Source organism: Pinus tabuliformis, chromosome 6, assembly GCF_031772625.1.
Source record: "Pinus tabuliformis cultivar Carrire ecotype Pingquan chromosome 6, CPIR1, whole genome shotgun sequence".
Lineage (NCBI taxonomy): Eukaryota > Viridiplantae > Streptophyta > Pinopsida > Pinales > Pinaceae > Pinus > Pinus tabuliformis.
In genome coordinates, this window is record NC_142292.1 from 1,337,187,398 (window position 1) to 1,337,259,486 (window position 72,089).

At 34.3% G+C, this 72,089-nt stretch overlaps 1 protein-coding gene and 1 long non-coding RNA gene across 2 annotated transcripts; both read right to left on the bottom strand.

The window, feature by feature from the left end:
• Positions 1–11,466: 11,466 nt before the first annotated feature.
• LOC149263536 (uncharacterized) lies at positions 11,467–52,937 on the bottom strand. Its single transcript, XR_016249689.1, has 5 exons — positions 52,443–52,937; positions 12,856–12,936; positions 12,120–12,569; positions 11,935–11,997; positions 11,467–11,813 (listed from the first exon to the last, which is right to left on the bottom strand). It is a non-coding gene; the product is annotated as an uncharacterized LOC149263536 (long non-coding RNA).
• LOC149263537 (sugar transporter ERD6-like 6) lies at positions 39,208–40,789 on the bottom strand. The gene is made up of 7 exons (XM_089458336.1): positions 40,713–40,789; positions 40,342–40,426; positions 39,977–40,023; positions 39,793–39,855; positions 39,611–39,670; positions 39,372–39,437; positions 39,208–39,261 (listed from the first exon to the last, which is right to left on the bottom strand). The coding sequence occupies exons 1-7, from the start codon at positions 40,722–40,724 to the stop codon at positions 39,208–39,210; spliced, it is 387 nt and encodes a 128-aa protein (XP_089314462.1). The 5' UTR covers positions 40,725–40,789.
• Positions 52,938–72,089: the final 19,152 nt, after the last annotated feature.

Below are 72,089 nucleotides of genomic sequence, written 5' to 3' on the forward strand. Positions count from 1 at the left end.
TTGAAGCAAAATAAACTACATCCATCAGATAGGAACTCATAAAAAAAGCAGGGTAAACCCTCAAAGAGATACTCCTTTTCCTCCTATAATATATTGTCACCTTTGCTAAATTATCACACGAAATTTGGGCCCAATTCATTATGGTTGCGTTTATGGCTGCATTTATTAATGGTAGCCATTCCGGGGATAATTTAGTGCTATCGGGCTTGCTGAACATACTACATAGCATGGTTGCCGCAAAACTATGAGGGGGAGAAATAGATGCAATAGAGTACATACTAGTTTTGTCCTTTTTTACCTTACCCTTGTTTTTCGACCAAGTCCCCATGACATCTGTTGGGTCCTACTTATCGATGGAAAAATTCTTGAGGAACTGTTTGTTGTAGAGCGTTTGTGGCTTTGGTATATTGTACATAAGTCATAGGTTGTCTGGCAAAAAATATCCCATAACCTCTTGGCTGCTATTCTTAAATTCTCTATCTAAGATATCGACCTGATCAATTATCCACTTGACCATATCAGTATAAGTGATTATCTTTGGTCACATAGCTATGCGATGCAGAAATTAGCATTCCCTCTCAAAAAATGGAGGCATCTAAGGAAACATTACTGTCTTCTCTGACCCTTGTTTCCATAGGTCTTAGTTCCTCTTCTTCTAATAAATCGTACATGGTTTCCCATGCATAGGTTCCTCCTTCTCTGCCGCACATAGTATCTATGAATAAAGGAGTCATTTCTCATTTCTCAAACACAACTGCCTTGCTCTTCTTTGACATTGCTCTCAAATACTCCTTCTCTGAATTTTTCCTAAAAATGGAGAAAAACAACAGCTATCGGATATATAGATATAAGAATGAACATAAGATGGAATAATACAGATAACTTAAAAAGGTGATAATAAAGGAGTTTTACTTGAATCCAACTGAGAAGATATTGTATCACATTGAATGACTTTTCACACATAAAGGTTGTTAACCTTTATTAAATGCCCATTAATGGTTCGTTATCTCTTATCTCTATTGCTCATTAATGTATGCATCGTAAGTTGGCACGAAAGCTTCTAGGGTGGTGAGCCTTTAAATTATGAAAATGTCAATTTTTCAATTGCGATGCAATATTGTAGATCGCATTATCACATTATGTTTGTATGCTTTCCTTATTGTTTATTTTGTTTGTGCAAGATACGAAATGCGGGCCTTTTTCTATCGTTTCCAAAACATAGCTTACTTGTCAGGATTTTTTTATTTATTTTTTATGTAAATCCTTTTTTATTAAGAAGCGGACCTAAACACTCAGTTGTAACATATCTCCGGATTGGGTCCAAGCCTCACTCGCATTTCATAATCTCGCCGGATGGTAAGTTTTAGGTGTTATTTTTATTGTCAAAAATGTCATGTGATAAGGGAGATGTTATCATCACAATTTCAAATCTTACAAGTTTTAACGTAACTCATTAAGGTGCACCTCATATAATAGAGATATGCGATGTAGGCCTTAGTTTTAATAAGAAATGCCTTAGGACTTAGTTTATATAAGAAACATAATAGTTTCGAAGTGTTTAGCCTGAAGTCATCTTTTGATCACTTTTTGCTAGTTTTTGTGGATTAGAAAGGCTTGCAATCATGCTTGGTCATGCAATATGCGAGAATGGCAAACATTTACTAGTCTTTTGAAAAGGTGTTTGATTGATATCTTGTTTTATTCCAAAATTCTTAAGGAAAATGCCTAAATTCTAAACTTCTTTTGGAAGGATTTATTTAAATGGTCCCCATTTATTAATTAATATTGACTACTACTATTAACAAATGGGGGGTTGTTGAATAACGCACTAGGTTTTTCATTTTCTTCTTGTAAAAACCTCATGAGAGGAAAATCTAGATGTGTAGGAAATATGGCTTCCTTACCACAAACAAGCTGAAAGGGAGATTTATTTCTTTACCTTTTTGGAGAGATCCTGTTTTCCAAACTCCATATATGAGGTGGCTATTCCAACTCATTCTTTGGTCCTCCAATATTTTCTTAATCACTTTAACCAGACTCTTCTTTGAGGACTTCGCCAATCCATTTCCTTGTGGATAGTAAGGAGTAGAATGATGCAACAAAACTTGGTATTTATGAAAAAATTAAATCATCTTGACACTGTTGAATGTTGTTGGATTGTCTATAACTGTCTGTTGGGGCATGCAAACCTTGAGAATAAATTTTCTTCAATAAATTTAATAGCTACAATGTCAGTTGCATTTCTAACTAGAATTGCCTCTGCCCATTTGGTAAAGCAATATGTAGTAGTAAATATCCATCTATGCTAGCTACTTGATGGTGGATGAATTTCCCCAATGAAATCCAATACCCGCTATAGGATAGGTGCTTGAACTAGTAATGGAACTAGACGAAGTGATGCTAATCTCTTCTTTCCAGTAAACATTTAACATTGGGTACAACTTCTAACCTTTGTTCCTACTTGTGCAAAAAATGTGGGCCAATAAAACCCTACTCTTAAAATATTATATGTTGTAGCCCTCAAAGAATAGTGTCCTCCACAAATACCTACATGAAATTGATCAATGATTCCTTCTGTCTCACTTTATTTAAAGTAATGCAAAAGGATCTTGAGTGGGTCATTCCAATACAAATTTGCATTGATAATACAATATTTTATGGCCTTCAACTTTAGTGTTTTACATCAATTCTTTGTAAATTCAGATGCATACTCAAAATCACTAAGAAAATGCACAATATCAGTGTACTATTCAAATAACAAAAATTTCTCATCAATATGAATCGAAGTTCATTGGATTGAAGGTGAAGGTTCTTGTAGATTCTTGTTTGCTGAAATATGAGAAGGTTCTTGTGGATTCTTCTTTGGTGAAATCTGAGAAGGTTCTTATGGATTCTTCTCTGCTTGAATTTCAAAAACATAATTAATTCCCAAGAATTTAAAATTTGACTCAGTTAAGAGTTTAGCCAAGCCTTGACCTTTTACTAACTTTGTGGTTTTGATAGTAAGATCAAATTCCAATATATTGGTAATCCATCTCCCTCTTCTTCCATCAGTATCAGGTTATGTTAACACAATTTTAATAGCACTATTAGAGGCATAGGAAATGATGGAAGAGTGGAAGACATAGACTCTAAAAGATTTCAGTGCTTGAACAAAGGGATATGCCTATTTTTCAAGGATATCATATTTAAGTTCAATATCTCTCATGAATTTACTGAAAAGGAAATAGGTTGGTCATCTCCATCGCCATTACTTTACAAAACACCAGCAACTAAGGTAGTTTCAGAGGCAAATGAAAAGATGTTAAATGGTTCATAATAGTTTCGATTAGCCAATATGGGGGCTTTTGAAATAGCCTTTTTAATTTGGTCAAAAGTATATCTTATTCGAATTTTCCATTTAACTTCACGATCTTTCCTCAACATATCAGTGATATCCTTAACTATTTCAGCATAATTAGGTATAAATGTTTCTAAAAAATTGATTTTACTAAGAAAAGCCTGAATTTCCTTCTTATTCCTTGAAAATGAAAGTGTTTCGAAAGTGCTCTTCCCAACTCTAGTTGAGGATCAAGATGTAATCTAAATACATCACCACGAATGCATTGGTGAAGGGTTGCAATATGTCATCCATCATTCTCATGAAGCTTGTAGGGGCGGTCGCCAATCCAAATGGCATGACCAACCATTCGAAAAGGCCCTCCTGGGATTTTAAGGAATTCTTCCACATATCAGAGGGTTCGATAGGCACCTGGTGATATCCTAAACTCAAGTCATTATTGTTGAAATATTTGGTCCCTTTAAGCTAGTCTAGAAGGTCATCAATCCACGGGATTGGGTACTTATTCCAAACAATGATCTTGTTTAGCGCTCGATAACCAATAAAAAACCTTCAAGTCCCATCCTTCTTGTGTATCAATAAAATTGGGCTCCCACAAGGTGATGAACTTGGCCTGATGTGCCCTTTCTGCAATAGTTCCTAAGTCTTCCTTATGATCTCATCATTCTCTAGAACAAAGCATCGATAGATTGGTACATTGGGTAGTGGTGTGCCCAGGGTCAGATCGATGGAGTTCCTAACTTGACAATGCAGAGGTACCCCAATGGGTGAGACAAAAATATCCCTGTACTCCTACATGACCTTGTCCATCTATTGTTGCTATGTAGAGGAGCTCTATGTGGAAGCTGTGGCCACAACGTTCTTCTTACCCTCACGGTGGATCATAAGGAGAACAAATTTCCTGGTTTGGGAAATGATCTTACTCCATTTCTTTGTAGTGATCAAAGAGATGTCGGCAGGTTTGGCTACCTCCAATATCGTGTACAAATTATTAGCCAAAGTAATAATCACAAAGCGATGTCTAGACTCGTATACAACATGTCGCTTCCGTAAGTATGATTGTCCTAAAACTACATCACAAAATTCAAGATGAGTAATGCCAGACAGTACCTCAGCTACAAAGGGCTTGATGCTGCAGGGAAGGTGACAGTGTTGGCTGACAGGAAGATGTTGTACTTGGTGAAGTCACCTAATGGTGTATGGTTGTGGATGTGATGTAGTCTTTAGGCCCATCCACTTCACGACCTCTACTGAACTAACTTATTTTTGGATCCTGCTATCGACAATGAACCACAGCAGAGAACCTTTCACCCACATATGTGAGTGGAAGAGGCATTCCCCTCCACTCGATCTTCAAGCTCAACCTTCTAGATCTTGGTGGTGGCCATGGTGGCACTAGACTCTGCATCAATGATTTGTTTCCCTATGTCAGTTGCCTTATCGGGTTCTAATTTAGAGTCAGAACTTGTGTCTGATTTGGAAGCATTTAGCTCCGCCACTAGTGACTACTTGGCCTGACACCATTTTCTTGTGTCCTTCTTTGTCTTTGTGGTGTTGTTCTTTGCTTACAGCTTCAGCAGGCTATCCTGGGTAGACATGCCTTGGCTTGGTCCTTTGTTTTGTGGTTTGGGGACACCTTTTCCTTTCTTTGGATCTGTAGATCCAAAGTCCCACTTCTTTTTTTAAAACTTCTTCTCAATCTTGATAGTGTACCGATACGCAAGGTCGAGCGAGAAAATGTCCAGGAAATCCATATCCTCCTAGATATACTTGTGTAGATAGTCGTGGTAGTTGACCACCAAATGTCACTCAATATCCTTGATACCCACCTTCAGACGAAGTATATGGAAAATATTTGTGAACTGTGGAACATCTTGGACCCTTCCCTGCTGTAGCACGGTGCAATTTATGTATTTGTCTATATAGCTCCTGACAAGGTAGTACTGTTCCTTGATGGTGTCTCGAAAACAATTCCAAGTGAGTGTGGCTGAAAATAATGGGGGGTCACTCCTTTCCTTTTATTCGCAATAGGTTTCCCACTAGCCCTTGATGTGTGGGATGACTTTGAGAAGTGAAAAAAGTAATATTTTCTCGATTAGAAAACTCATGAACTGAAAATTATCCTTCCACCAGATTTAACCATTTATCTATGGCATTTGCATCTATCAAGTATTAAAATATTGTAATATTGAAGTTAACTTAGACCTTACAAGCAGTGGATGTTGGATGAAGATGCATGACCTCTGGGTAGCCATCAAATAATTTGGACAAATTTATCCATCATCGCGTCCCTCTGTCACTCGAGGGATTCATCGAGAAACATTTTGAAAGGATCTCCTGATCGCTAACCTTTATTTTCTTCTGCCATCGGATTTAATCAGGTTTTGTGAGGTTGATCTTGCAATGGTTCAACCATCTCAAGCCCTAACTTGTTATACCCTCACCCCTTTGCGGACATGCAAAGAAAAACAGAGAAAGAACAGACTTCTCTGATACCAGTGATCCAAACTTAAACAAGAACACCACAAATTACACATATAACCATAAATATAGAAATGAAACATAAATAACACTTCATTTCATTAATATATGAAATACTCTTACAGACATAATGGAAATAGACTAGCTCGAGCAATGGTATCTTATCTCTCAGAAGAGATGTGGCAACTAAATGCACTTGAACTATGTTACAATGAGGCTCAAGGGCCTATTTATTATTGGAAAACATGAGAAAACCATAAACAACCAAAAGCCTAACCCCACGAGATGTAACACCATGAGTTTGTGGGTCGTGCTAGCATTAGTTGGGCAGCTAACTTCCCAACCGTAACTTGGTCATATTATCTCCATTTGGCATGTACGATACCTTGTTGGAAAAGTCTCCCTGAGTAATACAGGCTTTTCCATAGGCCCCTGTCTATGGCTTTGGGCTTGTTGCGAACAAAAAAAATGCCATTTAGGGGGTCAAAACTGCTCTGGAAATTCAGGACCCAAAAAACTGCTAAAAATAGTAAATGTTGAAATGAACAATGAAACAGATAAAACTAACTATGGAGTCTAGTTGGAATAAGAATGTGGCCACCAATATCCACCTGTATCAACTGTGTTCGTCGCCTTGCACATTATTTCAAAGAATTTTTGAAATTTGAGGTTGCATGTCATGTTTGATGTTTTTCTCAGCTTCAGATTCTTGATGCTATCTATTGGTATTACGCCCTTTCATGTTCGGAATCTCATCCTCATGGCTTATAGAATCACCTTCAAAGACCCATTTTTTCAAAACAATTCTTGTTATAATTCGACCACTCCCTTTGCCAACATCCCCATGTTGTGCATGAGAGCTATCTAACTAGATTTGGACTTAAAGATGCCTCTATACCTTGACAGTCTCCCGTTCATTAAAAATTAAAATTACTAGACATTGTTCCCTTTGGTGGCACCACTTAATTGGGCAAGGACTCTTAGACCTATTGAATTTTTTTTGATCCTCCTCATCATTTTTCTCTTGATTCGAAGCTTCTCCATCATTATTTTGAAGGGCCCCAAACTATTTTTTCGAGGTCGAGTGTTGGGGTTTGGGTTAAGAGAATTAGACTTAGAATTGTTCCTTCCCCTAATGGATCCTCCCTTGTGATTTTTTGTTTTCCAATATTTTCCATACTGAGCAGCCATAATTTCTTCTTTGCCATTAGTTATTTTTTTGCAGTCCCCAACAACAAGCCCATATTCATGGCATACCTACCACTTGTAAGAGATATTCTCATAGTCAATTATTTGGCAGTGTTTCCATAGTTCGTGTGTCAAGATGATCTCTATAGGAATAAATTTCTCCAAATATATCTCAACACAAATCCTAGCATAGGCGAATTTCTGGCCTTTGGGTTCAGCTCGATCTATGTACTTGTAGATTCCTTTATGATTTCTCTTAGGAATTCATAACTGTAGAAAGCCAGAAGTAATATGGGTAACTCAACCCACGCAAGGAATGAATTACGTACATCTTCATCAAGATCGAATTCCAGTGACCATGGATTAAGATACATCCATAAAGATCCCAAAAAATATGATCCATTTTTGAATATGATGTCTCTATCTTCCTTAAGACTAAAGATAAAAGAAAAGTAACCATTCCCGCAAGTGAAGAAGGATTTTTTTCCCTTTCATTTATGTCCTCCACATCTTCTCTACCGAGATATTGTTTGACTTTGGAGATGACCACATGCCCATAAACTTGCCTACTAGGGCTCACTCTGCATAAGTCAATGACATTCTTCGAAATATAGATGGAAGCAACACTGAAGAAATTTATTCAGCTTTTTCCAGGAAGAGAAAGTTATAATCCTTGGGTTTCCCTTAGAGCAATGCCACCATGGATATGAAGGCCTCAATACTATCATGAGGAGGGGGTGACGCCCCTCCTATAGGAGCATCAATGTGCTTGCAATCAAGATCTTCACGATGCAAAGATTAGGGTCTCAGAGCCAAGCAACAAGAAAACAATTATGAAACCTTAGGTTTATAATATTAATTTCTTGGATTTTTAATATTAATGCCTCGGGTTTATAATATTTATCCATTGGGTTTATTAATCATATGGGCTTATGATATTAATAATCCCTTGGGTTTATTAATTCCTTGGGTTTATAACATCAGTAATACATTGGGTTTAATATTAATTAGGGTTTATAATGTTAAGGTTTAGCATTTATTCTCATTTATAATACCAGGTTTAGGTTTACAAGGGTTTAATATTGTGTTTAGTATCACGATTTGAAATGTTTGGTTTTAAATATTGGGGTTTATAATATTGGGTTTAATATTGAGTATTATAATCATAGGATTTATAATATTAATGCAAGGGTTTATGATATGAATTTTAGCATTTATAACATTAATCCTACGGTTTATAATATTTATCATAGTGTTTATAATATTAATATGAGATATTATTATATTAATATTAGGTTTTATAACATTGAGTTTTATAATGTTAGGGCTTATTATATTTTGTTTAATATTGGGGTTTGATATCGTGATTTTGAAATGGTACAAAAATCTATCCATTGTCGTAGTATCACGAGCATCATTGCAATGGCACAAGCAGCATGACAATCATTGTCTGAATGATACATTGCATTGCAATTTTTTCATTGCCACATTGTGACATTGAATAAATTAGAGTTTAATATTCTTGTTTATAATATTAAGTTCATGGTTTGTTTTATTTTATAATAATGATTTTAGGGTTTATAATATTAATACTAGCAATTTTAATGCCTTGGTTTTATAATACTAATCGAAGGGTTTGTAATCCTTTGGTTTACAATCTAAATCTTAGGGTTTAATATTCCCTTTGGTTTACTATCCCTCTGTTTTATAATATTATTTTACTTTGTTTATTAATATCTTATGTTTATAAGATTATTATTCTCTCAGGTTTATAATATTAATCTTCGGGTTTTGAAATGTTGGTTTTTTAATATTTAGGTTTATAATAATGGGATTAATAATAAGGTTTAATACTAAATTTTATAATCACATGGTTTATAGTTTGAATGCAAAAGTTTTATAATAATAATAATAATGTTAATGTTTATAATATTAATCCTATGGTTTATAATATTTATCGTAGGATTTATAATATTAATCATAGGGGTTATAATATTAGTATTAGGGTTTATAATGTTGGGTTTTATAAAGTTATGGTTTATAATATTTGGTTTAATATTGGGGTTTGATATTGTGATATTGGAATGGTACGAAAATCTATCCAACAACACCGTGTGACAAGCATCATCATAACACCACAAGTTGTATGGCAATCATTGTCATAATGATCCATTATATTGCAAGTTATTCAATGTCACATTGCAAGATTGAATAAATTAGGGTTTAAATTCTCATTTATAATTATCCGGTTTAAGATTTATTCTATTTCATAATATTGGGTTTGGGGTTTATAATATTAATACTAGGGTTTTCTATCCCTTGGGTTTATAATACTAATCCTAAGGTTTGTAATCCCTTTGGTTTATAATCTAAATCTTAGTGTTTAATATTATTCCCCTGGGTTTATTATCCCTTCATTTTATAAAATTAATCCATTAGGTTTATTAGTCCCTTGAGTTTATAATATTATTAGTACCTCAAGTTTATAATATTGTCTTCTCCTTTAAAATATTGGATTTTATGGTGTTAGGTTTTATAATGTTCAATTTAATATTATGGTGTAATATCATGATATTGGAATGATACAAAAATGTGTCCAAGATCATATTGTCACAAACGTTGTCTTAATGCAATAATTAATCTGGTAATGATTGTCGCAATATTTCATTGAGTTTTAATTTATATAACATCTCAATGCGACATTACAAAATTGGGGCTTAATATTAAGATTATAATATTAGGGTTTCTAATATTGGGCATATAATATTTTGTTTAATATTAGGTTTATAATATAAGGGTTTAATATTGGGTTTATAATATAAATTATGGTGTTTAATAGTGTTCCCTTAGGTTTATTAATTCCTGGGGTTTATGATATCAATCAGCCCTTGGATTGATAATATTAATATCTAATATGTATAATAATATTTTAAGTTTTACAATATTAAGGTTTATAATATTAATATTAGGTTTGATATATTAATCCTTGGGTTTAATATCATTCCTAGGATTTACATTCCCTTGGTCTTATATTATTAATCCTAGGGTTTAATATTACTCCCTTGGGTTTATAATCCATGGGTTTATAATACTAATAAATGTTTGGGTCTATTAATTCCTTGGCTTTATATTATTAATAAACCATTGAGTTTATTAGTCGCTTGGGTTAATAATATTAATCCCCTCGGTTTATAATATTAATCCATTGGGATGATTAATCACTTGGATTTATAAAACCTAATGTAAAACTTAATATTAACATTAAAACCATAATGCAACAAGTACTATGATAATCAATGTGACAATCATTGTCACAATGATACACTATGTTTCAATTTATTCAATGTTCCAATTATGACATTGAATATATTATTGTTTAATATTATCATTTATAATATTGGATTTATGGTTTATTTCGCTTTATAATATTGTGTTTAAGGTTTATACTAGTAGGGTGTATAATATAAATAATATAATTTAATATTATTCAATTAGGATTATTGTCCCTTGTGTTTATGATATTAATCCATTGTGTTTATAATATTGATATTACAGTGTAACAAGTATCATCGTAATGCCACAAGTAGTGTGACAATCATTGTCACAATGATCCATTACATTGAAATTTATGTAATGTCACATTCACTACTACATAAAGGGGTGTTTTAAGACAATATTTGAGACAATTTTTGAGTAAATTGTCTTAACTTGAGACAAAAAAAACTTGTGTATTGTCTTAAATATTTTCTTTAAGCAGGTGTCTCAAAACTTATCGTCTTAAAAAATTGTCTCTATAAAGACAATATATAACACAAGCATTATTGTCTCTCTTGAGACAATTTCATTTTGTCTCTCTAGAGACAGCATTCATATTAGAGAAAATATGTCTTTAATAGTAGCCATTGTCTCTCTAGAGGCAATAATTTTTTTATTTAAAGATCATTTCTGTCTCTCTGGAGACAATATAAAACAATGAATCCATAAATATCTCACCATTGAAATAAATCGATGTAAAAAACATTTAATTAAAAATAAACTACAAAACTGTTGATTAATTCATGTTAGCGCAAAGTGGAATCGAACCATGAACCTCTTGCTTGTAAGGCAAGTGCTCCTCCATTAAGCTACCACACTTTAAAGAATTACTTGAAGAGTTATGGCAATCCTGAAAACTACATTTATAGCCATTGATTTTTAAAAAAATCTCACACATGATCTATAATCTTTATAAAAACTATAATCATGCAGACCATATTTTTAATTTACTAAAACTTGCAATTGCCCCAAAAGGTGAAAAAAGAGGCAGATTATATCTCTAGCAAAAGATTTCAAAATCTTATATTAGTATACTGAGGGGACAACCCAAATCTCGAGGGAGAAAGAGACAATGTAAACCTATACAAAGAAAACACAAATGCAATTATACGAAACTTCAACATAACAAAGACATCAATGTAATAATGTAAATTTCAATAAGTTATTTACCAACTAAACGTGAAGGTTACCAACAAACCTGTGACTACCAAAATACTAGTGAAGGTTACAAGATGTGACCCTCCCGCTAGGTGGCTCTGGATGATGCCAGGATACACCAAGAACTCATCTTTAACACTTCAATATTCAAAATATTTTTATAGAATCTAACGTATGTCAAAGCCCATTTTCTAATAAGTTGACGAGCATCCATTATGATTCTATTCATCATACTAGTAATAGAGAGATAACATTGTGAGAGTTATATTACTTTTAAATAAAGGGCAAGGCCAGCTAGGAAAAGATGAACAACCATCCCTGCAGAGGAGATCTATTGAAATAATTAAAAATTTACGTGAGATCATTGAACTGAACAACACTCGTCATGTCATATTTAAAAAATTAAATTGAATGAGTTAAAAAATCCTGTTCTAAATAGGTTATTTACTCACCATAAGAAGGAGATGTCTACCATATTTGTTAATCGACACGGCACTGACAGTAGCCATAACAACCTATACATAAAAAAATCCAACAACTTTCACATGATTAAGATGAGGAACAATAAACCTTTTATTATAGTGAAACATTCCTAGCATACATTGCAATTGGTAGGGCCCCAGGATTAGAAAGTAACTTGAACAACACCAAGTCCAAGGGTTACAACATTACCAGATGAAATGCCTGTTTTAAATGATAAAACATTGAAATCAATACCGATTTTCTTAGGCAAGCATGTTGTAGGCAATAAGAATTACAATCAATAGAAGGGCCATAAATATCACATGAATTATCTAAGTGCTTAGTTAAAAATTAAAACCCTCTAATTATGAAAGGCTATAAAGCTAAAAAAATGATTCCCTGTGTTCAAATCCCATCCAAATTAGAAGTCCATTATGCCAATATATATTTTTCAATTACTTCGTGTTTTTACCAATAGTAGAATATGAATCTAGATCACAAGTACCATACTTTCTAACAGGAAGTTGACGGTAAACTCACTAGCAGACTTAAAAATGGAACTGATGTAAAACATAATACCATTGATTCCACTCAAATGTTGTAAAATAAGTAGCCCAATGCCAATCTGCATATAATAAATACAACACAATGATACTTTACTTTTGTAATCATATTCTTGCCAAGTAAGCAATAAAATAGCAACCAGTTTATGCAAATTCACCAGCACACACAAAATCATCTTAGTCCTGATGATGAACCACATTGTATGATTCAAAATGCATTGACCATAAAATTATCTATGTGATTTATCAAAATAAAATAAAATATAGACATTATGAATCACAGAAGCTTGCAGTCAGAAAAATCATATAAGTCTATCATATTCCTAACTATGCAAACATATGACTTACAGTCAGAGGCATTGCATATTTTCGTTCAAAGATCTTGGAAAACTTTATTCTGGGTTGTTGATTTCCTATCTCCACTACACTCTGAAAGGAAAAAATATTTAGATTAGTGAAAAATATGACCTTGATGGGAAATCCATATACATTGTTGGAACTTTGTATGAAAAACATTTAGACTGCACACTAAAAAAGACTCAAAACCAAACAAGATAAAACTCCATTGGAATAGTATCATATATCCATGACTCAGCAACTACACGTGACTGATAAGCAATCAGTCAAGAAGGGTACAATAGAAACAGATATGAATTTGACATGGAAAATGATAAAAATGTAGTTGTTCTGAAATGTTACCCTAATTTCAACAGCTTCTAGGGTAACATCAACCTGATTGCCTCTAAGAGCTTGCAATGAGGCTTAAAAATCTTCATTACCAATTTTAGCCTACACTCATAAGAACATTAAATTTGATATTAATATTTCACATAGCATGACATATGGTGACAAGTTTAACATGGTTAACACCAACTCAGTCAATTGACAAACATAAAGTTCATTATCAAAAACTTACCAGCCATCTTGGAGATTCTGGGATAAAAAATAACCCCAAAACCAAAAGAGCACAAGGAACTACACCTGCACAAACACAAAACAATGGGAAAATAAACATTTCTCCAAAGCCTCAAATCTAATCAACACGAAAAGAGTAGACTCTGGGATAAAAGCAAGGTTCCCACTTGGAAAGAAGATCAGATAGAGAGAAAAAAACATAGAGGAAATATGATTTTAAATAGTTATCAATTAGAATGCAAAGATTGTTGAGAAACTTGGGCAAATGAGAGGCATAATAACATCTAGGAAGCACAATTGAGTGAGGACAACCAATCACTGCTTAAAGCAGTTTATAACGTTCATCTAAACTGGCCCTTCAACTGCAAATTCATATCTATTAACAAGAAACCTTCCCTTCATTCAAGTAAAAGTAATCTCCAACATCCAACACAACCGAAAATGGAACTTACCTGCAACGGCTAGAGCCCTCCAACCAAGGAACAACCCAAATAGATATGCCAGCATGATACCAATTGTCACAGAAAGTTGTTGCAAAATAGCCACTTAGTCATTTTTGCTTAAGATCTTTAATTCTCTAGAAACTTGTGTGATTTTAGTGAAGTTATGACAACTGTGTTTTTGTCACCTGGATTATGAAGATATCAAATCTATTTCATCTTATGGCATCATTTGACCCCGATGAAAGAAAAGCAACACAGGTAATACATATTGTCATAATTATTGGATCTCTGGGCATAAATATCTACAAGAGCAATAATTTCACAGTGGAATAGGCTCATTGTACCAAGGTTTTTGTTTGAGCATGTTCATTGCTCATTAATCATATTCCTTCCTCCCCATCAAGCAAACCAAAGGAGACATTAATGACATTGTGTTTTCTTCTGTTATGTTGTACCTTCAAGAAGTGAGTGTGTGAAATATTTTGATTAGAGTATTTTATTAGCAGAACTAAGATTCTGCTGAAATCACCTCAATAGACTCAAATCTTGGATCTCTCAAGAAAAAAAAATTGTTATCCTAAAAGACCTGAAGCTATCTTGTGCAGTCTCTCAAGCCTAATCCTCCTCATTTGAGGGATTTACTTAGCCAATTCCAAGGTAGAAGTGCCCATTTTTTTATCTTACTCGACCCTTGACATAGGAACTTTTTAAACATATCTGCCACTTTTTGGCAGATTGTTTTAGGTGTGGCTTGGTTGGTCAGTTGATAGATCAATATGGATTGGAGCCTAATTTGAGCAAGATTATGTGGTTCGGGATGTTCAGTGCCCTGAATGCCTAGTTTTGCATTCTCTTTTGAATCATACCCATCAATATTCCCCAATTAGCAACTTTGTTTTACTTGTCATTTAGCAGGATGCCTAAGAGCTTTATAGGGAATTTCCTAACTTTGATTCACATGGTTCTTGCCAGGAAAGCTTGGGTATTGAAGAAATAAATTTCTGATTTTTTTTTACTTATCTTTGTCCCTGAGGCCTCTGTGAATTTTGTGAGAATTTCCATTATTTTTTTCACTGCTTTGAGTGTTGTATGTCCATATAACATAACATCATCAACAAATTGTTGGTGGGTTAGAGGTAGGTCATTTCCCAATTGTCGTAATCCCTTCAGTTTTTCTTTATTAACTTTAGCTTTTATTAGTCTTCCTAGTCCTTCCGGTGTATGGATGAACAGTAACGGGGATATTAGGTTCCTCTGCCTGAGTCCTCTAGATGGATTGAAGGATTTTTTTGGTCACCCGTTTAATAGTACTAACATAAGTGGCATATTTATCATTGAAATTACCCAGTTGATCCACCTGTCATCAAAGCCATATGCTTTTAATATTTGTTGGAGGTATCCCCAACTAAGTTTGTCATACACTTTAGCTAGGTCTATTTTTATCAGCGTCCCCTTGGTTTCTAAATTTTTCAGTGAGTGGATTGTCTCTTGTGCTACTACTATGCCATCTATTACTTCCCTGCCTTTGATAAACCTCGTCTGTTCCTAGGATATCAGCTCTGGTAGTATTTGTTTTAGTCTATTCACCATTATCGTAGCTAGGATTTTGTATATAATGTTGCAGAGCGGTATCGATCAGAACCCTTGTGGTTCTTCTAAGTTCTCAGTATTTGGTATCAGGGCTAGGAATGTAGCATTCAAGGCCAGGTGCATTCTTTTGGTGCATCGGGACTCTTCTACTACATTCACTATATCCTGACTCATGAAGCTCCACGTGGCTTGATAGAATTTCGAAGTGAATCCATTTGGCCCAGGTGCTTTATTCTTTCATCATTTTTACTACCTCCTCCACCTCGGCTTTCATTATTACCCTTAGGAGTGCCAAGTTCTGGTCTCTAGTCACTATTTTGGTGATATTTTGACTAATTTTATCAATGTCGTCCTCTCTTTTGATATTGGGCTTTGTTAGAATCTATTTAAAATGTTGTACCGACAAATTCTCCAATTCTGCTTTTTGTGTTATCCTATTGCCTTGGTTGTATTTTAAGGAGAATATTCTATTTTGTTGTCAATGTTGCAGCATTGCCTTATGGAATAATTTCATATTTCTCTCTCCTTTTAGCCATTGGATCCTCGATTTTTATTTCTGTAAGACTTCCTCTTATTTTCTTCTTTCCTCCAGTTTATTTAGCACCAATCCTTCTTCTTCTGCCAGTTCTTCACGTCTCCCTTCATCTATGATTTTCTATTGTATTCTTTTCATCATTATCTGGAGCGTTTCTTGTTCCTTTTGAATATTTCTAAATTCTTCTCTTTTCCACTTCTTTATCCTTCCTTTTAGATCTTTTAATCTGAGTTGGAGAGTGTGCATTTTATTTCTTCCTTCCATCCCAATCTCAGTCTCCTTTCACCAGTTATTCATCTTTTCTATGAAGGTGGGATCTCTCAATCAGAATGCCTCAAACCTAAAGTGTCTATTCTGGCTCTGCTGGTTCATAGCTATTTCTAATTCGATGGGCTAGTGATCCAACTGTAGACATGGGAGGATTGTTGCTTCGTAGAAGATATCTTTTCCTATGAAGTGTTCTATTGCTAGGAATCTGTCCAGCCTTCAAGCTATTTGTCTGCTCCCTCCTTGTCGATTGTTCCATGTGTATTTTCCATTTATGGTTGGGATATCTACCATTTTCTGTTCTCCTTGAAGGTCCTTGAATCTCTCCATTTCTGGATCTTCTCTTTGCAGTCCTATTTTCTTCTCATCTTTTGATGTTGTCATGTTAAAGTCTCCTGCTATCAACCACAAGTTTTCTTTATGAAGGTTTCCTAGCTATTGAAGTTGGGGAAGGAAGCTTCCTCTTTCTGTTGGTGTATGAGGGCCATATACTGTCGATACTAGAAACCATTCTCTATTTCCTATTAACCGGAACTTCCCCATGAGTATTTTTTTCATATCTATCCAGTAGTCTGCTATGATTTCTACAGGGTTCCATAGTATTGATATTCCTCCCACACTGCCTTTCACATCCATGGTCATGCATTCATATTTCGGTTTGATTTTGTTTAGGATTTCCTCCATTTTCCTTCCTAAGATTTTTGTTTCCTATAACAACATTAGTTGAGGTTTTTCTTTTCTTAGCCTTTCTACTAAGTGTCTTTGTTTTCCTTTACTATTTAGGCCTCTTATATTCTAGGATGTGATTATCATTGAGGTACTTGGTTTGACTGGTGGAATACCGCCGAGAGAAGTACTACTCTCCCAGTGTTCATTAACATTTCTCCCATGATATGTGTCGGTTCCTGTATATTCTGTCGGCCTCTTTTTTTCCCGCCTTTTGTTTTTCTTTGATAGTCTTGAGTATTATCCTATTGGAGGCCTAGTTGTTCTATCATTTCCAACTTTCCATGTCCCTGTTTCACTTGGTACTGTTGGAACATTTCTCTATATAGTCTTTCTTGCTCTTCTCAAATGAATCTTTCATCCAAGTGTCTCCATTGATCTAGAAGTTTCCGCAGTACTTCTTCTTTCGAGCTTAGTTCTTCTCCTTTTCTTGTGTCAATTTCCATTATTGCATTGTCCATTTTCTCACCCGCTTCCTTTTCCTCCTTTTCTGTAGGTTCACTTTGTTCCTTTCTCTTGTTATGCAATTTTACTTGACTTGTGCTACTTTCCTTTCCCTTTTCTCCTTGATAATCCATTTTTTGGGTCTCATTATCTTCTTCTTCTTCTTGTAGGATTTCAAATTTGTTTGTATTACTTGGCTGGGTTTGTTGTTCTTTCCATCCTTCATTGGGGTTCTCTCTTGTGTGTCGTCTTTTGCTTTTTACTTCCTGAAACCCTTCCTTGTCTTCTTAATTTTTCCTTTGTTGTTTTTTTTTTTGCTCCTCTTCTTCTATTGTGAGTGGGAATTCCTTGAATAGATGTCCATACTCATGACATCTTCTGCATTTGAATGGAATATGCTCGTAGTCAAGGGTTTATTTCCATACTTCCTGATGATACTCTAACTCAACTGTATCTGGAATAGGGTCAGCTATATTCATATAGACACAAACTCTAGCATATGAGGTGTATCTTCCCTTTTTTGTAGTTTCAACTACTTTCACAAAGCTACCTATTGTATTTCCTATACCCTCTAGGATTTCTGGATCCTAGAAATCCATGGTAATCCGAATAACCTTACCCATATCGAGTTTTCTAAGAATTTTTCCTTATCTGGGTTATAACATTCCTCACAACATCTCATAAACAATACCACATTATAATGGAAGTATGGACCATTTTCAAACACTTTTTCTTTATCTTGCAGGTTTGACAAGATTACCATGAAGAAGCCTCTTGCTCCCAGTTTTAGCTTGATGTGGCCTTGAGGTTTCCATTTTTGCTGCATCCATCTAGTTAGGTCTTTTTCGGTTGGAAAAACTTTGATGAATTTGCATATTAGTGCATGGTCTTTCATGTAGCTTATGTATTGCTCCAGTTTGTTCATTGGGATTATAAATCTTGGTTTCTTTATTGCACATTGTAAACACTTGCCTCTACTACCTGCTTGCCATCGTGCTCTAAGAACAGGTCCTGGTTTTCTTAATCCTTCCCCTGGTTGATGTTTTTCTAGCCTTCCCCTACCACTGCATCTCAATAGGAGGGGATCTCTCCCCTCCTTTCCTCCTCTATCATTACTACTGGTTCTAGGTTTCAGTGTCTATCATTTGCTATAGTTTTTGGTTTTCCCACGCTGCCTAACTCATGGTCACCTAACCATTAGGGTTGCAAATCTCTCACTAATTATCAACATTACATATCTACCAAAATAAAAAGAGACTATTATTTGCAAAGCCAAAAGTAAATGTTCTTCAACTTTTAGAGATTCTCTCTTTCCTAATAAATCCTGCAATGAAAAGGTTGGTGGGTCTATTTGTTCCACAATCTAAAACGGGCCAAGGCACATTTGTTGGAAATTGGTATACTTACCTTTTTCTTCATGGTATTTATCCCATTTCAATACAATTTCTTTGAGTTGAAAAGATTTTGAACTTACAGAATTTGAATCAAAGGAAGCTTTGACTAACTGTTGATGATGTGCATGTGTGATTATCACCTTTTCCCTTTCCTCTTCAAGCTTAAGGATTTGTAACTATCTAAGTTGCATAGAAGAGGAGGGAGTTTCTTCAATGAACTGAACTAGGGCTAGAATAACTATATTTTTAGGTAGGACAACTTCTTTCCCATATCCCAAATTAAAAGGAGAAGTGCCAATGGAGACCTTCTAAGTTATTTGATCTTCCCATAGAGAAAATATTAAAGACTTATTCCAATTCTTCTAATTTTGGTCAACATTTCCTTTAATAATCCTTAGGATATTTTTGTTTGTAGATTCAGCTAACCCATTTCCATGTGGATAATAGTTAGCAGAGTATTTAAGCTTAAAACGTCTTTTAAGAGCAAATTTTGTCATAGCATTGCCTGAAAAATAAGATGCATTATCAAACATCAAGGCAGATGGCAGACCAAATCTGGTAATGATAAATTGATCAATGAATTCAATGATGTTTCAGAATTGGCTACCTTGAGTGGAATGGCTTCCACCCATTTTGTGAAGTAATCAGTTGTTGTAAGGATATATCTATGCTGCTTAGAAGAATGAGGAACAATCTCACCTATTATGTCCAATCCCCATTGCTCAAATGGTTGTTCAATATTGATTGGTTGTAATGGTAATGCAGGTTTTCTCTGTCTCCCAGTAGCTATTTGACAAACTTTACATCTCCTTACATAACTGTGTGTATCCTTGAATAATGTTGGCCAGTAATAGCCAACATGTAGGGCTTTATGTGCAGTGGTATCTCCTCCAAAATGTCCACCAGCTAGCCCACCATGGAGTTCCTGCAACACCTTCTATACCTCAGATTTTTCAATACATCTAAGTAAAAGAGAATCATAATTTATTCTGAACAACACATCATTGACGATTTGATATTGTCTAGATTTTAGACTCAAGACCCTTCTCTTCTTATAATTTAATTGCATTTGGGCATATCCATTTCTTAGGTAGAATATGATATTAACATAACTTGACTCAGTGTCGTTAAGGCTTAACTCATAGACTTGTACATCATCACCTGAGTCTTTTAGTGTTGTTAAAGTAGACACTCCTACTAACATCCTGCAAAAACCTTGTCCTTTTACAATTTTCGCTGGTCTAATTTCAATGTTATATTCTTTCAGAACTATCACCCAATTTTCTCTCTTCTCACCTACATCCCTTTGTATCAACAAATTTCTCACTGCTGAGAATGGCACTATTACTTTAGTGTGGGTTTTGAGGAGAAAAGGTCTGAAGTGTTTTATTGATTTGAAAACAACAAAAGCTTGTTTTTCAACATCTGAGTAATTCAATTCAGCCCCCTACAAATTGGAGCTAAAGAAAGAGATTGGGGCTTCAAATTTTTCTTCATTGACTTGTGTGAATATGGCTGCATATGATTTCTCGGAAGCGAAAGTATATAGAATGAAATGATTTGAAAAATTTGTTGTTGATAAAGAGGGACCGTTAACAATTTCTTGTTTAATCAAATTAAAAGCTTCATGTTGTGTGTGTCCCCATTTAAAAAGAGATTTTTTCTTTTCTTTTATCATGGATTGAAGACATAAAACAATTCATGAGAAGTCAAGGACAAATCTTTTAACAAAATTTATCTGAGCTAGGAAAGATTGCATGGATTTTTTTATGAGGTAAAGGAATTTCAAAAATTTCTCTTATTCTATTAGGGTCAATGTGAATCCCTACTTTGGATACAATGAATCCAAGGAGTTTTCCTTCACCTAACGTCAAGAAATATTTATTAGTATTAAGAGAAATTCCATACCTTTCACAACGCTCAAAGATTTTTTGTAAATCTCTCAGTTGATTACATCGCTTTTTGGAATATACAATTATATCCTCTAAGAAGATTACTACTGATTTGTTTACTAAACCTTTTAAGGCTATGTCCATGGCTCTTTGGAAAGTAGCACCAACATTAATTAGTCCAAATGGCATCAAATAATAAGAAAAAGTGCCCCATTTTTCCTGAATGTAATTTTTAGGTGGTCATCTGGATGTACCAGAAACTAATTATAAATTGGGAATCCATTAAGGAAAGAAATTAGTTTTGAGCCTATGACTGATTGAAATATTGGTTCCATAGGAGGCAATGGAAATTTTTCCTTTTGAAAAGTTTTGTTGATATTGTGGAAGTCTCTGCATATTCAAATATCAACATTCTTCTTTTTGACTGGGACAAGGTTGGAGACCCACCTAGAATGTTTGACAGGGAAAATAATCTTGGCTTTCAGCAGCATGTTCAATTTAGATTTAAGCTGATTTTCTAAATTAGGATGGATTTTTCTTAATTTCTGTTGAACAAGATTTTCATTAGACATCGTTAGGATGGTATGTTGAATAATAAAAGTGTCATACGTTTTAGGATCTTCATAGTTCTATGCGAATACATTCTTATATTTATTCAAAAATCGTATAAAGGATGATTTCTCATCTGACGTAAGTTTGAGGCCTAGATTAATATTTTGAGGTTTAAGGTTAGTTCCAAGGTTAATCAATTCAAATATCAGAGTTGATCTCTGAATTTTTGAATTGGTGGGTCGTTTGAATCTGTCCTTGAGGTCATATAAATCTTCTAACTTAGCCACAGACTTTGGTATAGCATTTTTGGTTGTTTCTTTCTTAAGTTGGTTGTCAGGTTGATCTTCGTCAATTATCTGGTCATCATAAGAGCCTTCTGATGCCAAAAATCTTATGATATCCAAATCATTATTAAATAATCTCCATTTGTTGATATTGTCGGGAATATAAGGCCTAAAAATGGATTCAATAGAAAAGTGATAAGGACTATAATCTCCTAGTGGAATAAGCTTGGAAGCCACATTAGCTAAGAGATTGGCACTTGCATTTTAGAATCTTGGAATAGGGGAAATATTAAATGTTGTAAAGTGGGAAATCAGGGCTTGGACTAACGACTGATAATGTTTTAAATTCCCAGAAAAAAGGTGTATATTATTTATTACCTACTTTATCACAATTTCTGAATCTCCAAACACTTGGAGTTGTTTGATATTAAGGCTAATGGCTTTATACAAACCTTGAACTAATGCTTCATATTCAGTAGTGTTGTTTGTGCAATCAAATTCAAGTATGCATGCTAACATAGTCTTTTCCCCTTCTGGGCTAACTAATATGTATCTTGATCATGCTCCATCACTGGATTGAGATCCATCAAAAATTAATCTCTAAAATAAAGAGATAACTACAGGTTTATCTACAAAATTTACACACTTAGAAGTATTTGTTCAGGAAAAGTTTTCAACCTGAGATACAACAAATTTTTCTAAGAAACGTGAAGTATAAGCATTTGAATTTCCTAGAAATGATTCTACTGAGTAGTTTCTGATGATATTATCGCTATACACAATTGGTTCATTTTCTCCTTCTATCTCTATGACTATGTAATTTTGATGTTTTTTTCAATCAACCCTTATTTGATTTGTCTTGCCATTATAGGGAAGCCACATGTGAGACCATTTAGTCGCGAAATAACCATGAAGCTTTTCTGACGAGTCTCCACTAAGGATTAAGACATAGAATTTAGGAATATCAGCTACAAGAATGTCAATGACATGACAAACTTTGGGTTTGACGTGAGTCTAATAGCAGCTTGATTAAGTTCTCCATTAACTTCGACTTGAGATAAATCTAACTGTACAATTTGTACAACAAATTTTTCAGGTTGAACATTCAACTTTGCACAAACTATTCTAGGTAAAATGTTAGATGAAGCTCCTGAATCAACTAAAGAGTTGTATAAGTTTCTATTAAAAATTTCAAAAGTAAGGAGAAATGGAGGAGTATGGGATTTAGATCTTCCCCCAATCAGAGCAATGCTATTTGGATCAATTTTGTTTAAAGAGGTGCTAGGGGGTCTTCCTGTTTCATGGGCAGCTTGTGAAATCACAACAGTAGTTAGAGGTGAAGTAGGTACTGCTTTGAGTTCGTTAAGGAGTAGCTTCTGCTGATGTTTCAACTTGCTAAGGTCATGAAAGGTGATGTTTGCCCTAGTATCTTTCATATCATCAAAAATATTATATTGCATTTCATCAGATACTATCAGGGTTTGTGTTGGAAGTGAAGAATTCAATTGAGAAGTAGTTTGAGAAGATTTTCGTGAGTATTTATTACTTGCTATTTTGTCCCTGGGAGGTGGCATTGAAGCCTTTCGCTTTGGATTTGTTAGTGGAAAATCATAAGGGTTTTTACCTCGGGTGGAAACATGTAGTGCTTCTTGCATTTCTTCGTTGGGAAGTACAAAATCCCACATTCCATGTAATTCTGCCACTTCTTCATCATATGTTTGCTATTCATTTTTTGAAACTTCATCTTCCTTTCCATGTGCTTCAACATTTGTTATAGCATTTGGAGGTTTAGGATCAGCAGGGGAATTCCTTTTAAATGGTCAAAAAGATTTCTTAGAGGAAGTCTCTGCTACCATTTTTTTAATATCAACCATTTGATTAGACAAGGTTTTGAGGACTTTTTTCGAACCTTAAATATGAAAAGGATCTTTGGGTGGTTTCTTCTTGGATTCATCCATATAAGTCACTTTCTTGGATTTTCATTCTTCTAATGTGTTCTTCTTATCTACAACTAGAATGTGTTTTTCTACATCTATTGCCTCTTTCATATTTTTCGCCAAAGCTGGTTTGGCAACTCTATCGATGAAAATAGTTGTGTTTGAAGGGAGAGTATAAATATAACACTCATTTTGGACCTCATCGATGGGCTTAGATGCTAGTGGTATATTATTCAATAAATTATTGAAGCAAGAGTTGAAGTCTTTTATTGGTTCTTTAGCTTCAACATTCAAATTGGAGAGATCATTAATTAGGGTAGACGTGGATCTACCATCTCCAAATTTAGTTAAGGAATGCTCTTGAAAAGCATCCCAACTATTAATAGAACCTGATAATAATGACAAATACCATGATCGCGCTACTCCTTGAGAAGTATATGGAGATAATCTTACAAGTACATCTTCTTCTACTACTTCATTCAAGTTATTGGACAACATAAAATTGTTATGTGTTCCTCAGCAAGTAGGCCATTATCAAGATTGAACTTTGGTAACCATTTCCCTAGATGGGTTGGTAATGGATGTAAAGGTGCAGCCATCCTAACAGCTCCTAGATTTGTCCATGGCCTAAGAGGATTTTGAGCCATTGTTGGTATCTGAGAAGAGGAAGATGTCACAATGTTTTAAGGTGATTGGGTGGAGGAACATGGAGTTCTAGTACTTGTGTAAATCACAACCTAGAGTGGTGAGGTGGATGATTGGTCTTGTCATGATATGGATCGAATGAATGAATATGATGGATGTGCTAATGAAGGAACCTCATTTTTAGATTCATATAGTGTCTTATTAGATTTCTTACGACTTGGTAGAGGGAATTCGAAAGGTGGGATTCGAAACTGTTCAGTCTGTCCTCTAGTTAACTGTTGAGATGGAGTAAAATGAGAGGTAACACTATATTGGGATAACTCAGATTACTCTTGATATATTGAAATCCCCTATAATTTATGAATCAAAGATTAGACTTCAGGGGCTTCAGTAGAAGAAGAATGATATGGCTTCTTTGGATTCTAGTAGTGGGTGCTATGGTTGTCTTTACAACTTCTCACTTAGGATTAGGAGATTTGGAATGTGATCAAGAAGTTGGACATGATGGTCATGGAGTTTTACTCTTAGAATGGCCTATTAATTTGGATTTACTTTCCTCCTTCTAGTGCCAAAATGTTGAAGCCACAGAAATCATTGCATACAACATGGGGGAAAACAACTTGGTCCAGACCTTGGTTGGAAGTTCCTTTTCTGTTTGGTGTAGTGGCTCTAACTGGGGATAATGGGACTAGTTTCCCAATATAAATTATGATAGTGCTAATGGGGTGATATATGATAGTTCAGAGGAATGTTTAAGATAAAAGTAGTCTAATATAAACTACTAATCACATGCATATATCGTAATTTAAACACTATGTAGCTATGATCCTACCTGGGAATAAAATTGAAATATGCAATCTACAATAATGTCCTAGAGAAATTGATAATAAAGATCACTGAGTTGCAATAAGAAGTGAAATCATTTTAACAATAATCATTTCGGATAAATAGTTAGCTGAAATGATTGTGAAAGATATATCACATAAGAAATTATTCATATATTCAACATAAAATTTAGGCCATCACCATACAAAAGTGCAATAATGCTAACCAAGATTTAAACTTCCATACATAAATAATTTGAAGAAAAAATTATTGCTTAATACATAAATAAAAAAATAAAATCACAAGATAAAAGTACCATTTGTAATAAGTTCTGCTCATGTGTTTCAGCAATATCGACCTACTTCCAATCAATCCAACACCATCTAGGAGTACAAAAGTGCAATTTCAGTAGAATATGCCAGATAAAATGAAAATAAATCATGTTCCATTCATTTCACCAGAACTTCCTCAAAGGGACATAAGTGCATGTTTTGAAGATTGTTTCTGATAAAATTTCTGGACCCCTCTCTAAATGCACGAGAGGGGTTTAAATACTAAATTATAAATCCTAAGAATAGATTATTACAAAAATATTTCAGGAGGTTTAAATGACCTTCCTCAAATTATGTGAAACAAAACTAAAATAGAAATAAAACATGGTGACTAACTCCTTTGCATTTGATCTTTGAGATCACAGATGTTCGTCATTAGTTTGAGCTGTGTCGGTCTGTCAATTGTAGATTTCAACTGCCCAGTGAACACGACATCGGTCAGTGCTGGCACCATTTTCTGAGTGGAACTGGTTAGGCCTCGTAGGGTCATCCACTGGCTGTAAGATTTAACTCAATATTTCTAGTATGCTTCCCAGTTTAACCTAGTCATTTGCCTAATTTCTTCCTCTTTTTCCTCTGATGCCTACCTCCGCTATTGTTCGAGCTATTTGACATTTAGAAGAAAACTTGGTACAGACTCTACTACCAGATTGGTTTGTGTAAATTCTCATTTGTGTTTTCAATAATATTGTTTGCTCCTTCTGCTGTGACCATTGTTGCCTTTCCTTCTTGTCTAATTAGAGAATCCCAGTCCACAAATAGAATTTCTTTATGTGACTCCTCTATTTAGGCAAATCGGCCTTCCTCCCATCCTCTGAATTCTACCGGGTGATGAAGTTGGAAACTCTTTTCAAGACATCATCATATTCAAGTCTCATATCAATGACTTGACTCGTTGTCACTAGTCTCACAATAATTACTCAACTGCGAGATCTTCTGGCATAGATGTTCATTTTGGTGCATTAGTTGGGAGTTAAGGTTTAGTGCTTCAATTATAAATTGATCAATTTTTGGACATTCCTTATACTTATCTGTTACTGCTTGTATCTTCTCTTCCTTTTTTTCTAAGCTGGCTTGATGTTTTATTTGCATCTTCGTGAATTCTTGTTAGAGCTTGGCTATTTCCAATTCCTCTAGTTGGTTATATTTTTGTTTCTCTAACTGTTGTTCCAACAACAACATTTTATTTTCCTTTTCTCTAAGCGATATTTGTACCTCTGTTTCTTTATCAATAGTTGTTGTAGCATAGGCTCTTGCAAACTACGACAGTCTAGTAAGGTTCTCAGATGGGTCGATGGGTGAATCTTTCTAGAAAATATCGATTAATTAATTATCAAGAGTAGTAGCAATTGTAGCATCCAACTTCCTATTCTTTATTTTCCTTTTGATGACAGATTTGTAGGGTGGGCTATAGAACGCATCTAAAGGAGGAACCTCCTCAATTCTCAAAACAATTTCAGAGGTACGAGTGGCAGGAATGTGCTCTACCTCTTGAGTACTTATAGTTTTCCCTATTGTAATTTCTTGAGTTGCTTTGTGTTGTGGAGTCTGTAGCTTAGGTTCTTGTCCCACTGTATGGAGATTTTTATTACAATGCTCCCATTCTTTCTCTAAATCAATCATTGGGGATTTTGTTGACTCGGTGGAGGTGGAGTAAATTTCAGCCTGTTTTTAAACTGATGTTTGCTCAACTGCTTTTTCTGTTGATTCAGGTATATCCTTCTCTGACTCCTTACATTTACTTCCCCCATTTTGTGATTGTTTCTCTGAGTGCTCTGACTCCCTAGTAGACTTCTCTTGGGACACTTCTTCAAAATCATCTTTAGAAGCTTCTCTCAAGATCTCTTCTAGGCTTATGCTGGGAGTTGGCTCCCTTATTGGCTCAATCTATAATTGGTCCAATGGGACCTTTAACAATCTCCTTTCTCTGTATTCATGAAAATCTTCAAGATTTTCAGGGTCAAAAAGTAGTGATGCCATGTGCTTCACATCTATGAATGTTTATTTCAGTAGGAAGATGCCATCAAATGCACCTTCATCATGAGTAAATGCCTTCACTTTCACCAGGGTAGTGAAGGCATTGGCAGTGCCATTTCGGTCATACTGCATTCCTTGGAATTTAGGTAATTTAGAGATTTCATGATCTCTGCTTCTTTGCATGCAAGCCCAAAATCATGCAGTGAAAATTCTCCATGGTGCAACAGAAATGTAGGCCAAATGGACTTTTTCTGTTCCTTCAATCCTTTGCTCAGCCCATCCTCACTCATTGTTTTGTAGGCTATCTCGCTAGCCATCAATTTGTTGGGGACATAGTATGGGAGGACATGCAGTGAGGATATGCTCCCAAATACTCTGATATATCTGAATGTTTCCTCCCCAAACCATCTGGCCACTGGGAGGATATCTACTCTGACATCGTTAGAAAACCTAGGGAAATTTTGGTTGTAAACCTCTTTATGGATAGGCAGCATGACTCCATGAAATGTTTTATAGAAATGGGGGTGAAACTGAGACTCCCAAATGTCCTTATGATATATATGAATGGGAATCGGATCCTTCACAATCCGCTTCCATCCCATGATAGGAAATTTTGAAGCAAAATAGACTACATCCATCAGATAGGAACTCATAAAAAAAGCAGGGTAAACCCTCAAAGAGATACTCCTTTTCCTCCTATAATACATTGTCACCTTTGCTAAATTATCACATGAAATTTGGGCCCAATTAATTATGGTTGCGTTTATGGATGCATTTATTAGTGGTAGTCATTCTGGGGATAATTTAGTGCTATCGGGCTTGCCGAGCATACTACATAGCATGGTTGCCGCAAAACTATGAGGGGGAGAAATAGATGCAATAGAGTACATACTAGTTTTGTCCTTTTTTACCTTACCCTTGTTTTTCGACCAAGTCCCCATGACATCTGTTGGGTCCTACTTATCGTTGGAAAAATTCTTGAGGAACTGTTTGTTGTAGAGCGTTTGTGGCTCTGGTATATTGTACATAAGTCATAGGTTGTCTGGCAAAAAATATCCCATAACCTCTTGGCTTGCTATTCTTAAATTCTCTATCTAAGATATCGACCTGATCAATTATCCACTTGACCATATCAGTATAAGTGATTATCTTTGGTCACACAGCTATGCGATGCAGAAATTAGCATTCCCTCTCAAAAAATGGAGGCATCTAAGGAAACATTACTGTCTTCTCTGACCCTTGTTTCCATAGGTCTTAGTTCCTCTTCTTCTAATAAATCGTACATGGTTTCCCATGCATAGGTTCCTCCTTCTCTGCCGCACATAGTATCTATGAATAAAGGAGTCATTTCTCATTTCTCAGACACAACTTCCTTGCTCTTCTTTGACATTACTGTAAAATACTCCTTCTGTGAATTTTTCCTAAAAATGGAGAAAAACAACAGCTATCAGATATATAGATATAAGAATGAACATAAGATGGAATAATACAGATAACTTAAAAAGGTGATAATAAAGGAGTTTTACTTGAATCCAAGTGAGAAGATATTGTATCACATTGAATGACTTTTCACACATAAAGGCTGTTAACCTTTATTAAATGCCCATTAATGGTTCGTTATCTCTTATCTCTATTGCTCATTAATGTATGCATCGTAAGTTGGCACGAAAGCTTCTAGGGTGGTGAGCCTTTAAATTACGAAAATGTCAATTTTTCAATTGTGATGCAATATTGTAGATCGCATTATCGCATTATGTTTGTATGCTTTCCTTATTGTTTATTTTGTTTGTGCAAGATACGAAATGCGGGCCTTTTTCTATCGTTTCCAAAACATAGCTTACTTGTCAGGATTTTTTTTTATGTAAATCCTTTTTTATTAAGAAGTGGACCTAAATACTCGGTTGTAACATATCTCGGGATTGGGTCCAAGCCTCACTCGCATTTCGTAATCTCGCCGGATGGTAAGTTTGAGGTGTTCTTTTTATTGTCAGAAATGTCATGTGATAAGGGAGATGTTATCATCACAATTTCAAATCTCACAAGTTTTAACGTAACTCATTAAGGTGCACCTCCTATAATAGAGATATGCGATGCAGGCCTTAGTTTTAATAAGAAATGCCTTAGGACTTAGTTTATATAAGAAACATAATAGTTTCGAAGTGTTTAGCCTGAAGTCATCTTTTGATCGCTTTTTTCTATTTTTTGTGGATTAGAAAGGCTTTCAATCATGCTTGATCGTGCAATATGCGAGAATGGAAAACATTTACTAGTTTTTTGAAAAGGTGTTTGATTGATATCTTGTTTTATTCCAAAAGTTTTTAAGGAAAATGCCTAAATTATAAACTTTTTTTGGAAGGATTTATTTAAATGGTCCCCATTTATTAATGTAATATTGACTACTACTATTAACAAATGGGGGGTTGTTGAATAACACACTAGTTTTTTCATTTTCTTCTTCTAAAAACCTCATGAGAGGAAAATCTAGATGTGTAGGAAATATGGCTTCCTTACCATAGACAAGCTGAAAGGGAGATTTATTTGTTTACCTTTTTGGAGAGATCCTGTTTTCCCAAACTCCATATATGAGGTGGCTATTCCAACTCATTCTTTGGTCCTCCAATATTTTCTTAATCACTTTAATCAGACTCTTCTTTGAGGACTCTGCCAATCCATTTCCTTGTGGATAGTAAGGAGTAGAATGATGCAACAAAATTTGGTATTTATGACAAAATTCAATCATCTTGACACTCTTGAATGTTGTTGGATTGTCTATAACTATCTATTGGGGCATGCAAACCTTGACAATAAATTTTCTTCAATAGATTTAATAGCTACAATGTTAGTTGCATTTCTAACTAGAATTGCCTCTACCCATTTGGTAAAGTAATATGTAGTAGTAAATATCCATCTATGCTAGCTACTTGATGGTGGATGAATTTCCCCAATGAAATCCAATACCCTCTATAAGAGAGGTGCTTGAACTAGTAATGGAACTAGACGAAGTGATGCTAATCTCTTCTTTCCAGTAAACATTTGGCATTGGGTACAACTTCTAACCTTTGTTCCTACTTGTGCAAAAAATGTGGCCCAATAAAACCCTACTCTTAAAATATTATATGTTGTAGCCCTCAAAGCATAGTGTCCTCCACAAATACCTACATGAAATTGATCAATGATTCCTTATGTCTCACTTTATTTAAAGTAATGCAAAAGGATGTTGAGTGGGTCATTCCAATACAAATTTGCATTGATAATACAATATTTTATGGCCTTCAACTTTAGTGTTTTACATCAATTCTTTGTAAATTCAGATGGATACTCAAAATCACTAAGAAAATGCATAATATCAGTGTACCATTCAAATAACAAAAATTTCTCATCAATATGAATCGGAGTTCATTGGATTGAAGGCGAAGGTTCTTGTAGATTCTTGTTTGTTGAACTATGAGAAGGTTCTTGTGGATTCTTCTTTGGTGAAATCTGAAAAGGTTCTTATGGATTCTTCTCTGCTTGAATTTCAAAAACATAATTAATTCCCAAGAATTTAAAATTTGACTCAGTTAAGAGTTTAGCCAAGCCTTGACCTTTTACTAACTTTGTGGTTTTGATAGTAAGATCAAATTCCAATATATTTGTAATCCATCTCCCTCTTCTTCAATCAGTATCAGGTTATGTTAACACAATTTTAATAGCACTATTGGAGACATAGGAAATGATGGAAGAGTGGAAGACATAGACTCTAAAAGGTGTCAGTGCTTGAACAAAGGGATATGCCTATTTTTCAAGGATATCATATTTAAGTTCAATATCTCTCATGAATTTACTAAAAACGCAATAGGTTGGTCATCTCCATCCCCATTATTTTACAAAAGACCAGCAACTAAGGTGGTTTCAAAGGAAAATTAAAAGATGTTAAATGGTTCATAATAGTTTCGATTAGCCAATATGGGGGCTTTTGAAATAGCCTTTTTAATTTGGTCAAAAGTATATCTTGTTGGAAATTTCCATTTAACTTCACGATCTTTCCTCAACATATTAGTGATATCATTAACTATTTCAGCATAATTAGGTATAAAGTTTTTTAAAAAATTGATTTTACTAAGAAAAGCCTAAATTTCCTTCTTATTCCTTGAAAATGAAAGGTTTCGAAAGTGCTCTTCCCAACTCTAGCTGAGGATCAAGATGTAATCTAAATACATCACCACGAATGCATTGGTGAAGGGTTGCAAGATGTCATCCATTGTTCTCATGAAGCTTGTAGGGGCGGTCGCCAATCCAAATGGCATGACCAACCATTCGAAAAGGCTCTGCTTGGATTTTAAGGAAGTCTTCCACATATCAGAGGGTTCGGTAGGCACCTGGTGATATCCTGACCTCAAGTCATTATTGTTGAAATATTTGGTCCCTTTGAGCTAGTCTAGAAGGTCATCAATCCATGGGATTGGGTACTTATTCCAAACAATGATCTTGTTTAGCACTCGATAACCAATAAAAAACCTTCAAGTCCCATCCTTCTTATGTACCAATAAAATTGGGCTCCCACAAGGTGATGAACTTGGCTTGATGTGCCCTTTCTGCAATAGTTCCTGAATCTTCCTCTTGATATCATCATTCTCTAGAACAAAGCATCGATAGATCGGTACATTGGGTAGTGGTGCGCCGAGGGTCAGATCGATGGAGTTCCTAACTTGACAATGCGGAGGTACCCCAATGGGTGAGACAAAAATATCCCTGTACTCCTCCATGACCTTGTCCATCTATTGTTGCTACGTAGAGGAGCTCTATGTGGACGCTGTGGCCACAACGTTCTTCTTACCCTCACGGTGGATCATAAGGAGAACAAATTTCCTGGTTTGGGAAATGATCTTACTCCATTTCCTTGTAGTGATCAAAGAGATGTCGGCAGGTTTGGCTACCTCCAATATCGTGTACAAATTATTAGCCAAAGTAATAATCACAAAGCGATGTCTAGACTCATATACAACATGTCGCTTCCGTAAGTATGATTGTCCTAAAACTACATCACAAAATTCAAGATGAGTAATGCCAGACAGTACCTCATCTACAAAGGGCTTGATGTTGCAGGGAAGGTGACAGTGTTGGCTGACAGGAAGATGTTGTACTTGGTGAAGTCACCTAATGATGTATGGTTGTGGACTTGATGTAGTCTTCAGGACCATCCACTTCACGACCTCTACTGAACTAAATTATTTTTGGATCCCGCTATCGACAACGAACCACAGTGGAGAACCTTTCACCCACATATGTGAGTGGAAGAGGCATTCCCCTCCACTCGATCTCCAAGCTCAATCTTCTAGATCTTGGTGGTGGCCATGGTGTCACTAGACTCTGCATCAATGATTTGTTTCCCTATGTCAATTGCCTTATCGGGTTCTGATTTAGAGTTGGAACTTGTGTCTGATTTGGAAGCGTTTAGCTCCGCCACTAGTGACTACTTGGCCTGACACCATTTTCTTGTGTCCTTCTTTGTCTTTGTGGTGTTGTTCTTTGCTTACAGCTTCAGTAGGCTATCCTGGGTAGACATGCCTTGGCTTGGTCCTTTGTTTGTGGTTTGGGGACACCTTTTCCTTTCTTTGGATCTGTAGATCCAAAGTCCCACTTCTTTTTTTAAAACTTCTTCTCAATCTTGATAGTGTACCGATACGCATGGTCGAGCGAGAAAATGCCCAGGAAATCCATATCCTCCTAGATATACTTGTGTAGATAGTCGTGGTAGTTGACCACCAAATGTCACTCAATATCCTTGATACCCACCTTCAGACAAAGTATATGGAAAATATTTGTGAACTCTGGAACATCTTGGACCCTTCCTCGCTGTAGCGTGGTGCAATTTATGTATTTGTCTATATAGCTCCCGACAAGGTAGTATTGTTCCTTAATGGTGTCTCGAAAATAATTCCAAGTGAGTGTGGCTGAAAACAATGAGGGGTCACTCCTTTCCTTTTATTCGCAATAGATTTCCCACTAGCCCTTGATGTGTGGGATGACTTTGAGAAGTGAAAAAAGTAATATTTTCTCGATTAGAAAACTCATGAACCGAAAATTATCCTTCCACCAGATTTAACCATTTATCTATGGCATTTGCATCTATCAGGTATTAAAATATTGTAATATTGAAGTTAACTTGGACCTCACAAGCAGGTGATGTTGGATGAAGATGCATCACCTCTGGGTAGCCATCAAATAATTTGGACAAATTTATCCATCATCGCGTCCCTCTGTCACTCGAGGGATTCATCGAGAAACATTTTGAAAGGATCTCCTGATCGCTAGCCTTTATTTTCTTCTGCCATCAGATTTAATCAGGTTTTGTGAGGTTGATCTTGCAATGGTTCAACCATCTCAAGCCCTAACTTGTTATACCCTCACCCCTTTGCGGACATGCAAAGAAAAACAGAGAAAGAACAGACTGCTCTGATACCAGTGATCCAAACTTAAACAAGAACACCACAAATTACACATATAACCATAAATATAGAAATGAAACATAAATAACACTTCATTTCATTAATATATGAAATACTCTTACAAACATAATGGAAATAGACTAGCTCGAGCAATGGTATCTTATCTCTCAGAAGAGATGTGGCAACTAAATGCACTTGAACTATGTTACAATGAGGCTCAAGGGCCTATTTATTATTGGAAAACATGAGAAAACCATAAACAACCAAAAGCCTAACCCCACGAGATGTAACACCATGAGTTTGTGGGTCGTGCTAGCATTAGTTGGGCAGCTAACTTCCCAACCGTAACTTGGTCATATTATCTCCATTTGGCATGTACGATACCTTGTTGGAAAAGTCTCCCTGAGTAATACAGGCTTTTCCATAGGCCCCTGTCTATGGCTTTGGGCTTGTTGCGAACAGAAAAAATGCCATTTAGGGGGTCAAAACTGCTCTGGAAATTCAGGACCCAAAAAACTGCTAAAAATAGTAAATGCTGAAATGAACAATGAAACAGATAAAACTAACTATGGAGTCTAGTTGGAATAAGAATGTGGCCACCAATATCCACCTGTATCAACTGTGTTCGTCGCCTTGCACATTATTTCAAAGAATTTTTGAAATTTGAGGTTGCATGTCATGTTTGATGTTTTTCTCAGCTTCAGATTCTTGATGCTATCTATTGGTATTACGCCCTTTCATGTTCGGAATCTCATCCTCATGGCTTATAGAATCACCTTCAAAGACCCATTTTTTCAAAAAAATTCTTGTTATAATTCGACCACTCCCTTTGCCAACATCCCCATGTTGTGCATGAGAGCTATCTAACTAGATTTGGACTTAAAGATGCCTCTATACCTTGACAGTCTCCCGTTCATTAAAAATTAAAATTACTAGAGATTGTTCCCTTTGGTGGCACCACTTAATTGGGCAAGGACTCTTAGACCTATTGAATTTTTTTTTATCCTCCTCATCATTTTTCTCTTGATTCGAAGCTTCTCCATCATTATTTTGAAGGGCCCCAAACTAATTTTTCGAGGTCGAGTGTTGGGGTTTGGGTGAAGAGAATTAGACTTAGAATTGTTCCTTCCCCTAATGGATCCTCCCTTGTGATTTTTTGTTTTCCAATATTTTCCATACTGAGCAGCCATAATTTCTTCTTTGCCATTAGTTATTTTTTTGCAGTCCCCAACAACAAGCCCATATTCATGGCATACCTACCACTTGTAAGAGATATTCTCATAGTCAATTATTTGGCAGTGTTTCCATAGTTCGTGTGTCAAGATGATCTCTATAGGAATAAATTTCTCCAAATATATCTCAACACAAATCCTAGCATAGGCGAATTTCTGGCCTTTGGGTTCAGCTCGATCTATGTACTTGTAGATTCCCTTTATGATTTCTCTTAGGAATTCATAACTGTAGAAAGCCAGAAGTAATATGGGTAACTCAACCCACGCAAGGAATGAATTACGTACATCTTCATCAAGATCGAATTCCAGTGACCATGGATTAAGATACATCCATAAAGATCCCAAAAAATATGATCCATTTCTGAATATGATGTCTCTATCTTCCTTAAGACTGAAGATAAAAGAAAAGTAACCATTCTCGCAAGTGAAGAAGGATTTTTTTTCCCTTTCATTTATGTCCTCCACATCTTCTCTACCGAGATATTGTTTGACTTTGGAGATGGCCACATGCCCATAAACTTGCCTACTAGGGCTCACTCTACATAAGTCAATAACATTCTTTGAAATATAGATGGAAGCAACACTGAAGTAATTTATTTAGCTTTTTCCAAGAAGAGAGAGTTATAATCCTTGGGTTTCCCTTAGAGCAATGCCACCATGGATATGAAGGCCTCAATACTATCATGAGGAGGGGGTGACGCCCCTCCTATAGTAGCATCAATGTGCTTGCAATCAAGATCTTCACGATGCAAAGATTAGGGTCTCAGAGCCAAGCAACAAGAAAAAAATTATGAAACCTTAGGTTTATAATATTAATTTCTTGGATTTTTAATATTAATGCCTCGAGTTTATAATATTTATCCATTGGGTTTATTAATCGTATGGGCTTATGATATTAATAATCCCTTGGGTTTATTAATTCCTTGGGTTTATAACATCAGTAATACATTGGGTTTAATATTAATTAGGGTTTATAATGTTAAGGTTTAGGTTTATAATACCAGGTTTAGGTTTACAAGGGTTTAATATTGTGTTTAGTATCACGATTTGAAATGTTTGGTTTTAAATATTCGGGCTTATAATATTGGGTTTAATATTGAGTATTATAATCATAGGATTTATAATATTAATGCAAGGGTTTATGATATGAATTTTAGCATTTATAACATTAATCCTACGGTTTATAATATTTATCATAGTGTTTATAATATTAATATGAGATATTATTATATTAATATTAGGTTTTATAACATTGAGTTTTATAATGTTAGGGCTTATTATATTTTGTTTAATATTGGGGTTTGATATCGTGATTTTGAAATGGTACAAAAATATATCCATTGTCGTAGTATCACGAGCATCATTGCAATGGCACAAGCAGCGTGACAATCATTGTCTGAATGATACATTGCATTGCAATTTTTTCATTGCCACATTGTGACATTGAATAAATTAGAGTTTAATATTCTTGTTTATAATATTAAGTTCATGGTTTGTTTTATTTTATAATAATGATTTTAGGGTTTATAATATTAATACTAGCAATTTTAATGCCTTGGTTTTATAATACTAATCGAAGGGTTTGTAATCCCTTTGGTTTACAATCTAAATCTTAGGGTTTAATATTCCCTTTGGTTTACTATCCCTTTGTTTTATAATATTATTTTACTTTGTTTATTAATATCTTATGTTTATAAGATTATTATTCTCTCAGGTTTATAATATTAATCTTCGGGTTTTGAAATGTTGTTTTTTAATATTTAGGTTTATAATAATGGGATTAATAATAAGGTTTAATACTAAATTTTATAATCACATGGTTTATAGTTTTAATGCAAAAGTTTTATAATAATAATAATGTTAATGTTTATAATATTAATCCTATGGTTTATAATATTTATCGTAGGATTTATAATATTAATCATAGGGGTTATAATATTAGTATTAGGGTTTATAATGTTGGGTTTTATAAAGTTATGGTTTATAATATTTGGTTTAATATTGGGGTTTGATATTGTGATATTGGAATGGTACGAAAATCTATCCAACAACACAGTGTGACAAGCATCATCATAACACCACAAGTTGTATGGCAATCATTGTCATAATGATCCATTATATTGCAAGTTATTCAATGTCACATTGCAAGATTGAATAAATTAGGGTTTAAATTCTCATTTATAATTATCGGGTTTAAGATTTATTCTATTTCATAATATTGGGTTTGGGGTTTATAATATTAATACTAGGGTTTTCTATCCCTTGGGTTTATAATACTAATCCTAAGGTTTGTAATCCCTTTGGTTTATAATCTAAATCTTAGTGTTTAATATTATTCCCCTGGGTTTATTATCCCTTCATTTTATAAAATTAATCCATTAGGTTTATTAGTCCCTTGAGTTTATAATATTATTAGTACCTCAAGTTTATAATATTGTCTTCTCCTTTAAAATATTGGATTTTATGGTGTTAGGTTTTATAATGTTCAATTTAATATTATGGTGTAATATCATGATATTGGAATGATACAAAAATGTGTCCAAGATCATATTGTCACAAATGTTGTCTTAATGCAATAATTAATCTGGTAATGATTGTCGCAATATTTCATTGAGTTTTAATTTATATAACATCTCAATGCGACGTTACAAAATTGGGGCTTAATATTAAGTTTATAATATTAGAGTTTCTAATATTGGGCGTATAATATTTTGTTTAATATTAGGTTTATAATATAAGGGTTTAATATTGGGTTTATAATATAAATTATGGCATTTAATAGTGTTCCCCTAGGTTTATTAATTCCTGGGGTTTATGATATCAATCAGCCCTTGGATTGATAATATTAATATCTAATATGTATAATAATATTTTAAGTTTTACAATATTAAGGTTTATAATATTAATATTAGGTTTGATATATTAATCCTTGGGTTTAATATCATTCCTAGGATTTACATTCCTTGGTCTTATATTATTAATCCTAGGGTTTAATATTATTCCCTTGGGTTTATAATCCATGGGTTTATAATACTAATAAATGTTTGGGTCTATTAATTCCTTGGCTTTATATTATTAATAAACCATTGAGTTTATTAGTCGCTTGGGTTAATAATATTAATCCCCTCGGTTTATAATATTAATCCATTGGGATGATTAATCACTTGGATTTATAAAACCTAATGTAAAACTTAATATTAACATTAAAACCATAATGCAACAAGTACTATGATAATCAATGTGACAATCATTGTCACAATGATACACTATGTTTCAATTTATTCAATGTTCCAATTATGACATTGAATATATTATTGTTTAATATTATCATTTATAATATTGGATTTATGGTTTATTTCGCTTTATAATATTGTGTTTAAGGTTTATACTAGTAGGGTGTATAATATAAATAATATAATTTAATATTATTCAATTAGGATTATTGTCCCTTGTGTTTATGATATTAATCCATTGTGTTTATAATATTGATATTACAGTGTAACAAGTATCATCGTAATGCCACAAGTAGTGTGACAATCATTGTCACAATGATCCATTACATTGAAATTTATGTAATGTCACATTCACTACTACATAAAGGGGTGTTTTAAGACAATATTTGAGACAATTTTTGAGTAAATTGTCTTAACTTGAGACAAAAAAAACTTGTGTATTGTCTTAAATATTTTCTTTAAGCAGGTGTCTCAAAACTTATCGTCTTAAAAAATTGTCTCTATAAAGACAATATATAACACAAGCATTATTGTCTCTCTTGAGACAATTTCATTTTGTCTCTCTAGAGACAACACACATATTAGAGAAAATATGTCTTTAATAGTAGCCATTGTCTCTCTAGAGGCAATAATTTTTTTATTTAAAGATCATTTCTGTCTCTCTGGAGACAATATAAAACAATGAATCCATAAATATCTCACCATTGAAATAAATCGATGTAAAAAACATTTAATTAAAAATAAACTACAAAACTGTTGATTAATTCATGTTAGCGCAAAGTGGAATCGAACCATGAACCTCTTGCTTGTAAGGCAAGTGCTCCTCCATTAAGCTACCACACTTTAAAGAATTACTTGAAGAGTTATGGCAATCCTGAAAACTACATTTATAGCCATTGATTTTAAAAAAATCTCACACATGATCTATAATCTTTATAAAAACTATAATCATGCAGACCATATTTTTAATTTACTAAAACTTGCAATTGCCCCAAAAGGTGCAAAGAGAGGCAGATTATATCTCTAGCAAAAAATTTCAAAATCTTATATTAGTATACCCAGGGGACAACCCCAATCCCGAGGGAGAAAGAGACAATGTAAACCTGTACAAAGAAAACACAAATGCAATTATACAAAACTTCAACATAACAAAGACATCAATGTAATAATGTAAATTTCAATAAGTTATTTACCAACTAAACGTGGAGCTTACCAACAAACTTGTGACCACCAAAATACTGGTGAATGTTACAAGATGTGACTCTCCCGCTAGGTGGCTCTGGATGATGCCAGGATACACCAAGAACTCATCTTTAGCATTTCAATCTTCCAAATATTATTATAGAATCTAACGTATGTCAAAGCCCATTTTCTAATAAGTTGATGAGCATCTATTATGATTCTATTCATCATACTAGTAACAGAGAGATAACATTGTGAGAGTTTGATTACTTTTAAATAAAAGGCAAGGCCAACTAGGAAAAGACAAACAACCATCCCTGCAGAGGAGATCTGTTGAAATCATTAAAAATTTATGTGAGATCTTTAAACTGAACAACACTCGTCATGTCATATCTAAAAAATTTGAATTGACTGAGTTAAAAGATCCTCTTCTAAATAGGTTGTTTACTCACCATAAGAAGGAGATGTCTACCAGCTTTGTCAATCAACACAGCACTGACAGCAGTCATAACAACCTATACATAAACAGTCCAACAACTTTCACATGATTAAGATGAGGAACAATAAACCTTTTATTATAGTGAAACATTCCTAGCATGCATTGCAATTAGTAGGGCCCCAGGATCAGAAAGCAACCTGAACAACACCAAGTCCAAGGGTTGCAACATTACCAGATGAAATTCCTGTTTTAAATGATAAAACATTGAAATCAATACAGATTTTCTTAGGCAAGCGTGTGATAGACAATAAGAATTAAAATCAATAGAAGGGCCATAAAGATCACATGAATGATCTGAGTCCTTAGTTAAAAATTAAAACCCTCTAATTATGAAAGGCTATAAAGCTACAAAAAGGATTCCCTGTGTTCAACTCCCATCCAAATTAGAAGTCCATGATGCCAATATATATTTTGCAATTACTTCATGTTTTTACCAATAGAACAATATGAATCTAGATCACAAGTACCATACTTTCTAACAGGAAGTTGACGGTAAACTCACCAGCAGACTTAAAAATGGAACTGTTGTAAAACATAATACCATTGATTCCACTCAACTGTTGTAAAAGAAGCAGCCCAATGCCAATCTGCATATAATAAATACAACACAAGGATACTTTACTTTTGTAATCATATTCTTGCCAAGTAAGCAATAAAATAGCAACCAGTTTATGCAAATTCACCAGCACACACAAAATCATCTTAGTCCTGATGATGAACCACATTGTGTGATTCAAAATGCGTCGACCAGAAAATTATCTATGTGATTTATCCAAAAAAAATAAAATATAAACATTATGAATCACAAAAGCTTGCACTCAGAAAAATCATATAAGTCTATCATATTCCTAACTATGCAAACATATGACTTACAGTCAGAGGCATTGCATATTTTCGTTCAAAGATCTTGGAAAACTTTATTCTGGGTTGTTGATTTCCTGTCTCCACTACACTCTGAAAGGAAAAAATATTCAGATTAGTGACAAATATGACCTTGATGGGAAATGCATATACATTGTTGGAACTTTGTATGAAAAACATTTAGACTGCAGACTAAAAAAAACTCAAAACCAAACAAGCTAAAACTCCATTGGAATAGTATCAGATATCCATGACTCAACAACTACACGTGACTGATAAGCAATCAGTCAAGAAGGGTACAATAGAAATAGATATGAATTTGACATGGAAAATGATAAAAATGTAGTTGTTCTGAAATGTTACCCTAATTTCAACAGCTTCTAGGGTAACATCAACCTGACTACCTCTAAGAGCTTGCAATGAGGCTTCAAAATCTTCATTACCAATTTTAGCCTACACTCATAAGAACATTAAATTTGATATTAATATTTCACATAGCATGACATATGGTGACAAGTTTAACATGGTTAACACCAACTCAGTCAATTGACAAACATAAAGTTCATTATCAAAAACTTACCATCCATCTTGGAGATTCCGGGATAAAAAATAACCCCAAAACCAAAAGAGCACAAGGAACTACACCTGCACAAACACAAAACAATGGGAAAATAAACATTTCTCCAAAGCCTCAAATCTAATCAACACGGAAAGAGTAGACTCTGGGATAAAAGCAAGGTTCCCACTTGGAAAGAAGATCAGATAGAGAGAAAAAAACATAGAGGAAATATGATTTTAAATAGTTATCAATTAGAATGCAAAGATTGTTGAGAAACTTGGGCAAATGAGAGGCATAATAACATCTAGGAAGCACAATTGAGTGAGGACAACCAATCATTGCTTAAAGTAGTTTATAATGTTCATCTAAACTAGCCCTTCAACTCCAAATTCATATCTATTAACAAGAAACCTTCCCTTCATTCAAGTAAAAGTAATCTCCAACATCCAACACAACCGAAAATGGAACTTACCTGCAACAGCTAGAGCCCTCCAACCAAGGAACAACCCAAATAGATATACCAGCATGATACCAATTGTCATAGAAAGTGGTTGCAAGATAGCCACTTAGTCACTTTTGCTTAAGATCTTTAATTCTCTAGAAACTTGTGTGATTTTAATGAAGATATGACAACTGCGTTTTTGTCACCAGGATTATGAAGATATTGAATCTATTTCATCTTATGGCATCATTTGACCCCGATGAAAGAAAACCAACACAGGTAATACATATTGTCATAATGATTGGATCTTTGGGCATAAATATATACAAGATCAATAATTTCACAGTGGAATAGGCTCATTGTACCAATGTTTTTGTTTGAGCACGTTCATTGCTCATTAATCATATTCCTTCCTCCCCATCAAGCAAACCAAAGGAGACATTAATGACATTTTGTTTTCTTCTGTTATGTTGTACCTTCAAGAAGTGAGTGTGTGAAATATTTTGATTAGAGTATTTTATTAGCAGAACTAAGATTCTGCTGAAATCACCTCAATAGACTCAAATCTTGGATCTCTCAAGAAAAAAAAACTGTTATCCTAAAAGACCTGAAGCTATCTTGTGCAGTAAAGTTTTTTTTGGATACCTTACATGTGGCACTACTCTAGGTATAACAACTCATCATATACAGCTCAACATCATTCATGACCTTTTTACAAGGTGTAGAAGCTTCTGCAAAATTATGACAATATTGCAGTCTTGTTCACAATTGAAGTTGTGAACAAGATAGTCAAATAACTTATCCTTTGAAGAATTATCTATTATGAAGAATCTACAGGGATCTTCAGTTATAAACAAAATTTTTGCAGCAATTTGGATAAGAGATGCAACACACCTGAAGATTCCACGTTGAAGAACAGTTAAGATGAAGAAAGTTCATGGCACTATGGAACAATCTCTTTTGAGGCAACTCTCACCTTGAAATCAGAGGTGCCTTGAAGAAGTATCTGTAGGGGACCCTGATTTTGATATCTAGATCTTATGTAGAATAGTGTTATAAACACCTGAATGCAAAAGATCTTTCCTCACTATGGATCAGTTGCCTCATGACTTAAGGCCAGATGATCACCTTAAGATGAAGCTATAAAATCTTTGGATTAATAGCAGGTTGTAGATGATTGCATTCTCGATATTCAAAGGGAACTATGAAGTTTGGATACAGCTATTGATGTTGTCTATCCAACAAGATGATGATCCTCTCCTTCACCAATCATATGCCTTGATTCAAAGACAATTTATGGATAACTACTCATTAAGATAGTATTATCTACATAGATTATCCTCCTCAGTATCTGGCATAATAAATTCCTTTAATTCTACACATAATGGTACTCGTGATATATCATAAATGCTGAGGGATAGGTGTTACTCTGTCTTAAAGGCCTTTAGTCTACCCTCTTCTTTTGTAAATCTAGGGAGTATCAAGCCCTTGCCATCAAAGGCATACTCCCATTCATTGTTTAGGTGGACTCTAGAATATCGAATTGGGCAACGACTTTAACACTACCTTCATTGATCATTTGGTAACTAAATTTCTTATGCATCAAAGGGGTGTAGTGTACCTCTGCTAACACTTGCTTGATTTTTCACGTTGTCTTGCTCATCAAATTCATGAAATAAATTGATAGAGGTCGAATTGTGACATATGAACTGTAACGCCTATGAGGAATCTTGATCACAAAAAACTCCTTCAATTTTAGACAATTGTTTGGGTAACATCAGGATCAGTGTTTCCATTCAAAGGAGAACATGTCTTAGTTTGCATCCCTCTCATGCTAGCACAAGTATCCTTCAGACCTATCTCAACTTTAGTTAGAGATGTCATTAAACTGCATCCCCAATAGTATTCATTCTTTTTTTCAATTTTGAAGCCCCTTTCCAAATCTGCGACATGTTCTTATTCTCTACCTACATCATAAAACAAGTGCTCATCAGAAAATACAGAGGGGCGTTTCTTTAAGTTGAATGCAATGAACTCATTAAGATTGCATGATCAAAGATCAATTGTCTGTCAAAATAAAAAATATGAGATGGTTTAGAATTTGATTTTTCACAATCAGATTCTTCATTATGTTCACATTCACTAGCAGGACAACCCTGGTAGCTTCCTCCTGGATCTGGCACATTATTGTCTTCAAAATGGTGAAGGATAGCTTCTTTAGTAGAGTATTTATCCCTAGAGCAAACAACACTGTTCAGTCCAAATTTTGGGCCTATGTTATCCTTCAAAGTAGTAGATTTATCACAAGAAGGTTTTTTAATAGTCTCATTCATGGTGAGCAAGAAGACCTTCCTTTTCTAAACCCGCCAACAAGTGTTGGTAGGTGTCTCCAAAAATATGCATTTCCGGGCCCCAATATTTGAGAAAACATTTAATGAGAGCTATCATAGAAGATATGCTCTTCAAGATGCATAAGTGCTTGAACCAATCTTTCTTCTTGTACTCCAAAGAAAGAAGAAATATCATGGCATCTTCCTGTCTTTCCTTAAATTTTGAAATATGCAAATAAATCAAATTCGTGTGCAAACAAGCATTAAGAGGAAATAACCAAACAAGAAATTGAAAGAAATCGACCCATATACTTTAAATAAACAAAATTTTAGAGGAAATTTGATAAAATCCCCTGGGAAATAGTGTTTAGATTAAATATCTTTAGATAATCAAGGGTTTGTAAAACATTTATCACAATATTGAGCTAAGCTAAGGGTGTATGGAGAATTAACAGAAATACCTCCACTAGAGGAGGAACAAACAAAGAGGAATGAAATGTAAAATCCTTACTGCCTCGGTAAATTCGATTAAGAAAGAGTTTCCTCTCATGGCCAAGCCCTGCAAACGCTCCTTGGCTACTTTGGCATGCTCAATGGGCTTGAAATACACAAATGCATGGTTCCACTGCTACTAAACGACTATGTTGTTGATCTCCCCAAACTTAATGAACTTTTCCATGAGCATAGGCTCTTTTGTCTTGCTGGACACATTACCTAAACATAGATTGTGAGAAGGAGAGCTTCCTCCTCCTCACCTCCCTTCACTTAAAGGGCATTCCCTGGTAGTGGCACCCCACGAGGGTCATGGTTGAAAGGAGCCAAAGCACATTCTACATCAAAAAAGAGGTCCCTTGAGTTAAAGAATTGGAGGAGAAGAATCAAAAGCAAAATCAGTCCAAATGAATTTCACATCTACAGTTACCAATTGCCATAGACTAGGCTATAGAGCAGTGCCTCTTGGATTGGCCATCGATTCCCCGAGGATGCATCTCACAACCCTCCCTCACTCACCTATGAATAGATGTATATGAGTCATGCACTAGGAATCATGTGTTGACCCTAGCCATGGGCAGCGTTGTTCTTCTCCTCTTACCATTTAGTGCCTTGATAACTCTGGTGTGAAGAAAGTGAAATTCTATAACCCTCTTAATCATCCATGCCCTGACAACTCCCATGCCAAAGAAAGAAATCCTATAGCCCTAAAATGCTAAGAAGAGACCAAAAATTGGAAACTACAAGCCATTTTTAATTTAAAATAATTGAAAAGTGAATAAGTTAAGACAAAAATTTAATTTTAAGATGAAAGGATGCTCAGCTAGTAAGAAAAAAATTAATTTTAAGATGAAAGGATGCTTAGTGAGGAGAAGTTGGAAAAGGTAGTTGGAAAAGGTGAGGGATTTTTTATTTAAAATAATTGAAAAGTGAATAAGTTAATACAAAATTCTAATTTTAAGATCAAAAGATATTTTTGTGTTAAATAAATTTCTTAAAAGCTTCATAGTAATGATGAAAAAATATATTAAAAAAATAAATAAATTATTTTAAATATTTTTTTAATTACATTTTTTAATAGACAATTTTATTTTTCTCCTTAGAGACATTATTTTTTGACTTTCTTAAAATAATATGAAAAAATATATTTAAAAATAAGAATACAAATTATTTAAAAAGTTTTTTAATCATATTTTAAAATGTTTTTTTAATTATACTTTTGTTTCTTTAGAGAAAATATAAAAAAATATATTGAAAAAATAAATAAATTATTTTAAATGTTTGTTTTTTTAAATTAGATGGTTCTTTTTATTATATGAAATTAGTTGTAGTATGCTTATTCAACTTCTCCATTCTCATATTTCCCATTCTCATGCTAGTTATTCTCATCTTTCCCATCCTCATGCTAATAGGAATTTTAATGTTATCTGAATTTATGTGTTTAGATTGGAGTTTGGAGGCATTATTCAAGGCTTGAGGCATTCATTTTTACCTATATGTTCCTCTCAATGTACTGTTAAGATGCAAAGGATGAGTTGACTAATCGTGTCAAAATTTGTAACAACTCATCCAAACTGAATTAATAACCTTAAATAATATAGATTTGGGAATTTAGCTAGGACCCTAGTAAATAGAAAAAAAAAGTGTTCATCAATAAAGGGACAAAATACTGCATCCTAGATAGCCAATGGGAAGAAGGGATTACAATAAGATATTTTCTTTTATACTAAAAGTGAGCAGAAAAATCCTTTCTATGGTATTTTTTGATATTTAAAGTTAGAGATAAATATTTAGGGCATGTTCAATCTAAGTAATTTCATCAAAATAACAGTGATCTTTGAGAAGGTAGGGGTTATGCTTTACAAGCAATATTTTTTCTAGTCTCATTATATTTATATCTGTAATGATATCACATGACTATATAAATGAAAATACTTTTCTTTCGGTAAATTAAAAACCTTAAAAGTAGGGGAGTGAATTTTTTGAAATTTTGCACGATGTGGCTATGCCTCAAGTAAATGAGTTTTAATTTTGAAGATCCCTTGGGTACAAAAATAGCCTTACATTTGTTCAACAAAACTACGATTTGGAAATTAGTATATGTATGATTGAAGCTTCTCTTTTGACAACCCATGCGAGGGAGAATAAATCTGGATAATCAGATTTCCAACGCTAGCATGTCAGAATTGCAAAGCCTTAATCCTATAAAGTTAGAGATAAATATTTAGGGCATGTTCAATCTAAGTAATTTCATCAAAATAACAGTGATCCTTGAGAAGGCAGGGGTTATGCTTTACAAGCAATATTTTCTCTAGTCTCATTCTATTTATATTTGTAATGATATCACGTGACTATATAAATGAAAAATATTTTTCTTTCTGTAAATTAAAAACCTTAAAAGGAGGGGAGTGAGTTTTCTGGAATTTTGCACGATGTGGCTATGCCTGAAAGCCTAAATGAGTTTTAATTTTGAAGATCCCTTGAGTACAAAAATAGCCTTACATTTGGCCAATAGAACTACGATTTGGAAATTAGTATATTTATGATTGAAGCTTCTCTTTTGACAACCCATGCAAGGGAGAATAAATCTGGATAATCAGATTTCCAATGCTAGCATGTTAGAATTGCAAAGCCTTAATGCTATAAAGTTAGAGATAAGTATTTAGGGCATGTTCAATATAAATAATTTCATCAAAGTAACAATGATCCTTGAGAAGGCCGGGGCTATGATTTACAATCAATATTTTCTCTAGTCTCTTTCTATTTGTATCTGTAATGATATCACGTGACTATATAAATGAAAAATATTTTTCTTTCTGTAAATTAAAAAGCTTAAGAGGGGAGTGAGTTTTCTGGAATTTTGCACGATGTGGGTATGCCTGAAAGCCTAAATGAGTTTTAATTTTGAAGATCCCTTGGGTACAAAAATAGCCTTACATTTCGCCAACAGAACAATGATTTTGAAATTAGTATATTTATGATTTAAGCTTCTCTTTTGACAACACATGCGAGGGAGAAAAAATCTGGATCATCAGATTTCCAATGCTAGCATGTTAGAATTACAAAGCCTTAATCCTATTTGATAGGATTTGGCTATTTATCTAAATGCCATAACTTGCATAGGTGCTTATGTTGAGTAGAGGCTTTCATTCCCAATGATTGCACAACTATGAATTAATAGTTTTTATAGTTTCCACAAGACATTTCTCCACCATTTCTTGTCTCTGTGAATTTGTAAACTACACTGTTGATATTGTTCTGATTCCATTGTATTTTGGTATTAGACTATTTCCAATAATGGAGAGACTATAATTTTTTTCATGATATCAGAACAGGAATAAAATCTTTAGCATTCATTTTTACCTATATGTTCCTCTCAATGTACTGTTAAGATGAAAAGGATCAGCTGACCAGTGATGTTGAAATTTGTAACAACTCATCCAAACTGAATTACTAACCTTAGATAATTAATATAGCTTTGGGAATGTAACCAGGACTCTACTTCCAAGTTCCTTGTATTCATCTTCTATAAATGAATGAAAGGTTAAATTTGAAAATAAATGATGGTTTTTTGTTCAGACATCAAAAGGATCTTGGAATATGTTCTAACATCATATCTAGACATTGGCAGGTTAACATGCTACTTCTTCCCCTGGAGTCCATGCTGGCTTCTGCATCAAATGCAATAATTGGTCTTATCAACAGGGAAGGTGAACAGAAGATGTAAATGTCTGTGGGTCAAGGTCAAGCGTTGATCCAATCACTTAATTTAAAGCTTGGAGAGGTTTGTCTTGTTTTGATAACCACAATTCCAGTTCTCCTGAACATTGTAAAGGAGCTGCATATAGCTTTAACCAGACTTGCACGCACTGCAAGCTTTGATGCTCGTGTTCTCCATAAAGTAAATGCAAATTTTAAAACTTTACTCTCTTTTAATTTTATGGTGCTACTTATTATGTGTAACGTCTGAGCTAGTCTAAGAATGGTTGACACCAAATTTTTTAAACCTATTATTACAAGCTCTTGAAGGTGTTGGAGAAAGTTAGGAAGCACGGTCTCAAGAATTAGATTTAGTCAGGACAGAACTTGAGGCAGATGAAGTGTTGTCTGTAGACCAAAGTAATAATATTCTGGAAGCAGTTGTAGACAATGAATGAAAATAATGGGGAGTCGGTAAAAAATGAAGAACTTCTGCTACAAGGTGATGAAGACTCATGGATCTCACCTCCTGATAGTTTATATACTAATGATTCTGAGTCAAATTTGACTTCTTCAGCCTCACAACATCACGATGACTCTTTGACCATCTCCAATGACTACGAATCTCATATAACTGGAACTGACAAGGCTAAGTTTAATGAGGGAGCGGTGACAGATGCTTCAGGGTTTACAATGAATGAAGATACTGCTTATACTTCTCCATCCTTTTATGCCCACAGCCAGGAAGATCCTTTGCTAGTTGGGCATATTCAAACACACATGAAATTTGAAGGTACAGAGGATAGTGATAATGGGATTATTTCTACAGGAAACAGTCAAATTCATTCTGCTAAGGACACAAATCAGAGGATATAAGGCTCACAGGCATCAATAAGTTCAAATAAGGTGAGTTCTGACAGTCAGAATGCTTCACACCTGAACTTGTCAGACATGGGACTGGGCTCTTTGAATGCCTCTGAAAGACATCAGACAAGAGAGATACGAATGAGGATTAAGGAAAAGGAACCTCACACATCTCGAGCTAAAGGAAGGGTTGAAAGTTATAATGAATTATGCACATTATTTTCTTCTATGAACACAGAGCAAAGAAGTCATGGTATTAGAGGTAGGTGAATGAATTTGTGCTGATTTCATTTGATGAGAGTTGGAGCTTGGAATGCTCACAATTTTTTTATAATGCTGATCCGTTAGCAGGGAAAAATGCCTATGCAGTATCAGTGCTGAAACGAGTCGAAGAAAAGCTAGATGGCAGAGACATTGATGGGAAAAGGTTTTATATCAACAATTCTGGATATTTGTGTAATATAGACAGGATTTACTTGTTGGTTCCTCTAGTCAGTATTTAATAAAATGCCTTTTATTCTTCTTTTCCCTTTTGGCAAACAATTTACTGTTCCACAACAGGTGGATCATCTTCTTCATCAGGCTACAAGCATTGATAATTTATATAATATGTATGAAGGCTGGACACCTTGGATATGATGCCGTTCAAAAAGCTCCTTCAGGTTTCTGATACTGCTCCTGGAAAGGTGGTGTTTTGTTTAAGCTCGCTGGTATTCCTACTGTGTCACTTGTTAGTATCTCAATCATTGCAGAGTCTACAAGCAGTAGTTCAATATGGGGCTAGAAAAAATAATCATAGCTACAAATGTGTAGGTGGGAAATAAGAGAGACGTCAAGAAAAGAATAACTGTAATGCTATTCTTGGTACAATCTGAATGTCAAGGGTGAAAAACCAATTGCGTAAGGATGGTAAGAGCAATAACCTATGAGAGAATTACAATGAAGCCCATGATTGGGAATTTTATTTGTTAAACGAATAAATGTTTCATAGAAACAAGTTACTCCCTAATAAAATTGAAATGCGCTATGTAAAGCATAACTTTAGGCACACTATTTAGGTGCAGATAATCGTAATACCTTGATATAAAAAGTTAATAACATATTAACACTTGCATGCGGTAATCAATTTGCATAACACAACCCACACAGTCCACTAAAAACATATCACGTTAATAAGTTTTCCAGACTGAAGGAATGGACCTGACACCTCCCCTGCCATATAATAGACAACCCAGCCCGAGCCTGCTTCAGTACGGTTTGATACATACCAATAAAGAAAATACACTGCAACCACCTGTGAATGGATTTTCAGTTTGTCCTGCTTTTAGTGGGTAAGGCCCGCTTGCCAGATGTTCTTAAATGACAGCTTTGATTGCTGGAACGGTATGTGGTTTTTGCTGTGTACACTTCAAATGACTTGTTGGCATAACACATTTGTGGGATTAGATGTACCAATCCTTAACAATAGTTCAGTGAATCATTGGTGATGATTTAAATATTTGTTCACTGGACTGATCATTGAATTGGGGATAGAGCCGGAACTCTCAAAAAACATCTGAATTCTATGTTGGAGATTTCAGACATCGGACATTTTAGAAATCTATCTCAAGAAAAAACTATTGGAAACAGTGGGTTGCCATGGATGGTCCAGTCAACAAAGAACAACAGCTAGATTGTAAGTACAGATGGATAAGCCTTATGTCATCTTCACTAGTAGATCTAGACAATCTATCTTAGTGCAGGATTTCGTTAGTGTCCAGCCAGTTATTTTTACCACAATGGTTATTTGAAATCCCATGTGTATTGACAACTCAAGTTTCACTTTCAGTTTTAAGAGTTATAATGTCAAAGGGACTAAAATCAAGCAAAGTTTCTACCAAGGACAATGACACTACAAAAAAATGTTTTCAACGTTTAAGATAAAAACAAGTTTTTGAGAGAACCATGTATGATGACCCTTGAAGCCTATTCATAGCTAGTTACCTATATCTTCACTAATTCAAGGCAGCTAGATCCCACCCTTAATTAGAGCAGTTAATTCAGCTATTAATATATTTTAATTGACAAAAGAAAACCCAACTCAAACCAATATGGAAATCACTGTTGTTTTTTATATTATTTTAGCCCTCTCTGAGAGTCTGAAGTAATGAATAGAGTGCTTTCCTTCCATTCTGTGTCTCCATCTTTCCTGTGTGTGTTCTTATCACTAGTAATCACGGGTAAGGAGATCTTGGATCATCATCATCACAACTAAAGATCTTAGGAGGATAGTATGGTGATGACAAAATATAGGAATAGAATAAAGGACATTTTTAAGCGCTAATACAAATAAAATTTACTTAGCTGTGATACTAATGGAAATGAAGCCAAGGAGCATGAACTGTTTGAATTTCTAAGAAGAATGGCTAAAAGATGATTAGTCAAGTTTGGATGCATTACCTTGTGAATTCTACTTGATGCCTTGGTTTGTGCTTGACGAGGAACTCTTAAGCATGTGCCAAGGGGCCTTGGAAACAGAGTACAATAGGAGACCAATTACTTTGCTTAATGTCTCCTATAAGGAATCAGCTAAATTCCTAGCCAACAAAATCAAATATATGGCTACAGTACTTGTTCAACATGAGCAAAAAAGGTTTTTTAAAGGTTGATTTATCTTATAGATAGCCTTATTATAGCCGGGAAACACACTGAATCAGGAAGAAAATTGAATAAGAAATGTTTCTTTTCATAAGATTCACTTGATTGACTTCAGTAGAGCTTATGACTTTAGTTTAAATCATTGATACATGCTCATGGTAGGTATAAAGAAGTATTTTTACTCGAACAGTAAAAACTCTTTTATCAAAGCCCTTAACCAAGGTTTGTGTTAAAGATTATCTACCAATGGAAATTCAGCTGCAAATATCCATGAGTGAAAGATGTGCTCTAAATCCCTATTTACATGTGAAAGATGCATTGAGGTACCTCCTTAAAGTTCCTCTAGTGCAATGACAGAGCCGAGGTGTCCTTATTACTAACAGTGAGAAAATTTTGAATATTCATTTTGCTCTGATACCTTGCCCTTACCTTAGCTCTGACAAGGGCCTTGACATTTCCCCATGTATTTGAAAAGGTGGAATCTCCTCTTTGACCCTAAAAAATGGTGGCTTTGCATTCGGGAATTAAATCAGAAAGGGGTTTTGGCTTGCATCAACTACATGATCTTAAATGCCCTAGCCTCTACACCGTAGCTTGTTATTTCTCTATAGAGTATGCCACGTAAACACACTATTATTTTTCAAATTTAATGAAACATAATACCATGTATTTTCCAACAAAGAAACAAAGATCTTCCACAAAATATTTTGACATCCAACCTGATTTAAAATGAAGCTCTTCCCTTGGCATGCCTAGTCGCAGATGGAAACAACACTGAGAGGCCCTTTCACGAGCCACAGAGTGGCGACGCCTCGAGGTGCACTCTAAACATTCCGTTATCATCGCATTAGACTAGCCTAAGGGGCCTGGCTGGGCCAGTTGGAGCCGCGACTGTGGGATTCAAAGGACTTGCTAGAGAGAGATCGGATTCTTTCTGCTTAACCGACCCCATCAGAGTTCGAAACACTAACATATGCCTCATCTTTACTGGATCTAACACATAGGAAAAGTCTCACCCTCTCCGCTCATCTAGATTCGAACACAACATCGGTTGAGAATGGTATGAATGAAAAAGGTTCAGTGGGAGCCGCATGTTTCAGATGTTTCAATTGCTAAGATTAGATGAAATTGATTGAATGAATTGGAGTTTTTGTAGAGTCGAGGACCCACGCCAACAAATTAATTGTAGAAGCTAAGGGTTTCCATGGAGGGGACGGGAAGGAAACATGTTGACTATCATGACTTTGGCGCTCATAGGAATCAAAAGATAAATAGACACTTTTTCACTGCTAGTGGGTATATAAATTTTAAGAGGTTTGGACTTTTTCGGGATTCGATTTTTTTTTGTACATTAAAAATATAATATTTATTATTTTATTATAATATTTTTAATAGTAAAGAATGGATATATATGTATATATAATTTACATTTTTTTATTAAAAATAAAATTAGAAATAATGAAGTTTTTAATATTTTCGGGAGATATTGTTTTATTATTAAAGAGAAAAAGAATAAAGAGAGTTGTAATCAAAAAGAGTATTTGGTAAAGATTTAAATAGAAAAGTTGTATATTTAATTTATATTTAGTTTAAAGTTAAATTTATTAGATATTTAAAGTGATATTGGTAAGGGTATAAATTATTTTTTGAGTGTAAAATTTGAGAAAATATTTGACAAGAAATTTGATCCTTTTGCAAGTTTCATAATCTAGGATTAAAATGGATCTAAGTTCATTTCTAAACCAACAAAGATCCATTCTAATTATAAATAAACAAAATATCAAAAGAAATCAAATCACTAAAGATGTAAACCTTTTCTTGGGTATATAACTTAAGAAGTGTTTACACTTAGAAATTTGATCCCCTCTTTTTAGTATATAACTTGTGAAATATTACATATTTATAAATTTGACCCCTCAACACTTTGTGGATTTAGAATTAAAATAGATATATGGTAACTCTTTGTAATATTATTTATATTACATATAAATTTAACATCTCACTATATATATATATATATATATATATATATAGATATATATATATATATATATATATATATATATATATATATATATATATATATATATATATATATATATATATATATATATACTTTTTATCTTATTAAAACATATATATATATAATTGATATTTTCTTTGATATATTTTATAATTCATTTTAATTTGATTTTTTAATTTGATATGGATAGCACAAAATTATATATACAAATTCTATGGTGGATATATATCCATAGCTCATTTTGTTGACTTGGAGGAAGTGTAAGGTTGGTATCGAACACATTGCAACAAGGTTGGACCGATTTTAAGTTCATCCAAATTTCTTGCACATGATGGGGTATATGTGATCCTAGGTCTCTCTCATACCTCTCTTTGACCATGCTCCAATCATTTTACAATGGAAGGGAAATAGGATGTGGAAAGGATTGATCTTCAAGTTCAACAAAACCTAGCTAGCCGATAAGGATTTTTGCATGAAATTTCGTAAATCATGGTCCCACTTATTTGTAGAAGATGGATTATCTTGGATAGAGGCAGATTCCTTGAAGCTTTGACATCCTCAAGAGGGCGGTAAAGAGATGGGAGCGAGAAAAAATATTTGTACATCGGAAAGAGCTCGAGGAGATTGAGGCAAAGATGGTTCACATAAATTACTTTATTCAATGTCATATTTCTTTCATGCACACAAATTAACGATTTATGGGAGTTGGAGGCTCGTAAATGATACATCCTTAGGCTATATGATGAGACATGATGACTAAAAAACCATGTTATATGGTTAAAGGCAGAGGACAAAAACACTCATTTTTTTCTATAGGTATGCTACGATGTAGAGGGAAAAAACACTATTGGGGAGGTTGTACCAGTTTGGAATGTTATATGCATTTGAAATCCATCAAGCCTGAGAAATATTCATCATATAGGGGAAGAACAAGCATACAAAAGTTGTATGGTTGGTTTGATGAAGGTTCTTCTAGAGATGCATTTCACTATGAGGATCCATTCAAACATGTTTTACATGTAGTTGGAGGAATGGTTACATGTATTGCATTACCTTTTGTCATGTCATTGATGGATATCCTTGTTCCTAGGTTAAAAATAGGGCCTATGACCATGTGTATGAATGATCTAAGCAGAAAGGGAGCTTTACAATACGAACACCCAACTTGAGATCTTTCCATGTAACACTAAGCTACACATGGGTTTGGTCAAAGGTCCACTTGAGTCTTCAGGTTGCACACCCTCTTGAAGGAGGTGGTTGGGGGATGTTGCAGGTAAGAAGGGGTGAGAAATGACCGTAATGGAAGAGCTTCCATTTATTTCAAGGTGCGTTTCCCCCTTAAGTAGAAATTTTTTGGGGTAAGGACACATTTTCATATATTTGGAGGCATATTTCACCTTTTAAGGTTTTTGGGGTTAAGTACATTACAAAAATTTAACCCTGGGTGACTATTATCCATATGATCCAAGTTAAATAGATCAATTGATAAATTTAATATTATGTAGAAATTACTTTCAGATCATAGCATCAATTACACAATAATTGAACATTTAAGCAGTGGGAGAATAAAAGAGTTTTGTAGATACATAAGTAATTTCTTCTCAAAATCAGCTTTGCATACCTCAAGGAAACCTCTACAAGTTACTAAAATAAAAATTGCATGGTCATCATAATCATCTCAAAATGAGGTATATGATCTACATAAGAAAGAAAGGAAGAAGTTGTACAACAGTTGTATTGCTCCGTATGGCCATCCATGTCCGTAGGATTGTATTGATTCTTTATACAATTTCCTTTCAACCTATTGAATACTTGTAAGTTCATCCTTATAGTGCATTTCTTTCTCTCAATTGTTCAATGTGGGCAATACCTCTCTATCTTGTTTTATTTATGCTTTTCTGAAACATGCACAAGCTCTTGCTTGCACTACATTTGTCAACGTACATATTGTTCGAGACCTTTTCTTCATATCTGGAAGAAATTTTGCATGAGGAGATACCATGAGGTTGTTGACACAATTAAACCCTTAGATGTATATTAAATTCATGATTTAAAAGGATTTCATGAAATAGAATGTGGAGAGTGGAAATACCCATTTTATTCATTCAAGAGACAAAAGGAAGTGCTCCACTTGAGGAGGATGGGAGCCTTGAAATTAACCATGAAGAAAATGGCACACGGTTGCCAATGGAGTTGTAATAGAATAACTTAGAGCATATTTGATAGGAACTAAAACAATAGTGAAGCCCTAAGCATGGCTACCCCAATGCAAGCCAACAACCCACACTAGCTGATAAGCAGAGAAAAACATTTGAGAACTCAATAAGGTAGTAAATATGTCAATTCTCTTTAAAATGATAATTTTTGTGTTACCTTTTCCCGTATTAGCTTTTTTCCTTATTATTACATTGTCAAATACATCAAACAAATACAAAAACAACAAGAACAATGACACAGTATATAGGTTGCAAGCTATGGCCAAAACCCCTCCTCTTGAGGGGAAAACCCTTAAATCTCTTCTCTTCTTATAGATTCTTCAATTAATGAATACCATGATCTAGTGACTCAGATAAATACCCTCCAATATTAAGATGAACTTGGCCTCCTACTGCAAGGACATTGAACTCCTATTGCATATTCAAAAGCTTATCTCTCGTAAACTACTATAACTATTACTACTCCTCTTAGAGACTTCGATCTCCCTCATATAACCTTCTCTTCCCTTCACATGCCTTTCCTTGGGACTTAGAGCTAGTGACATTCCCTAAGTGATTTTCACTTTCCTTTCATTCTCTCTTTCCTTCAATATCGAACTAGAGATAGTGCTATCATAGAAACCCTAACTTCGACTTTCACAAGAGAGAGAGAACTAGCCCAAACACTTCAATTTATTCAACTTCCTCTTCATTCATTCTTTCTTCGACCCTTCTTCTTCCTCTTCTTCGCATAGAATGAGATGAGTGAGTGTCTCTAATGGAGGACAAGTTCCTCTCTATATATATAAGATCTTTCAAGGGTAGACGTGGCTATTCATATAGGCTAACTTGATCTTGGAGGTATTTCGACACTTTAAAGAAAACCTTTGTAAATTCCTCTCCATTCACATATGATTTAAAACATTTTAAAAATGTATTGGTAGCATATAATATTCTCCCTCATGTGGCTATTTTAAGTCATCACATCCTTTCAAGTGGTGAGATAAACAACCATCAGTGTGTTCACGATTTAGATTACCCTTTTCTTTTTAAAACTAAATAATCAATACTACTCTATGCATATTTATCCCTTAGTTTTACCAAATACACATTTTAATACCTCCAAAAGTTGTAACCCTCTACCCAAAATCCCCACCCCTAATATCTATAATATACTCGCTCTTTTTTTCACAATTTTAAAACCCGCTTTATGAATGAACATGATAATTAGTAAAGTGAAGCCCATATGGCAAGTTTTCCCTTAAAGTGGTGATCCCATTTCTACCTTTAGTAATGGTCAATCACATATCATCTAATGACCCGTCACATTATCCCCATCCCTTTGAAAGACGAAAAATCCAAAACAAGATGTAAAAAGAAGTTTTAGACAAAGGGAGACTTTTTTCTAGGCACAACACTATTTTTACTTCAGCTATTATTTGTATATGACATCTCGTACATTTTGGCCAAATGCTCATTTTTTAAACTATTTTATACAGTTGCATATTATACATTACTATGTATAAGTTTTTTTGCACTCAACTTCTATCGTCTTATACCATGTGTGTCTTGTGCATCTTGTGGTTCTTACAAGCTCTTAGTTAATGCTATATTTTTTATGTGAACCAGACATACATGTGAAATATTGTCTGTGTAAGCTATGTTGCTTAGTTTTTTTATGTCCATGGCTAGATGTGATCCTTGTCTTGGTACGTTCTTAAGTGGGGCAAGTTGAGCTTGGACGTGAGTGCCCTAAGATGAGTTATAGGAAATTATTAGGTGAAAAAGGAATAATCTACTTGTATTGTGCAATTGTTCTAGATATTGCAACTAAAGCAGACCAATGTCAGATGAATTGTAGTAGCTAAGAACTTGATTGGTTTCCAAAGTCATGAAAAAATGTAAGGCTAGTTGCGAAGGTGTGAGTGCCAAGGCATGCTAGGGAATGCTAAGATGTGCTAGACAGTGTAAAGTCATGTCAAATATGCTAAATGTGCCAAGTGCTAAGGCACACCAAGATGTGCAAGGGTGTCACAATATATGCATGACTTGAAAACCCAATAATTACTTGTCAAATTCAAAAATCCATTTCTCCTTAATGAAAACTCGAAATTATATGATTCATATTGCGTTAGAATCATCTCAAACAGAACTATCATCCTTATCCATCACATGTCGAAAACTCATCATGGTTTTGGTCCAAACATCGATGGGTGGAAAACCCCATACATGGGTTCCAAGCCCCCAACCCTGCTTATGGTGTTTTGACCTCCAACTCTCGAACACTATGGCTTAGAGTCCTAGCAAGATACACAAAAATCTACATCGCATACTTCCAAATGAAATTTCTACCGATCATGGTTTTGGATGTCATCTCCCCACCAATGTTTGCAGTTTATGTGAGATGCATTGATCAAAGCTTAGATGCAGACATTAGGTAGCTTGGACGAGTCTTAAATCCCACTGGCACCAACTCTAATGACAACTCCATTGTCAAAGATAAAATCATTTGCCTCAGAGTTAAATTTGGTTTTTCAAGCTAAAGTATTTAGAGTTGAAGTTGGGTTGTCAAGTTAAAGTAGAGGAGAGGTTGTGCACCCTGCTAAGAAGTCTACAGCTACAACTAAATATGAAGGTAGCCGTTGATTTTTCTCAGGAGAAGAATAAGAAGAATAACAAGTGTCTTGTTCCTTATACACCACACCAACATGCAAACATCCATCTAGCCCTCTTCAGTGTTTCCATGGTTATAGGTAGCATTTAATGTTTATAAACTAATGTTAGCATTAGTTTCAAATATTGGAAATATGAATCAAATAAATGCATGGAACAGAGATATTGTATGAATAATATCAATGATATGGTTTGTATTCCTTGGGAAGAGGCCAAATAATACCATCAAATATCTTATTGGTCCTCAAAGTTAAATTGATAAATTTATAGGTTGAGAACAATGGTCATTTTATGAACATGGTAAAGTTCATAAAAACTTTGGATTAATATGCACAAGTACTAATGCTAACTAATACAATCGATTACTATAGTCCCATGTCATAAATGACAAGGACTAATAATAAAAATACTCCTATCTTCATGTCTCATAGATTAAAGTCCAAACTCTAAATAGAGAGTATGAACTCCAATGAATTAACGAACTCTCAATGAATTTCTTGCTCTATTGAAATATTTTTAATTTTGTAATTACTTATATATATGGTTGATTTTATTTCTTGTCTAGAGGTAGTGTTTGCTGAGTGCACTCTAAAGATTCTACTAAAAAAAAAGTCTCTAGTGTCCCTGAGGGTTTTCGAGGAATCCCTAGTGAGGGATGTTATATGTGGCAACACTTTCTCTATCCCACTCGCATAATTTGTTGTTATGTTTCAACATGCTATATTTGATTTATGTTGTGGAAAATCTAATATATCCTTTTAAATAACCTCTTCAACATAAGTCTGGATGCAACCTCAACCATGAGTGAGAATGTTAGTGAGGAAGATAGGGCTCGTTTTGAGACTCTCCTTTGAAGGATCTAGCACTGGCCATATGGAATTTACTGGGCTTCACTCATCATCTTTGAAAACTATTATTCTCCCATCATGGGGTTTAAGCACATAGCCATTGAATGTAGTCAGTAAAGTTTCTTTAATTAATTATCACATCAATAGCTCAGAAAATAGATTTTTGGGGCTCTACACAGTGAGTCTAGTAGGGAAAATAGTTTTTCAAGGCCTTGCATAGTGAGTCCACTACAAGGGTTCCTCCGATGTGGAGATGGTAAGGCCATGGGTCTTTGCCAAATCTCCAATAAATCGAGAGACTCCCAAAACTCCATCCTTGCGAAATCTTGGCTGAACAAATGTGGGACCAACAATGCCTATTGTTATAAATCCTCCTTACCCAACAATAACATTCCTAATAAAAGCTAAAAATATGTGTGCATCGATTCATATTTACTTTCATTTTAGGTCTTCAACGTTCATTATGGATAGAGCTACAGATTGCGATGGATCAACTACTTGAGAGTTGATATCAAGTGAGGTAGTTTTAGTCCAAATGAATAAAATCTTATCATTCATCTGGATAACATTTTTAGAAATAGGTTGGTTTAAGTTTCATCGATTTATTAGTTCTTGGTGCTGCATTAAAGGATTGACATTAATATATATTTTTATGGATTAAATATGTGCAGGTGGGTATACATAGCATTCCATCCACCTAGAAGAATAGATAATGATATTTAAAATTACTAGAACTCTTGGATAAAGAAAGAGATTTTTAAGGGTGAGATAATCTCAAAGAATATTGAGGCTTCCAAGGTACATATTAATTTTCCATAGTTCTTGTTCAAAGAATCTACATCTCTTAGCAATGAGAGTAAGCTGCTAAAAATTCAAGAATTTTAACCATCTCTAGAAACAAAAAATGTAAGAACCATAATTTGCAATATATATTACAATGGCACAATGATCTATAGGTTCAAGGACTCCCAGTTTCAAATACATTGCATGTCTACAACAACTTGAACCCAATTGAAGGTTCCTTTTGTTATAATCCAAATTCAAAAAAAGGTAATGGACTTACACTACATCATCCATGAATAAGAGTGACTACATGAGATCCCCGAATATGGAACTGTTAATTTATTCTCTTCATGAAACATTGGATCCTGTTGATCATGCTAACATAGCTAGATTGTTGGAATCTGGTTCCAACTATAATGGGGTTGTTTTAGGATATTTCAAGTGCTTATAAAATGGTGAACATTATAACCATGGCACTCAAAATAGTTGCAACTATTTGCCTCCACTTTATGATGCCAGTGAAGAATATGCAACCATTGATTTAAAAGATAGTGACAACAATTCACTAAGATATCTGGAGCAAAACCAAAAAAATGAGATCAATATAGCCCAAGAAACATGAGCATAAAATGTGAACAAAGTAATTTAAGATGCAAGAAGTGGAAACAATGATATAACCAATAAATTGAAGATAATAAGCCAAACACTAGGAACAGAGCATTTGTCAACATATAAATTTTTGCACTACCTCATTGTCCACTCTAGGAAAGGTCTTTCTTGAAGATATAGAAGCTTCATTTACATCAAAATATGCCCACCAAATAATGAATACATTTATATAGACTTTGAAATTTTTAATCAAATTATATAGAATAGAAAACATCAGTATGAAAACAATGATCAAATGGGAAGAGGGGTAGACTTTAAATGTGTGTAAGAACCAACTCTTGAGTTCAAAAACGTAGATTGTAGTTATACCGTCATCCAAGGTCTTCATGCATAGCTCACTAAAGGTGTATCAAGACGCTATTACTCTCCTGGCTATAGAATTGGATTATTTTATTTGTAACTCAGAGAAATGGAAAAGTTGTGGAGACAAGCCACATTCTTCTTCTTTCAATGGGCCATGAAAAATGAATAAAGCAAATAGTATCAACCCCCTGGAAAAGGAAAGTTGAGAAAAGCAAATACCATGAAAAAAAAGAATATAATGAGTTGTAGGGCTAAAAAACATACCACCCATAACAAACCTTTCCATCCAAAGATTATTCTATGTTGGGCAATGAAAAAAATATCCAATGGAAAATTCAAGTAGCCTACTACTACAAGGAAATTCAAACCCCAACTTGTGGTTCCAATTCTAATTTTACCCAAAATTACCTCATATTTAAAGGTATCACCATATGTTAAACCAAAAAAAAATAAAAAACAAAGATATCCTTTGGAGAAATAGAATCATCAAACAAAATTGAACCATACATATTAATGAACCTTATTTTATATATTAATACTAGGATGAACCTATTTTTCTATTGGAAAGAGAGAAAATTTCATATACACTAACAAATCCTTATACATTACCTACATTCGAATGAGTTAACAAAAACTAATGGCACCAGGAGAGCGATGATATTATGTTTTTGGTAGAGATCTTTCATCTCTTCCTCCAACACCAAGATTATTCTTATCTGTTGCAATAAAAATGGAAATACCCAATGGAGATCATTGCCTTCACAACTACTCCATTTCTACTAGTGTCTTGGGCATAAAATTGAACTCTTTCCCACTAGAGCTATTAGATTCCATTTCATTGAGCTACAATGATAGGTGAGAGCTATGCATAGCTCACCAAAGGTGTATCAAGAGGCTATTATTCTATTGGCTATAGAATTGGACTCTTTTTTTTTGTAACTTAGTGAAATGGAAAAGTTGTGGAGACAAGCTCCATTCTTCTTCTTTCACTGGTCCATGTAAAACAAATGAACAAAATAGTTTCAAGCCCTTATAGAAGGAAGGTTGAGAACAAAAACTAGCATGAACAAACAAAGAATCCAATGAGCTGAGTCGAGAGGGGTATCCCTTTGTAAACAAGCATCCATAGGCTTGTTAGAGTTAGTATGAATCTTTACTAGAAGTTGAGTATTCTCCACATCACCAACCACATCCAATGGAAAGGTACCAACCCCTACAATACAAATGATGTCTCCAAATAAGGTGCAGTCAATACCAATAATATCATGTTTTGAATCTATTCTCAAACTTAAATGCCTCGAACTCTGATGCAAAGAGGTCATCATCAACTACAATCATACCAACTAAATCACACATGTTATTCATTTATTTATTGGAAGCTTCACCATCATCAACAAGGTCTATTGTTGGATTCATCAATTCATAACTCACAATGAAGTCACCATCGACATGTGTCTCACCACTGAAATCCCACTACACAACCGACCTTCCACTAGATCCTCCAATATTTAGAACTAGTTTAATTGAAAACAACTTGAGATAATTGACTTTGGTTGCTACAAATTAGCAATCTCGCATGCTTGACTAAACTTCATATCCTCCAACTCAAATTTACTGAGTAAACTAGGTGACACAAGCCATGTCACACAAGTTAACTGCATCCAAGTTGTCTATTGATGTGGAAAATCAAATGTTATCAATTTAATCAAGGAAAAATAAAATTGAGAATTTATTTCTCCATTTTCAAAAATCCCTCTCAGTAAGAAAGGGATTATCGACCACCCCTATCCTGCACCTATGAAACCCAAACTTCCCTCTTGACAAAGTTTTTTTCAAAATGCGAGCATCTTGTTCCTCTATCTGAATGTAGTGTAGCAATATTATCCACCTTTGCACACAGTCCCATAAATGGTGATACCAGATCTCTATCTATTTGGATCGATCGTGAAATACAGGGTTGTTATAGAGTTTAATGCAACTCCAATTATCATAGTAAATCACAGTTGGATCCATCATCTGACCAAATAGTCCAACAAGTATCTTTCTTATCCATATCACCTCACATGTTTCTTGACTAGTAGCCATGTAATCTACCTCTACCGAGCTGAGCTCCACATATATTTGCTTCATTTTGTACCAAGAAACAGCTGCAAACCCAACACTGAAAATTCCACCTAATGTACTCTTTCAGTCTTACGGACTTTGTGCCCAATCTACATCTATGAAGCCACACAACTTCACTCCCTATTCCCATCTATACCATAGTCTGAATTGGGTAGTGCCTCTAAGGTACCATAAAACATGCTTAACTGCCATCCGAAATAATTTGGTTTCCCTAACTATAACTTGGCTTAGCTTCTTTATTGCATAGCACATATATGGTCATGTCTTCACAAGATACATCAGTGAGGCCACTGGTTGTTGATAAATGGTAGCATCCACTTCTTCACTTCAAGGGACATCCTCCCTCTAGTTGTTTGCTAGAGGTGTCTCTGTGGGTTTACATCTCTCCATGCATAATCTCTGTAGTATCTCATTTTCATACTTTCCTTGAGAGACAAAAATTCCTTGTAGTCTTCCCATACTTCCAACGAGAGGAAGCACTCCATGAGACCCACGTCCTACATTTCAGAAAACCTTGCAAGGTCCTCCCTGCAAGATATGATCAACTTATCATCATTGATTAAAATCAAATCAACAACATATAAGACAATAATAAGAAATTTACCTTTTATTAAGATGTGATTGAGGTTTGCATCCGCTTCAATTTTGGTGAAGCCCAAACTAGTGAGATAACTATCGATCCTAGTGTACCAAGCATAGGGTGCTTGTTTGAAACCATACAACACTCACTTGAGTCTGCACACATGAGACTCTCGTTCAAATGTCTTAAAATCTTTTGTTTTCTGGATGTACACCTCCTCCTCAGTAACCCTATTGAGAAATGTTGTTGTTTTTACATCCATCTGGTGGATCTTCCACCTTGTTTGCATAGTCAGAGCAAGAATTGATCTGATAGATGAGTACCTTGCTATAGGAGAAAAGGTATGCTCATAGTCAATTCTTAAATTGATATGTTTTTGTCTTAATTGTTAATTCTCTTAAATGGGTTTCGTCTTAAGTGGCCATTGTCTTAAATATAAAGTTTTGTCTTAAAATATTTTTGTCTCAAATTGTTTTTGTCTTAAATATAAAGTTGTCTTAAAATAATTTTGTCTTAAATTGTTTTTGTCTTAAATATAAAGTTTTGTCTTAAAATATTTTTGTCTCAAACTATTTTTGTCTTAAATATAAAATTTGTCTTAAATTTTTTTTGCCTTAAACTACTTTTGTCTTAAATACAAAGTCTTGTCTTAAAATATTTTTGTCTCAAATTATTTTTGCCTTAAAATATTTATCTTAAACTCTTTTTGTCTTAAATATACAGTTTTGTCTTTAAATATTTTTGTCCCAAATTGTTTTTGTCTTAAATTTTATATTTAAGACAATTCAATTAATATTACATTTTAATGTAAAATAACTAAAATAAAAAACTGACTTTTTGAGACAAAATATTTCTTTTGTCTTAAAAAAATGTCTTAAAAGTGCCCTTGGTGTAGTAGTGATTGCAACATTGAATAAATTAGTGTCTAATATTATGTTTTATAACATTGGGTTTAGGGTTTATTTTGTTTCGTAATATTATGTTTAGGGTCTATAATATTAATAATATTGTTTTTAATCCGTTGGGTTTATAATACTAATCCCACGTTTTGTAATCCCTTTGGTTTATAATATAAATGCTATAGTTTAATATGATTCCATTGGTTTTATTGTCCCTTTGGTTTTTAATATGACTCCCTTGGGTTTATTATCCCTTTGTTTATAATGTTAATCCATTGGGTTTATTAATCCCTTGAGTTTATAATATTATTAGTCCCTTAGGCTTATACTATTAATCTTCATATTTATAATATTGGGTTTTGTGATGTTATGTTTTATAATGTTTAGTTTAAAATTAAGGTTTAATATCATGATGTTGGAATGGTACAAAAATGTGTCCAACATCGCATTGTGACAAGCATTGTCTTAGTGAAAACATGAATTTCACAATGATTGTCTCAATGCTTTATTACATTGCAATTTATTCAACATCACAATGTGATGTTAAAAAATTGGGGTTTATTATTAGGTTTATAATATTATGATATTTAATAATGGGATTACAATATTGTGTTTAATAATAGGTTTATAATATAAGGGTGTAATATTGGGTTTATAATATTGCATTTATTATCACGGTTTGAAATGTTGAACAATAGAATGGTTCATAAATATATCCAACACCATAGTGTAATAAGCATCATTGCAATGTGACAAGCAGTGTGTCATTCATTGTGAGAATGATACTACATTGTAATTTATTCAATGTCGCATTGAAACATTGAATAAATTAGGGTTTAATAGATTGGTTTATAATATTGGTGTTAGGGTTTAGGGTTTATTCTTGTTCATGATATAGATTTTAGGGCTTTTAATCCCTTGGGTTTATAATACTAATTCTATGGTTCGTAATCCCTTTGGTTTACAATATAAATTCCGGGTTTTAATAATATTAGCTTGGGTATATTAATCCCTTGGGTTTATAATATTAATCCATAATATATGTAATGATATATTAAGGTTTAAAATATTAAAGTTTATTATCTTAGTATTAGGTTTGATCTATTAATAATTGGTATTAATATTGTTCCTAGGATTTACAGTCCCTTGGGCTTATGATATTAATCATAGGGTTTAATATTAATCCCTTGGGTTTATAATATTAATAAACCTTTGTGTTTATTAATACCAAGGACTAATAATATTAATCCCTTTTGTTTATAATATTAATACATTGGGATGATTAATCACCTCAGTTTATAAAACCTAATGTAAAACTTAATAGCAACATTAAAACCTAATGTAAAACTTAATATTAACATTAAAGCCATAATACAACAAGCAGTGTGACAATCACAGTGACAATCATTATCACAATTATACATTACACTACATATTATTTAGTGTTGCAATTAGGACATTGAACAAATTAGAGTTTAATATTCTAGTTTATAATATTGGGTATAAGGCTTTTAACTTTAAATTTTATAATCATAGAGTGTATAATATAAATCCTAAAATTTAATGTTCTTCCCTTGGGTTTAATGTACCTTGGGTTTATAATATTAATCTTATATATATATATAACAAAGAAAGAACCAGATATGCAGCAAAGAACCATATATGCAGCAAAGATGTGCCAAGATATATTTGCTTCTTAGATAATTACAGACTCCAGATATGAGACTAGCGCTCCGTGATGCAAGCAGATCGAGAAAACTTTTCGCAGATGCAGAGCAGGGAGATCTCGTCTCGTCTAAACTCAAAGAACTCGAACTTCACAATACAGACTATAGATTTAAACTCCGTGATGCAAGCAGATCGAGAAAACTTCTCGCAGATGCAGAGCAGGGAGACTTCACTCAGACTACAACACTACTCAGACTCTCTCAAAACTCTCAAGACTCCAATGCCCCTAATGAGCTTACAATACTAGTATTTATAATATCCTAGCAGGTCATCCGGTGAAAGGTTTTACCGGGAACTTGAAACTTAAAAGATTCGTTAGAACATCATGCAAGATGTCTATCACGAATCACGAAAGAACTTTGTACAAAAGTAATGAATAGTCCTAAAGATTCGGGCAAGTGGGGACAACCACTTGTTATCTCATCCTTGGAGGCTAAGCCATATGGGGACCGAATCATGACATCTCTGAAGTGAAAAGATGGCCGGAATCTAGGACGTCGGCTCTTATACAAAAGTAATTACATAGTGGAGATTTTATTCGGACCAAATCCCACGCAAACCAAAGAACAATAATTACACAGTGGAGATTTTATTCGGACTAAATCCCACGGAAACCGAAGAGTAGTATATGTACAAATAAAGCAGGATATGAAAGGATTTCATTTGATTGATCCCTTCAATCAGTCACTGTTAGCCCTGTCGTCATAATCATGTGCATGAGTATCTGGAACAACTGGATTATTATGGCCAAGCCTGATTTGGTCTTGTTCTATTAATTCTTTAATTAGTTCTTCATTGTTTGGAGCCAGCACTTCGTATGGGACAGATTCATCTAGCCAATATGGTGCTACATCTCTGGTACAACAAAAGAATGGAAATGTGAACATGAATGTTGGCCTGTCATGTGGGTCCACTGATATCAATCCTCTGAATCTGACAGAAAGCTTAAAGGACTCATCTTCTTCATTAGGAATTACAATTGTGTGTTTGTGGATGAATTCAAACTCTAAGACGAAATCATTTTGGACAGCTACATGCATTTCCCAATGAAAGATTCTGACAAACTCAGCAAAAGTCCTATCAAAAATGTTTTTAGCTCTAGGCAAATATCTAAACATGAATAGCTTAAACCATGGACTCCACCAATTGTTAGAGGAATCTATAGCATTAGCATAAAATATGACCTTAACCGAACCATGTATCCTAGCTCTTTGGTGAATGGAAAAGTAGTCTGACCATGTCCAGTCAGTATTTTGAATGCATCCAAAATAAACAGGATCTGGTTCCCTAGACAATGCATAATAAACACGCCATGGCCTAATCCTATATGGTAACTCTTTTGTATATGACCATCTAGACTCCTCGGAATCAAACCATTTTTGCAGAATGATTTGTCTTAAGCATAATGGCAAGACTCGGACCTGTTTTGATAGACATTCTAGACAAAACTCATAATGACAGTTACTACAGACTGTAACATTCTTAACTCTTTTAGACTCGACATGACTGGACTGACTTGTGGAAGCTTCGTGCTGGTTAAGTGGTCTGAACATCTTCATCTCCTTGGTTTCTTGAGCACCCTCTCTGGTAAGCATGTCAGCAAGATAATTTTCTGCACCAGATTTGTAAACAATATCAAAATCAAAACCTTCTAGCCATAGTGCCCATCTTAGTACTCTGGTACTACCTTCTTCTAACAACCTTTTGTTTGCCAACATCTCTTTCATATGCTTTAGATCTTTTCTGACAATAAATTTAACACTTTTCAAGAACAAGCGAAATCTTTTTATTCCTCTCTTTACTGCAAGTATTTCTTTATGAGAAGAAGGATACTTTTTCTCTGTATCATTAAAAGATCCTGAGGAATAGGCACAAACCAATTCTTTTCTTCCATGCTTTTGTAGCAAAACTGCAGCCCAAGTGTGATAAGAAGCATCTGTTTCAAGTATAAAAGGAAGATTAGTATCAGGAAGCTTGAGTTTTGGCAAATCATTAAGCTTACTCTTAATACTAATTACTGCTGCTGTCATTTCATCTATCCAACTGACACCTTTCTTCTTTAGTCTGTTCTGCAGTATATTTGTATCCTCTGATTGTTTAGCATAAAATTTTCTTATATAATTCAGACATCCAAGAAATCTCTGCAGGGTCTTTACATCGGCAATTATATCAGGAAACTTTAATAGATGGATTAGCACATGTGGCTGAAGTTCTACATGTCCTTTTTCTATGTGTAAACCCAAGTAATCAATCTTGACTTTTCCAATCTGAAACTTCTCTTCTGAATCTGAAAGTACTAATCCATGCTTATATACAAGTTGGTAGAATTGTTCTAAATGGATCTTGTGCATATTTACATCTCTGCTAAATACAAGCAAATCATCAATATATACAATAATGTACTCTACCCCACCAAAAATGTCTTCCATCCTTTTTTGGAATTCAGATGGAGCATTTTTCAAACCAAAGGGCATCACAGTCCATTGATATTGGCCATGAGGAACAGTGAAGGCTGTTTTATACCTGTCATCAGGAATAATACCAATCTGCCAAAATCCACTTTTAAGATCAAACTTGCTAAACACATTAGCATTAGCAATTTTGGCAAGTAATAATTCTTTGTTAGGCAGAGGATATCGAATAAGAAGAAGAGCATCATTCAAAGCCTTATAATTAATCACAAGCCTTTTCTTGCCTCTTTTCTGCTCACTATGCTTATTGACATAAAAAGCCGGGCAGGCCCAAGGGCTCTTGCAGGATTCAATAAGCTTTTGTTCTAACAATTGTTCAATTTCTGCTTTGCATAATTCTTGCTCTTTTGGACTCATATGATTTGCACTGGCTTTTTGTGGCCTAGGAATATATCCTTCTCGGTAAGGTAGTGCAACAAAATACTTTTCTCTTGCCCAAAAGGCATCTGGCCTACTTGAAGTACAATCTGCACGAAGTTTATCAGAAATTTGTTGCAAAGTTTTGGGACCATGTAACTCTGCATTTTTTACGATCCTATTAATATTGGTCAGATCTTGCAGACTATACTGGAGAGGATCCTGATCTTCAGGTTGCACATTAATTTTATAGTCACTAGAAGCAGGGACTGTGATAGGACCAGCAGTGGTGGAGAATATAACATAATCTTGTCCAAAAGTGACTGGCAAATATTTCTTCAGAAAATCTTGTCCTAACAGAACATCAGCACCAGTATCAAAACTATACAAAGTGACAAAAACCTGGACATCATTCAAGAAAATAGGAAATTCAGGAGCTATGTGACTTATTTCCATTAAATCACCAGTGATAGCCCTGAATTGGAGTTTAGTAGGCTGCCAATAATAATGAGGAATAGCTTTATATTTGCAGTAGCTACTCATAGCACCAGAATCTATTTGAGCATCCAAAGTATATGGTTTAATGCTAGGGACTTTAATTCTTATTGGAATAACTACTCTATCTCCGATGCCCATAACATTAAAAAGCTCAACATTTTTATTTGGGGATATTTCTTCAATAACTGGCACATTTTTCATCAGTAGGCTGGTTAATTTGGAATTACAATCATCGTAATCAGAAATAAGTATTTGAACTTTGGAAGACAATTGTATCATTTCTGACCTTGTATGGTGAATTGAAGATTCCAAATCTGTGATCTTCTTTTTAAGAGCATCAATTTGATTCATACCTGGAGATACTGAAATCTGCAAAGGTCTGAACATTGAATCGAACTCTTTTTCGATGAAGTCATCATCATCTATTTCTTCCTCTGAAAATTTTTCTTTCCTTTTGGATGGCAGTTGTTTCTCAAGATTTTCAAGTTTTTCAGTCAATCTTCTTCTTGCGGTAAACTAAACTGGATCTAACTGTGCTAGATCAGCTTTGACTGCTGCAATCTTTTCTTGTATCTCTCCTGAGGAATTCAAACTAAACATTTTAATATCAGGAATGAATGTTTCATCAGAATCAGATGATTATGAATCAATTGTTAATTTCCTGATTTCAGGAATTTCACTATCCGAAGATTCTGAAGAAGAACTTGAAACTTCAAAATATTCTCCATCAGAGTGGGATATGAGATCCCAATCTTGTGGATCATGTATTGTAGAAAAGATATTCATTATCTTCATCTTCTTTTTATCCTTTCTTTCTCTGCAAGTGTTAGCATAATGACCTTCTTTACCACAAATAAAACACACACCTTTTTTAGAAGGTTTTGATCTTTTCCTAAATACTACCCTTCGTCCTTTAAGTGATCTTTTGGAAGGAACATATTTTTTCTTTTTAGGAAAGTATTTATCAGCCTTGCAGGAGCAAGAGTTATCAAACTTTTCCTTTTTAGAAACCTTTCTTTCACTTTTCTTGTGACAACCAAAATTATAGGTTTCTTTGAAATTATTGCAAAGCTTTGTGCTAAAGTGCATCTGTTTTGAAAAATTCTTCTTGGCTTTGCTCTCTGCACATTCTTTCTGCAATATTGTGACAATCAATTGGTGAATAGCTGCAAATGATTGCCCTTCCAAATTTACTTTATGATCTGCTATGTACTGGTTAATTAGATCAGGAATTTTTCCAGGCATAGACTGGATGTAATATCTCAGATAGGCAACATTATGTGGGTCACTAGCCTGATACAGAAGTTTTTGCATAACACAAAAATACTCTTGCAAGTAATCAATGTCGCATAACTTCTGGGAGAGAAATAGCTGTGAATGATGGGCTGAATCTTCAGGGACTAATCCAACAAATTCATGTTTTAAAGCTTCAAAAAGTGCTCTTAAGGGATCAGTACTATGTTCAACTATTTGATCTTTCTCTTCCTCTGCAAGCCTTTCCCACCATTGCTTTAGTATGCCAGTAAAAGACCATACAATCTGAGTAACTACATCAGACCATGACACTTTGGCTTCAGCTTTCCTCGGTAATGCCCAAGCATGGACATTATGCAAAACAGCAATTACTTCATTATAATCAAGGCAATCAATATTTACTAACAATGAATTTCCATATCCTCTGGAAGCAGGATTGTCTAGCCTTATAGGTACAGATTGCAGATTTTCAGTATATCTGCTGAACGGGGTGGATGCTGATGCTTCATGTGCATTGGTATCACCGGCACCTCTTTTCCCTTTGTTGGAATGGAAAAATGAATCACTTCTGTCTATTTTAGAATTTGATTCACCTTGTGTTTGCTCACCAGTTACTCCTGACATGGCCATTATTGAAGGAGCAGATGGTTGGCCATTTTGTTTCATCAAAGAACTAAGGCTAACATAGTTCTTTGGTAGTCTTAGACTTTCAACAGAAGGAAGATCAACTAGTCTATTCTTCATCAACTCTGTCTTTTCTCTAGCTAGATTGATTCCTTTCTTGATCTTCTCAAGTCTGGCTTTATCTATATTCTCTATCCCTTTAAAAAGAATTTGCTTTGATTCATCAGATTTGGAGGAGAATTTCAGCTTTGAACTTAAGACATCTACTTCTCTATAATGAGGTGGAGAAGCAGGAGTGGGGAGTGCATTTGTAAGATGTTCTAAAGACTTGGAGATG

Excerpts from the sequence above, each read along its gene's own strand:
- LOC149263537 (XM_089458336.1), bottom strand. Across the intron at positions 40,024-40,341 it reads TTCCATTTTTAAGTCTGCTG|GAATTTCATCTGGTAATGTT; the intron begins GTGAGTTTACCG and ends CATTTAAAACAG. Across the intron at positions 39,262-39,371 it reads TGGTGGTCACAAGTTTGTTG|GTTTACATTGTCTCTTTCTC; the intron begins GTAAGCTCCACG and ends TTCTTTGTACAG.